Source organism: Cavia porcellus, unplaced genomic scaffold (genome assembly GCF_034190915.1).
Source record: "Cavia porcellus strain 051 isolate PalLab524CR breed Dunkin Hartley unplaced genomic scaffold, mCavPor4.1 scaffold_33, whole genome shotgun sequence".
Classification (NCBI taxonomy): Eukaryota; Metazoa; Chordata; class Mammalia; order Rodentia; family Caviidae; genus Cavia; species Cavia porcellus.
The window spans coordinates 23,480,123-23,534,236 of NW_026947516.1; the positions used below are offsets into that span (position 1 = coordinate 23,480,123).

A 54,114-nucleotide genomic window follows, 5' to 3' on the forward strand; every position below is an offset into this window, starting at 1 on the left:
GTGTTATCGTCTTACAGTACTTGCTTCTCCTCCCTTCCTATCTTTCGTGGGAACCTAGATTAGTTAAATCCTCAAGGGCTTTCTATTGTGTCTTCAAACGCAAAGCAAATCCTTGCTAATAATAATGGCAATAATAATGCTAATAAGTTTTAGTGTAGCATTGTTGGAACAAGGTAAGCTGTACTTTTACATTACAAGGATGGCTCCCAGCCTTTTATTTCTTTGACTTGGCCAGAAAATAAAGAGGGGCCTTCGCTTGGGGGAAGGTGTGGGGGACGGGATGGGGTGGGCGCCCGGAAGCCGTGCAGCGCTGTGTCAACCTAAGGTGACCTAACGGATGGAGGGAGCGCCAGCCCGAGCCTTCGCGCAGGGCGCGGCCATTGGTGACGCACGCCTGGGAGCACAGCGCCCACATTTCCACCATTTGCCAGGCCTCACACCCGGCTCTCCAAGTTCGGGGCTGGAGGCGTCCCCGTTTCCTCCCTCCCGGAGGCGGGCCGTCCCCGCCCCCGAGTCCCGGGTCGTTCCTAGCGGCCCCGCCCACCCCCTACTCCTGGCCTCCCCCGGCGCAGCGCACTCCCCGCCGGCCGCAGCCTGACACGCCGCGCGGCCCCCAGTCTCCCGCGGCCGCCTCCCCCAGGCATGGCACAGGGCCTCGCCTCACTATGGCAGCAGCACGGCACAGCACGCTCGACTTCATGCTCGGCTCCAAAGGTGAGGGCGCCGACCGCCACCTGCCTGGCCATCCCCGCCGCCCGTGGCGGGCAGCTGAGGCCGGGGGCCCGGGATGGGGATGGGGGTGGGGTGGGGATGGGGGTGGGGTGGGAGCGGAGGGGCAGTGGAGGGGCGACGGGCTGAACAATGCGGGCGGCTCCCGGGCTGCCGCGCCAAGCGCGCCTCGGGGCCTCGTGCACCAGGCGACCAGGCGGAGGCCGCCCTACGCCCGCGCCGTGCCCTGTTCGCGCCGTGCCCCGTCCCGGCCGCAGTGCGGGGCCTTGCAGGGGCTGAGTCGGGTGTGCCTTGGCCGCGCCGCCGCTCCGGCCCGGGACCGCCCACCCGCGCTCCATGCGGGCATGCTCTTCGAGAGCCCCGCTGGGGGCTTCCTTTCAGGGTACCGGGCGCGGGCGGATCCTCCCTTGGGGCTGCGGTGCCCGAGTGTGCTGGAGCGGGCTAGGCGTGACCCGCGCGGCACGCCTGGCCGGGGGGTGGGGGGACGTGCGAGCTTCAGGGGCACCCTTGCCACCTTTTGCCGTGCATGCGGGCGGGTAAATTTCCCTTCTGCGCCGGGGGTTTCCCCTGGTGGGGCGCGCGGGCTGGCGAAGGACCTCAGCTGCCCAGCGCTTGCGGGGTTCTTAGCCACTGTGGGGGAGGCCGTGCCCCCGGAAAGGGACGAGGGACGGGAAAAGGAAGCGATTATTATTATTGGGGGTGGGAAGGGATGAGGTCCGCGCGCGGGAATTATAACTCCTCGGATCAGGGAGGCTCAGAAAACTGAGCCAGTCACAGCAGAATAGGCTGGGAAAGTCGGAATCTTGTGCAGGGCTTTTGGAGGGGAGGGGTGATTCACAGGTTTCTGTTCTCTGGGCTCCTCTAGCTTGCGAGCAGGAGGCGGGAGGGACTGCCTTTTGTGTGTGTGACCTTTAAACCTGTGACTTTGTGAACTTGAATCTGCCCTTTGCCTATGACCCACTTGGACTGTCTTTCTCCCAACTTGTGTTTTCACTGATCTCCAATTAGATGGGGTCAGCCTTATCTGTTACTGTTTTTCTTGGTGTTTTGAGACAGGATCTCACAGTGTAGTTCAGGCTGAACTTGAACTCACTAGGTAGCCCCGAACTCCTGGCGATCCTCCTGCCTCAGCTTCCAGCTCTGAGACTACAGGCATGCACCACCACGCCCCGCCCGGCTGTCTGTTACTGTTTAACTTTATTCCTGAGGACTCTGCATTTTACTCCTAAATCTAGAGGATCTTTTATGGCACAAAATTTAATAAAAAGAGGGCCTGGGGATTTAGCTCAGCGGCATAAGCGCCTGCCTTGCAAGCAGGCAGTCGTGAGTTCGATCCCTGGTACCGATAAAAACGAAAAAGAAAAAAAAATAATAATAAAAAGACTGACGATTTCAAGCACCGCCTGGGTTTGAGCACTGCTTTTTCGTTTTGCTTTGTTTCTTTCTTTCTTTCTTTCTTTTTTTTTTTTTTTTTTTTTTTTTGAGACAGGGTCGCGCTGTGTGTAGTGCAGGCAGACCTTGAACTCAATATGTAGCCCACATGAGCCACAAACTCATGTTGATCCTCTTGCCTCAGCATGCCAAGTGCTGGGATTACAGGCTTGCACCAAGACTGGTGAGAGAGATCTGCTTTTTCTGGTTGATTTTGCATTTAACCTTGTGTTTATTTTCCAACCTTTCCGAGTCTCATCTTCTCTACTCCTCACCCCCAAATAAATGAATTTAAAAAAGGACACTACATGTCATAAGGCTTTTACTGTTAAGGACATAGCTGTAAGCCCTAGGGTCATTAAGCAGCAGTGTATTTGGAGGTCTGAAATGACTTGAAAATGAAGCATCTTTTAGTTCCTGTATTTTAGGTGACCATGTAGGGAAAGACGACTGTTAGGGAGAATGTGGAGATAAAATGGTGCTCAGATAGTGGCGCCAAAAGCAGTATAAGATCATAAGGCTTTGCTGAGAATTTATCCTGCCAGCTTAAGGGCGGAATGGTTGGTTAATGGAGGTTTAGCACTCTAGTGGTGAGGAGGAGAAATTGTGAGTGGTTCGAGGTCATCCTCCAGTAAGGGTTAGTCTAGCCAGTATGCCTGCTGTTGTAAGCCCTGTGGGAACATTCACCTATGTTTATCCAGCATGAGTTTTCTTCTAGGCTTTTGAGAGAGTGAACTCAGCATAGATTCTGGCACTTTCTTCTGTCCTTGCCCAGAGTCTTTAATGGCTTTCAGTTGTTGCCTGAAATGATGGCTCACAGTGGGCTGCTTCTGTCCTGTCATTGTGCAAGTGGAGAATACCTTTCTCTTAACTGCAAAGAAAAAGCAAGAAATTTCCCTGCTGTTAGTTTACACTGGTGAGAGAGGTGGACAGAACCATGAACATGCATCCTGGAAGGGAGGAATCTGATTCAGGCTCCTTAACTGGCTCTTCTGGCCCCTTGGCAGATTTTAAGTTGACATTGTGTGGATATGACATATGAATGCACAAAAATTGAGGATAAACGGGTGTGTGCACACCTGTAAAACAGTATGGCAGGCACTTAAGAGTGAAGAGTCAAACACTAGGTGTTAATATTTTAATTCCTAGTCTTAATCAAGATAAGAAAACAGGGTGATGACAGGGTGAATTAACATTTAAAAAAAAGCATTGCATGGTAGGATGTTGGAATGTGTGCATCTGTGTCGGATCTTGAGTCCTTGCAAAAGTGTTCTAATTCTCACTGTATTCCCATACCTGTCATTTCATTTGGCGTGAAGCATGTCTCCTTCAGTGAATCCACACTTAGAAAATAAGGGCGTCTGATTAGCCCAGAATTTTTCTAAATTCTTTTCTCCTTTAATAATAGGTACTTAGTGAGAATTCTATGTGTGAGGTCTTCAAAAACATTTATTTTAATTGATGATAATGAGTCAAAAAGCTTTACTCTTGGCATGTGAGTATTGGATGTGACTCAAGAGTGAGTCAAATGCTTGTGGAGCCCGGATTCATGTTTTTTTTTTTTTTTTTCCCCATTTGTCAGTAATCCTTCTAATGCTGTAGTTCCATGATGTGATTTTAGTGGAATTACAGTAAACTCGAACCACTTAGTTATGTTATTGTTGTGATTGCATATAGCTCAATTAGCAAGACAAGCTAGCTGGTATTCCACAGCCATGAGGACAACAAGAACAATGGTAGGTAGGGACTGGTGATGCTATTTAGTGTTCTGGCTGATGAGATAACCCAAATATTCCCCCCTCCCGAAAAATCTCATCTTTGGTCATCTTGTAGGTGAAATATTAGACCCTGAGGACTTTTGAGCCCAGAAAACACTGTGAGATTTTTCAGTCTGAGGCTAACAAGAATAAATGTGACCCATGTTTCTGAAGTTTAGGTGTCTCCTCTGGGCTAGTGGCAGACACCAGCCTGTTCTTGGTATTAGAGACCAGGTGAGGTGCTAGATGTGCAAAGGTGAGTGAGCTGTCATCACCTTTGCTCTTTGGAGCAGACAGTGCCTGCCTGTCGCCTGTCAGTCGGCTCTGGAAAGGTCTAGCAGTCCTGATTTCTGTGTCAGCTTCTTCCACTGGGCTGGGCGTATCTTTGGAGACAAATATTGAAGTCTGTTTCCTGGACACAGACCCATTATATGGTAGGTGGTTGAGAAATGTTGATGAAATGGACCAAATTTGTGTTTTAGTGAAAATGGAATCGTTTCACATTCATCAGGGGTGCAGGCACTTACTTGCTTTCTGGAATTATGAGAATGGATCCTGAGTTTGGAAACATGTTTGAAGCCATTTGCTCTGTCCTTTGGGCCATTTATTATGATTTATATAGGAAGGTACAGTGACTTGTATCGCTCATGTTCTGAACTTATTTTCATAACAAATCAAGTTTTTTAGAATGTAATTTCCATAACAAATTAATAATAGAAAGCTGTTTGAGAAATAAGGATTTAGCAGAAAAGGTTTGGTGTAAGGGTTCCTTTGTGCTATTCTTCTGATCCTCATCAGGGAAGCCTTTGGATTGCTTTCTCAGGTTACTTAATACAATTTTCAAAATGCAACCTTCCCCCCGCCCGAATGTGCAGCACAGTAATATACGCTTCCTTATTAACACATTCTCTAACAGGATGTAACAGCAGGGCTAATAACTTACAATTTTAAAGTATGCTGATTAAAATCAGTATTTGAGTTGCAGTGCATGCGATAAGAACAATCCGTGATTTCATTGCTGATAATGGTAGAGAATAGTCAATAATATGTGGACTTTGGTACTGAAGCATAAGTTAATAAAATGCCACATTCATTTCAATTAGTGAAAATAGCATTGACTATTTTGCTGCTCAAGTTCACAGGCTCCTGACTTGGGACTCCTGGTCCCTTTGGAGTCCTTAGGCACCAAGTTTGCATCCCATGCCTGAGGGAAAGAACTGGGACTGCTTGTTCTGTTTTTTTTTTTTGTTTTTTTGTTTTTTTAATTCTTCCTTGGAGTAACTGCTGCTTCGGAATTGCCCCAAGGGTACTCAGTGCATAGGATTTTAGGTAATCCTCATAACAACTCTGTGGTAGGTTTTGTTATCCCCATTTTAAAGCTAAAGGAAACTGGGATAGTGGTCCATGCCTGTAATCTCTGTGATCCCAGCACTCTGGGAGGCTGAGGCTAGAGGATCACAAATTTGTACCTGGGCAATGCAGCAATTTAGTAAGATCCTTGCTAAAGAAAAAGAAAAGAATCACAAATTTGTACCTGGGCAACCTGGTGATTTAATAAGATCCTAGCTCAAGAAAAAAAGCCCAAAAAACAACTAAAAAAAGGGTTAGGAGTATTGCTCAGTGTGAACCCAGAGTATTATTACAGGAAAAAAATAAAAATAAATAGGGCCACTTAGATTTTTCATTCCTTAAGTGGTATATCTGGAATCCAAGGCCATTTTTATTTGACAATGCCTTTGCCTCTTCTACAGCTGTAGAGCCTTTTAGTTCAAGGCAGTAATTCTTACAGGGATGCCTTATTCCCCTCTCCCCTACCCTGTAGAGGACATTTGGCAATTTCTAAAGATACTTTTCTTTCTTGCAAATTTTTGTTTTTATTAGCACATGTTTGCAGTACATAATCATCACATTCATTGTATGAGGTGGTTCATTCATCGTGGGGAGTTCTTTGTACTTCCTTTCCTTCCTCTCCCCTTCCTCCCCACTCTCTCCATCTTTTGATTCCCTTTCCCATTTACAAAAGCTCTCTCTGTTTCCTACTGTGTGCCTTTTATTTTGCTTTTTAATTATGCTTTGGAAACATTTTTGGTTGTCCTACCTGGGGAGGTGCTGCTGGCCTCTAGCAGGTACAAGCCAAGAATTCTGCTAAACATCTTAATGCCCAGAATAGCACCTTTCCCCAGCATCGACTGCCCAAAATGGCAATAGCCTTGGAGAGTATTAATTGTTTAAGTTCTAATAAGGCATTTCAGCATTCTGGATGACAAATGGTCAGCAGAATTTCCTGAGTCCTTTTTAGAAGACCCTACACATAAGTTGTAAGGGAAAAGAATGGGTTCTATCTTCCTCCAGCATTTTACAAGTCCAGGGCTGGACCAGTGCTTCTTAGCCTTCCTCCCTGATTTCCTGACCACTCGGCCCATGCAACAAACTCCCATTTTCTTGTGTACTTGGTGAGCTGCTTACTGGTGGAAGCATAACTGTGTGTGTGGGTTTTTTTGTACCGGGTATCGAACTCATGACCTTGCACTTGCCTGGCAGGCACTTGTGCCCGGCTCCCTTTGTGTGTTTTAAACACCTCTCTAAAGTTTAAAACCTAAAAAACAAAACAAAACAAAAAAAAAACAGTTTTGGTTGCTTTTGCTTTTTTATTTTTCAAGAGTAGAAAGCTTTTTTCTCTTCTTCCTTCACCAGCATTCTCATCCCCTCTTCCCTTACACTTTATCCCCTATTGCCACAAACAAGTGCTCCCTAGATGGAGCCTTAGGGGGCTGATGCCTGGAAGTAGAGAAGGTCAAACAGGGTCCAGCTCTAGATTGAATGAGTCACATTCTTGAGGAAGTGGGTTCCTGAAATTTGCATTTTTAATCATCTTCCTCCCTGTAATTCTGGTGGTGATTAAAGCATGAGAGCTACTCTGTTAGATTCCTCATTAAAAAAAAAATTGTAGGCTGGGTGTGGTGGTACACGCCTGTAATCCTAGTACTCAGGAGGCTGAGGCAGGAGGATCAAGGCCAGTTTGAACTACATAGTGAAACTCTTGTCTCAGGAAGACAAAAACAAAACAAGACAAAACATCCACAAAGACGACAAAGAAAACGTGACAGAAATCTTTGGCATAGCCATCTCGTCTCAACCAGCAGTCAGCCCTCTCATTAAGTTCTGTTGTTTCTACCTGTTGAATGCTCTCAAATCCATTGCTCATCTATTTCCTGGTTTCAGTTGCTCGGCCACAGCCTTACCACTTGGGCAAAGTCTTATCACTTCCCTCATTTTAAAGCCCTCTTTGGGTTCCTGTTAGCCTGTGGATAAACTCTCAACTTTGCATCACTGTGTAGACCATCCTTTTCAACATAGCCTTCCTCTTCCCTGTCATATGCCTGAGTCTGTCCCTTGGTGTTTTGAGTGGCCTTGAGGCACCTGGACTCAGAATTGAATAGCTTTGGGGAGAGACGTCTGTGTTTTTTTTTTTTTTTTTTTTTTTTTTTTTGTGCTGGTCTCCTCCCTTACAGTAATTGTGCTTGAGAAATGTTTTATGGATTGCTTGGGGGAGGTCCCTGGTCAGGTCTGCCTTCCTCTGGCATGCCCTTTGGGTTTGTTGTGAGCTTTTTCTTTATTAAGCTCCCTTTCCCCAGCTCTGCAGAAGATCTTTAATTGCACTGATCCTGTTCCAGATGACTCCGGGCCGAATAATCTCCCAGCCCTGGGAATTTGTTTTGTTGGCTTACCATAAAAAAAAATCTTGTAAACCATAATGATTCTATTTAGAGAGCAGTGCCTACATTATGCATACTGTTTTCTTTAAACTGTCAGAGTTTAAGGAAAATCAGCAAATTGGTAGAGTTAGTTTGTCCTTTCTGTCAAACTCCCTCTTGTTCTCATTAGGTAGTTCTCTCTAGTTTCAAATGCTTAGGGAAGAAAGGATAGGCTGTTGAAATTGACTTCATGAGCAAGGCACTGGCAGCACGTAATGGAGGGAGAAGTGCTTTTTCAAGTTATTTGAAGCTCTGGCTGATCCATTAAGGAGCATGGTTTCTTAACGAATAACAAATAGACAATTTGTCTTGTGGCTTTTTTTTTTTTTGTTTTTGAGAGAAAGCTGGTTTGATTTTGGCAGTGGAGGAGTTACCAATTTGTATTTCTCATTGAATCCCCATTGTATATAGTTGAGATGGCTGCATTGGATTAGCAGTCACAGGCTGTAACTATGTACCTAGGAGATAAGACTCAAGCCTTATGGGACTTTGAGAGTTCTGGAAAAAAAAAAAAAGCTTTCCAAAGCTGGAAGATTTGGAATTAATGGACTTTATAATCTGAATTATTACCACTGTGGTTGTACTAACTTGACTATACTAGCCCTTCACAGGTAGAGATTAGTTATAAAATTATTGGTGTAGTGACATACACTTAGAATGCCAGCAACTCAGGAAGCTGAGGCATGAGGATCATGAGTTAAAGGCTAACCTGGGCAACATAGCCAGACTTGGTCTCAAAAAAAAAAAAAAAAAAAAAAAAAGGAAATTACTGTACCGTGGTTTGCTGTCTGTTTTAAAATGTATTCAGTAAAGCTGTATCAAATTGACTTATGGAGCCAATGTGATTCCAGCTGTTTTAATCCACCATTTCACTGCAGTTGTAACCCAAGCCTGCTGGTGTGTTCTGTGGCTCCAACCACCATTTCATGGTAGTTTAATTACAGGCTCAGTTCTTTTGAAAAGTTGGGAAACCTCCTCAATTGAATCTGCAAACCAAGTATGCAAACCATGCATACATGCCATTTTAAACCCTTACAACTAGGCACTTATCCAGATCCCAGGAAAAACAACTTTGTGGTCCTAAAGTGTGGCGGGCCTGGATTTCATGAAATGGATATTGTCATCTCTGTTCCTATAGGGGCCACTGAGGAAGTGGCACTGCTAGTGATCAGATGCAGTTAGGTGCTAAGCCCTAACCTGAAAAGGAGCTGAGAAGAGCCAGTAGCATAGTTTAGGTTCTTGAGTGGACTTGACTGGATAGTTTAACAGGCACCTTCATTCCTCCCCTCTCTATGAAGGCACCAATCATAGCAGAATCCCACACACTGTGCTGTTGGAGTGGAATGGGCAATAAAATGTTTGGAAGAATGTCAAATTAGCACTAATAGCAATACTTAGGACCAGGTACTTTGAAATCGTGCCAGTGGATAGATGCTCAGTTATAAAGAGGTGTGAATTAAACTTACTAAAAGATTTGGAAAGTTCTGCTGGCAAGAGGAGAAGTAGAAAATAATGGGTTGGCCTGTGATTTGAAGACTGGTCTATGTTATTTAAAGGACTTTCTTAGGTTGTTAAAGAGAATTCTTAAAGGATTGCTTGATTTTTAAGGTATCACTTAGGTGAATGCATTATATAACTATCTTTTTCCCTAGAAGGAAATTTCTCCAGTGAAACTCTTGAGCCATTTTGAGAATACTATTTTTTTTTTTTATCGGTACCAGGGATGGAACTCACGACCGCCTGCTTGAAAGGCAGGTGCTTATGCCGCTGAGCTAAATCCCCAGCCCGAGAATACTATTATTAATATGGAATTTTCTCTTGCAGGACTACAGATCACAAGAAGACAGTGTGACACGCTCCTGGCCATTCCAGGTTTTTCGGCCAGCCTTGGAGCATAGAGATCAATGTAGTTTTTCTCAATTTGGGTTCCACAAAGAGCCCCTTTGCTTAAGAGTATTTTTAGGACTAGTGCCTTGGAGCATGCTTTGGGAAGCAGTGATAGAGGTTTTGCAAATGGGATTTAACGTTGAATCTTCAGGCAGTGTAATGCTGAAGCTAAGCAGCCCAGTCCTGGGGTTTTGAGAAAGGGTCATGCGACTTTCTGTGCAAATGTTTGAAACTCCAGAGTGGAGTTTGTCTAGTTTGGAGAAGGCAGCCCAAGTGTTAGTGAGAGGAAAGAGCCTGCCCTCAACTCCCTTTGATATAAGGTTCAAGAGTATGATAGGAATTTTAAAAAAAGTTTGTGAATGTTAGAGCAGTTCCTGTGATTTTTTTTTTCTCCAAAAAAATAAAAAATTCTGGCTTTACTTGAAGAGGTGGCAGAAACTGTTCAAGCAGTGATTTGTACATTTTTCTTTTCACATGCAGTCATTTTGTGTTGTTTTTGAAAGTGTTCACTTCAGATCATGTACATGGGATAGGACAATATAAAAGGGAAACCCAGCTACAATCCGGTTAAAAGTGCATTCCTTCTTTGATTCGTGCAGATGGCTTATTCTTGTAGCATATATAGTGAAGAAAGGCAACACAATGTCTTGATTTCTTGATTAAAACCATTGGGTTTCTGAGGATCGTGGCATGTGCGTATAATACCGTCACTCAGAGAGCTGAGGCAAGAGAATTGCTGTGAGTTCAAAGCCACCCTTGGGCTCCATATTGTAGTGAGTTCAAGGCCATCTTGGAATATATAACAAGATCCCATCTCAAAAAACCTAAAAAATTGGTTTTGGAGCATAACTTGCTTGGGTTTGAATATTGGCTCCACCACTTACTGCGTGACCTTAAGCAAGTTTTTAACATCTCTGTCCCTTACTGAGCTTGCTGTATTTGGCTTACTTTGTTGAATAGCAGCCACGATAGCAGACATACTTGCCTTGTTACTCATTTTAGGAGGAAGTCATTCAGTCTTTTACCATTGAATAATAATTTGTTAGCTATGGGTGTTTTTGTGGATGCCCTCTGAAGAAGTTCTCTGTTTTCTTTTTTGGTCTTTTTTTTTTTTTAAAGAGAGTCTCAATATGTAGTTCAGGCTGGGTTTGGGCTTATTGTGTAGCCCAGGCTGGCCTCAAACTCACTGTGATCCTCCTGCCTCAGCCACGTGAATGCTGGGATTACGGGTGTGAATGCACCACCACTCTGAGCTGTTTTTCTGTCTTTATGTTGCATGAATGTTCACTTTTGATAAATATTTTTTCTGTTTCAAGTAAGATGATCGTGTGATTTTTCTTTAGCCTGTTAATATAGTAGATCAGACTGATTTATTTTTGAATATTAAACCAGTTTTACATACCTGAAATCAACCTTAGTCATGGTATGTAATTATTTTTCCTGCATGGCTGGATTGTATTTGTTAAGGATTTGTTAGAGGTTTTGTGTCTATATTCACAAGGGATATTAAATTGTAGTTTTCCTTTTTTGGGTTGTCTTTGGTTTTGGTATTAAGATAATGCTGGTTTCATGAAACTGAGAGTCCTTTTCTCTGCTATTTTCTGAATAGATTGTGAAAAACTGGCATAGTTTCAATGGTTACAGGGTTGTTCAGATCACCTATTCCATATTGGGTGAGTTGGGGTAGTTGGTGTTGATAAAGAAATCTGCCTATTAGCAGATTGTCACATTGTGTAGACCTGTTGTAGCATTTCCATTGTTATCTGTCTGTTGGATCTGTTTTTCCTCGTATTGGAAATCTGTGTCTTTTCTTTTTTCTTTGTCATTTTGCTAGTTCGAGTTTTTAGTTCATTGTTTTTTTTTCCTATAATTTTTCTATTTTCAGTTTTGTTGATTTTTGCTGTTATGCTTTTATTCTTCTTGGTTTGGGTTTATTTTTTTCTTTTTCTAGGTGCTTGAAGGGGAAACATAGGTTAGTGATCTGAGACTTTAAGATGAAGACTGGAACTTGGGCGTAGTGGAGCATGCCTGTAATTCCAGCACTCAGAACACTAAGGCAGGAGTATTGGCATGAGTTCAAGGCTAGCCTGGACTACGTAGAGAGATCTTATCTCAAGTAAATAAAACAAAAATAGATACTGATACTCTTAAATATTCTCATTCTCCAGTATGGGTTTATTTGCATTAGGTGCCAGGGTTACTTCCATGTATTCCTTAAGAAGCAGAAATTCCTAGTTATATAGGTTATTAGCCATATGTTTTTTAAATCCTAAATATTTAATAAGTTGTTAACTTAGTTCTTATAAATAGCATCTGGAAATTCAGGTTGTAAATTCCGAACAACTGAGTGTCCTTGTTGGTTAGGAATTTAGATCTGGAAAAGACCTAGGGATCATCATGTTGAAGCCTTTGGGCAAACTCCTGCTCAGCTGAAAGGTACTTGTCTGACTCCCAGCTAAGCATTTTTGGTGGATTGTAAGACAGACAGACACACAGAAGAGCTTGTGCCTGAGACTTGATTGGCTAGCATGGCCTGAGCACTGTGTGACCTTTTTACAGAAAGTTTGTCTGTTCCTGCCTTTAGACCAAGCAAGCAAGGGATGTTTGCTTGCTTCCCAGCCACTGGAAAGTTTTGAATTACAGATTCCCAGGCTCTCCATATGGCCTTTTTCTTGTCTGCAATCCATCAGAGCACATGGCCCTCTCCATGTCTGGCAGTTCTGACTTGGACGCTTTGTGCTAATCTCCTATGGCATTCATTGATCTCACACCTCTTAGGCTGGGAGTAATCTCCTTGGAGGCGTGTCCTAAAGGGGCCCACCTACTTGTGCACTTCGCTGATAGTGCTGGGGCTAAGCCAAAGGCACTGTGGAGGCACCTTCTCGGGGGCAGCTCCTCCTCTGTGTGATTTTTGCCATCACAAAGTTCCTAAAGTCCAAACTGTCTAATCTTTGCGCACACTTTTATTGTTGATTAAGTGTGGCGCTTATAGAAGCCCTTGAATTGTTTGTGGAAACACAAATGGCGGTAGATAGAACCTGGCTTGTAAAGGTTTTCTGCCTACTTGAGTGGTGGGAAGAAGGCTGGATGTTCATGATGTTGGTGAAGTCTTCAGAAAGTGGATTTTCTGGATAATGAAAGTGGCAATCCTGTATGTTGCACTTTCAGAAGAAAATCTTCTCCGCTTTGGGATGGAGCTGAAGGAAGCTGTTGCCTTTTAGCCTTGAATCTTTCTCACTGCTCTGTGATTTGGCCCTGAATGGTGGCTGGGGACTGTCTCCCATACCTCACAGGGGACTGTGATGTCAGTGTTGAACTAAGGTCAGGGCATAGCATTTGATTGGTCCAGATACATTTTTAAAAGTCTTTAGTCCTCTCACCTCCAACACTGCAACCCTGCCCTTGACATACCTTTGTCCTATTGCGTCCTCCTTCCTGTTGCTTAGTGACTTGACCAGCACACACCACCTTGCCTCCTGGCTTCGTTGTGAGGCCTGATCACTTTGCTAGTTCTGTGCCTTGGTTCTCTTCCACAGCCTGAGCCTGCATTTACTATTTTCTCTGAAAACATGTTCTTTAGGTTGAAGGGGTTGATGAAGCATTAAGGGATACCTTAGGCTGCTCAAGTGATTCCTTCCCACTCTGTTGAGTGGCCTAATTGTTCAGTGTCTCTTAACCACAAAATAATGGTATTTACTCTCCCCCACGCGAAAAGTACACTTTAGCCTGCTTATTTTCCAAATTGTGGTTAAATTCTCACATGGGTCTTGTCAGAGGGTGAAGAAAGGGGAGTTTGGGTCACTTCATAACTCTGGCCACATACTGTTCCCAGTGCCCGAGGAGGCAGCCAGGGAGGATCAAGGCCTGGGGATTATCGTTCTGCTTTTAAGGCTCATCTAGTTTCATGGAGGAAATGGACATAGTAGGAAGAGGGGCTGCAGAGCTTAATTAGTATTGTTTCCAAACCAAAGAGAGTTTAGGATTATGTGTCAGAAATTACATGTTTATAAGCCCTACTTCAATTTCATATGCAGATTGGTACACGAAAGACCTAGACTGATGTTATTTTAAAGGAGAGTGACGGGCTCCTGCCACTTTCCGGAAGGTGTTGGGGGTGAGTGACCAGAACTAGCCCTGCATGTCCATGGGAAATGCTCCTTTAACTCTTTCTGTTGTGGTGGGAATGGGAAGGCAGGGCAGTGAAATAATTAGCAACAAATTCTCATTATGCTATAACTTAATATATTGTGAGTTTGAGGAAATAGTCGTTGTGGCTGGTTGGTGCTCTATAAACATTCCCATCTGGCTTTAATACACATCTATAAAAAGAACTTGGGTGTTATTTTTGTGTTGGTTTTGCATGGTTGTTAATCCAACTTCAGTAGTTCTTTTTCCTTTCTTTTTTACAGTTAATTTTTCCTGGGTTGGTGGTTCTTCTTTATGAATATCAGAAACTATCCCCTAAAAGCAAGCTTTCCATCCAGATTGTTTTTCTGTTGTCTCATCTTTTTTTTTTTTTTATATCAGCACTTTGCTGCTGTGAAGAAACAGAGGCCTGAGCCTGGGGCTGCAGGCACTTGAGCGGCAGAAAAGTTGGCAGGAGCCTGATGCCAGCCTCCTCGCTGCATGTCTAGTGCCTGCATGGCACCTATACATAGGAGCCACTTAAGACACTTGCTCTTCACTGGTGGCTGGGGATGGTAAAGCTGACCACTCTTGTAGCCCCTTTATCTGAAACACATTGCCTCTGAATCTTCTTGGCAGGACCTTGTGGTAGAGGGAAGCAGGGCAGCCAGCTTCCAGAACTTTGTCTTGATTACTGCTAGGTAGGAATCTGAAGGCTCAGCTTGTTTGAGTTTTTTGGGGGGTGGGTGCTGTGGTATTGATTTATGATTCACATGCCATACAGTTCCTTTATTTCATGTTATGTAGTTTCATGTTATGTATGTTCACAGAATTGTGCAACCAACATTATGGTCAGTTTTAGGATATTTTCAGTGCCTCAAAAAGAAACCTTTACCCCTTAGCTCTTATTCTTATTTCTCCTGACTCGCCTCCGCCATTCATTCGTCCCAGCCTCTGGGAACCACTAATGTGTTTTCTGTCCCTTGGATGAGCCTTTTCCGGTCGTTTCATATAAATAAAATTGTACATTCTATGGTTGTTTGTGCCTGGCTTCTTTCTCCTAGCATCAGGTTTTCAGAGTCTGTTCGTGTTGAATGTAGTGCCTATCAGTACTTCTTTTGTGACTAAAGAGTAGTCCATGGTATACTTATAAATAACTTGATGGACATTTGGGTTATTTCTACTTTTTTGGCTATTCTGAATCATGCTGCTATAAATACTTGTGTTTGCTTGGGTTTTGTGTGATGAAATTAATCACTGTGCAGCTGTTGTAAAAAAGAACTGAATTTGGGAATTTGAAACCAGGCTGTTGAAGTAAAGCATGCCCAAGAAACACCTGCTAGACCTTCACTTCAGTCCCTGACAATTCACTAGGCTGCTGGATACCTCTAAGGCTCCTGATGGCCATACTCTTTTTAAAGTGAGGAAGTTACAACATTTGAATATAACTTAAAATTGTCTTATTGTGAAATGTGAATCATGCATATACCTGTGTATCACTTGATTTCTGTAATCTAGAGTTGCTGACTGTCAGTCTTTGTGTTTATGATGATACATAGTGTGTCCCAAATGAGTTCAGTTATTTTTAAGATAGGTGTGATGGTATGCCACACTTACAGTCTCAGCTCCTCAGAAAGCTGAGGTGTGAGGATAGCTTGAGCATAGGAATTCAGAGTCAGCCTGAGCAATCTAGGGAAACCCTGTCTCAAAAAAATTTCTTTTTTTTTTTTTTAGACATGATCTCACTATGTAGTTTAGGCTGGCCCTGAACTCATTATGTAGCCCAGGTTTGCCTCGAAATTGTGGCAGTCCTCCTGCCTCAGCCTCTGAAGTGCTGGAATTAAAACTGTCTCAAAATTATTGTGTGTGTGTGTGTGTGGTACCAGGGATCAACTCACAACCTCGCGCTTGCCAGGCAGGTGCTTATGCCACTGAGCTAAATCCCTGGCCCCTGTCTCAAAATTCTTAAGCTTTCAAGCAATGCTAAACCACAAGTGCTCTGCCATTGAGCTATATTCCCTGCTCTTTTTTTGTTTTTGCATTTTTTTTTGAGACAGGTTGTCAGTAAATTGCCCAGTTCAGGCTTGAATTTAGGATCCTCCAGCCTTAGCTTCTCAGGTAGTGGGGATTATAAGTATGTGACCCTGGCTTGCTGTGTTCTTCAGTTATTCCTTTCAGGGGGCTATGACAATCATTTAGTAATTCTCAACACATTCCTTTCTTAACTTGATACGTAGTTTGCAAAGAATATCTTTTGGTGATTCTCAATACATTCCTTTCTTAACTTGATACATAGTTTACAAAGAATATCATTTGGTAATTCTCAACACATTACTTTCTTAACTTGATACATAGTTTACAAAGAATAAATTACCCTGTGGAGTTCTGAGTTGTGACCAGTGCCCTCAGTTGTGTGACCATCACTACCATCAGGTTTTTATAGCAGCTGTCTAAATGACATCAAACTGGATTGTGGTCTGGTTTCACTTTCTTCCACTTGTAGGTTTAGGGCTCTATTAAGCAAAACTAGAAGGCCAGTTTATGTATGAAGGAAAACTGTACAGCCTAAGCCTGGCTCTTACCTTCTCTGAGGCTGGGGGGAGAATATGTCAGTGTGTGTGCTTTCCCTTGTAGGGAGCTGCAGAGAGCATCTGAGTGTAAGGACACGGAGCTTTGGCAATACCACATACAGACCTGGCATGGCTGGATTTGTGGAGTGATGTGACCCACAGTTGCTAGAGGAGGTGGGCTGGAAATGTAGCTTCTGTCTTGGACCTCATCCCTGCCTGTGTGAAACAATAATGGGAATGATTAACTACCTTATGGAGCATCAGTAGCTCTTGCCAATTGTGGGAGAGAGTTCTAGGAGAGAAGGCAATAGAGAAGGGCCTTGATGGTGAGGTGTGGAATTTTCAAACTTTATAATTAAAATTACATTTGGCCCAAATAAAAATTCACCTCCTGATTTCAGAAAGCAGGTGCTGTTTGAATGTGAGAGTTGAAAGGAATGGGAACAGATTCTTTTGTTCCAATCTTAGCTTTCTTAGGGGAAACTTCAAGACAATGGTGATAGCTGGCCAGGCTGAGTCGGCATTGCAGTCTGGTGAAGGCCTAGTCACTTTCTCACTGCTGAGGTATAATACCTGACCTCCACAGTGTAAAGGAGGGGATATTTAATTTGGGTCATGGTTTCAGGGGATTCAGTTTGTGGTTGGCTAGTTCCAGGAGACAGATACAGTAGAAGGATGGGTAGCTGGATAGCAGAGCAGGGAAACAACACCAGAGAGGAAGGGACCAGGGACTACGTATAGTACCCAAAGTCATGCTTCCATTACCCACCCAGACACACTCAGGAGTGTGCTTCACTGTTCTCCCAGATGGATCCCAAGCCAATCATTGGCATAGGTAAGGTCAACATTACATCACATAGAGTCTGTGTACAAGACACTTAACATTGTGAAGTCTTCAGAAAGTCTGCACAACATCCAGCATGCCCATGGCCTGAGTTTTTGCAGTTGAGTCTTTTTTGGGGGTACCAGGGATCTAACCCTCAACCTTGTCCTTGCAAGCGCTTAAACCACTGAGCTAAATCCTTTGCCCTCTAGTTAAGGTTTTTGAAATTTAAAAAAAAAAAACCAAAGAACAACATCATATTCCAAAGTCACAAGTAAAGACAGTTTTATTTCTGGATGTTTGCGAATTGCCTATTTCCTTAGGGTTACCTCTGATAGACATCAGTTGTTAAGGAATGTTGTAGCCCTTAAAGATACAGCAAGACTATGACTGAAGCATGATTTCCTGCCTTGTATCAGGCTGCATGGAATCTTAGGTTTTAGTCTGCATACCTCCCTAGATTCGCAGGGCTAGTAAGGTTGGATCACTAGAGCTAATCTGCTTATGCTTGCAGGGCTTCTTACTTTACTGGGTCAGCAATTAAATAGCAGTACATGAATATGTGTGATGTCATGAACTGACATTGGTTCTGGGTTCTGTACAAGAATCTTGCAAAGTAATGACTCCATTTTATGGTTGAGGAAGTTGAGTTTGTTAAGTGAGAAGTGTCCTGACTAGCAAGTTTGGGTGGAGCAGAAAGGCTGGGGTGGAGGATTTGTAGGAAGAGGCTGGTGGGAGGATTATTTTGAGGAATCTTAGGTAGTGTTTCTTTTACCTTGTCCTGGAACCGAAAGTGTTTCAGATTATGATTTTTTTGGATTTTGGAATATTTACATAAGTATAATGAAACATGAGGATGGAGCCTATATTTAAAAGCAGTCATTTGTATGTCATGTATACCTTACATAGTGTGAAGTTTATTTTATGCAATATTTTTTGTATACTTGTGTTTTGACTACAACCCATCACATGACTTCAGGTGTGGAATTTTTTGCCAGTTGTTTCCATGTTGGTGGAAGAAATTTCAGGATTGGGACCATTTCATAGTTTGGATTTTCAGATGGGCAAAGCTTATTCTGTATATCCATCAGAGAAAATAGAGAAGGCATGAGGACAATTGTGATTTCACACTTGTGGCTGGAATAGTGCTGGGAGCAGACGGAAGAGGCAGGGCCCACCTGGATATATAGATGTGGATTTCAGCTGTCTGGAGTTGATGCTCAGGGTCAGAGAGTGAGGTTCTGGAAAAGAAGCCTATAACTGCATCTGCAGTAGAACATGATGCAGGCAGAGGAAACATGGGCCTTGGTTCTTTTTTCTCTCTGCCTGTCTTCCCTTTCCTTCTTTTGGTGGCAGTGTATTTAATTTATACCAGCTGATTAATTCCAAGTTACTATTGAACAAAGCAGGCAGTGGTCTGGAATTGCCGTATTTAGTAGATAAAGAACTCATTTTGTCTTAAGAGAGGTCTCTATGTTTTGGAAGGCTGTGAGTGATTTACTAGTTACAACATATTATTCTTGCCTGTCCACTGAAGCGAGTTTTCTAAGTTCTGCCAAACAATTTGGCCTAGTTTAGATGACTGTGTACTTAAAAGTGGTGAATGTATGACTTAATCATTTGGACCTGCTTTCACCTTGTCTTCTGATCGGTAGGCATCTATGATAATTATGGTTTCAATGTAGAATGTCCCCCAAAGCCTTGCGCATTCAGAGTTTGGGGGCTTTTGGAAGGTGATTGGATCATGGGGGCTCTGTATACCTGACTTGGTAGCAGGTGGGTCACCAGTAGCCTGATCTAGAAGGGTATACTCTTAACACTGGCTTCTTTCTCTGCTTCTTGACTGGCATGGTTTGAGCAGCTTTCTTCTATCATTCCCTTTCTCGCCATGTAAGTCACACCCATTCTAGGAAACAATGAGCCAAAATAAACCTGTTCTCATTTAAATTGTGGTTGTTAGGTTTTGTGTGCTAGTGATGAGAAAGTGACGAAGATAATGATTCTGATCTGTCTTGTGTTTCCAGGTTTGGGTACACTTTGATCTCAGGCTTAATATTTTTTTTAAAGAGAAAAAACGAAAAAGATACAGAATTTCAAAACAAGGTAATAGATTAGCAATGGGCAATATATTGCATATTGTTATCTTCAAAATAGTTGCTATAAGATAGGCATGAAAAATTGATCAAACAATACAAGCACAAACCATTCTTTTAAAAAATATACTAATAGAAATTAGTATAATTATCTTTGCTCTCTTGTGTGTGCATATATATGTATATTTTTTTCTTTTCCCCTTTTTTGTCCTTTCTCTCATCCCAGTTCTTTCTTTTTGAGCAATTTTTTCCCATTTCACAATATCTACTGTAATTTTGGATCTATTCTTTCAGTTTCTTACACTAGGGAGGCAACACGATGCTTACCCATGTGAGTGATTTATTTCATTTTTGAATATTTTCACGATGTTTAAGAGTGCCTAGAAGTTCTCAAGGGATTGTATTTTCCCCTTTTTCCCCTTGGGGTACTGGGGTATGGATTGTCTTTTTGACAAAGGAAAAACACCACTGACCTTTAGTGGACATGGCTGGTATCACCAAAGCCCTGTGAGGCACAGAGCAGCCCTTTATACCATATTGTCAGTCTCATCCCTAATATTGAAGAATGCTGATAGAGCAAGTCCAGTTTGTGTGGTCATGTTACATTTTCTCTACTAGACAGGCACAAATGTTTAGATTTTCAGTTATTTATATGTAAGTTTTTCGAGGGAGTTTGATGGAATTACCCTATGCCTTCAGTTAGTGAATTTTGGACTTTTAGACTTTCTGGTTTTGTTTGTTTGTTTTTGTTTTTATGGTGGCAAAGATCAAACTCAGGGCCTCAGAGGCTCTTTGTTGTGGTAAACATTTTCATTAACTTTGGTGACTTGAGTATATTTATTATGGAGATGGTAGAATTGGTTTTTCGTTTTCTTACACTTTGGGTGGTGGGGATTGAACCCGAAGTCTCACATACACTAAGCATGTACCCTGCCATTGAACTAGACTCTTAACCCTTACTTGGCCATTTTTAGCCACAGCTACACGTTGGTTATTTTCCTGGGAGCCGTTAACAATAACCAATGCCCAGATCTCACCCCCACATTCTCACTTAATTGGTTTAGAGTGTGGCATTGGAAGTTTTAAAAACTCCCCAGGTGGTTATAAAAATGTGCAGCTAAGACTGAAAATTGCTGGTCTAGTTGTTCTAGAAACTCTGCAAAAGTAATAAGGATGAATTCAGCCAAATGAAAAAAATTTTCATTTTTACCCATGAAACACTGAGCACCTTAGGTCAAGATGACTAAGCCAACCACTGTTTTAAGCTAGTAGAACATGTAACTTTAGCTTGCAGTTTTCACTCTAGTTCTAGAAAAGAGATACGAGGGAGTTGGTTGGTTTAGTCTTAGCTCCCCGTTTTAGTCTTTTCCAAGGCCTGGAAGCAGTTGAGATAAGGGAAGCTCTGATCAGGAGGAAAGTGAATCTGAAGTGAATCTGAGACAAAATGGTATGGTCCCCTTAGTCCTCTGCAGGCACCTTCCTGGCAGGGCTGGTGCATTCAGACGCCTGTGGGAACCAGGCGGCCCACAAATATGCTGGGCATGTGGGTGAATGTAGAACTGGCTGCCATAGATACTGTGCTTTCCGACTTGGCCTGTTTTGCTGAAGTGGAGGTGGATGAATGGGTAAGACCATAGTGTGAAAGCAAGTAACACATTAAAAAAATTTGATACTGTTTTCAGTTTGAAACATGGCCAAAGGGTTTCCTTTAGCCCACACAAGGCCTTTCTACTAATTGTACCAGCGATAAAAGGGGATAGAGCCATGCTTAGCTTGGTGAGGAGTCAAGGCTTTGCATGGGTCAAAGCTTTCTCCTTTCCCTGGCCCAAGGGATGGAGTCCCCCCAACTCAGTCCCCTAACTGGAGTCCTCTTTACCAGCATGGGGGATTTGTCTTCTGTTTCATAACTGGTCCACAGACTTGAGTCTTGAGGCCTTTTACGAGGAGTAATCATTTGTTTATACACTTTCAAAACAGAAAACGGCTAGGCTAGCCAGAGAGGGATTACATAATTACATAGTGGCTTTCACATTCAGGGTAAATTCTACTAGGATGGATGTGTTTTTCTCCACCATTCTGTACTTAGCTCCGTCCCCTGCATGGTCAGGTGACCTACCAGGCTCTGATGACAAACAAACTGAACTGAACAAGGTTTGTTCTTTTTATCAAGTTTGAAAACAAATTTTTTTGGAGCTGAGGAACTCAGTCTTAACTGCTACAGTTGTGAAGCTATATTTCAGGCCTTCCCCTTTAATTTCCTGAAGGCAGGTTTAGAAAAGCAAGCTAAATTATTTTCTCCCAGATCAATTTCCTAAATGCACAGTTTTGCTAGGAGTGAGAATTCAGTGATTCATTGGGCCACTGTTCCTACTTATGGATGCTTATGTTGCACTGGGTATGTGATGTGGCTTCTTGCCAGTATTCTTCCTGATGCAGGGCTTTTTCCTGGAAACAGCCTCAATTTGTCCTTTTTGGCTTTTTTTTTTAAGTCCAGAAATCAAACTCAAGATCTCAAGCTTGCCAGATAGGCACTTACACCACTGAGCTAAATCCCTGGCCCTTTTTGGCATTTGAATTACCTGTCCTGTCCATCTTTCTAATTGTTTTCTGTCTGTCATGAGGAGGCTTGTCATCCACTACCCTGACACGGTGTCTGGCACTACCCAGGTTCCTCTTCTGTGGTTTTAGCTGTGCCCTGGCATTGCACTGTGAGGGGAAGAAACCCTTTCCCTGGGAGAGAGAGAACACCTGTTTGTGATGTTTTCTCAGATCTCAGGGCTGTTGGAATCCTCTGCTTTCTGTCATCCTCTTCTTACACAGTTGCTGGGACTGCAACAGATCTTGAAACCGTGGCCCGATTATTTTCTACCTACTCCTGCTTTGGGAGCTTGAGGGTACATGTTGTCCATCTAGTTATTCTAAATATCACCATGAAGTTTGCTTTTGCTATCCTGATGGACCTGCCTTTTGCAATTCAGAAGAGTAAAAATTAAAGTTTCAATGCCATTTTTGTTACTATTCCTTTTGTTACTTTTTATTGAGTAAAGTTGAAAAAATTAGTTTTTGATGGGTGGTATTAGTTTACTAGGAGAGCTGCAACAACGAAGTATTACAAATTGGATGGCTTAACAACAAAAATGCATTCTCAGGGTTCTGGGGGTCAGAAATCTGAGATCAAAGTGTGGGAGGGCAGTGCTCCCTCGAAGGTGCAATAGGAGAAGCCTTCCTTGATACATCTTCTAGTTTCTGATGGATCCTGATGGGCCCTGGCTTTGCGCAGCTATGGCCGTTACCATTGCAGTCTGTTTCTGACTTCATATCACCTGCTACTTGTACTCTCTATGTTCTCTTTTGTCTCTTATGAGAACATGTGGTGTTTGATTTAGGGCCCACCTGGATAATGCAGATGCTCTCAAAATTCACAGCGTAATTGCATCTGCAAAGACAAAAGTCTTTATTAGGCAAAGGCCTAATAAAATTATGTTCCCAGGTTCTGAAGTTAGGATGTATGTAGACTTATCTTTTGAGAGCTACCATTCCACCTATTGCAGTGGGGAAAGCTGATCTTCATTTGTTTTTATTTTTTATTTTTAAAATCCATTTTATTTCAAAGAGAAAAAAAATTTCAAAACACAATGATCAGGGGGCAACAGTGGTACATACATTGCACATTGCCTTCCCCAAATCAGGCACCCCAGCGCACAAGACATCTGCTGTCAAGCCGTCTGAACAGTACCAAGGTTGATCTTAAATCGCAGTGAATTCAGGTGAGAATAAGACATTTCTGCCCTTCAATTTGGCCTCTCAACTCCTATCCCCTTCCGTTTATGGCCTTCATTCTTTCTTATGATGCAGTTGAAAAGTCTTAGAGATACAGTGTCAAAAATCACTGGAGATACTTTTTTTCCTACCAGAAACACACTATGCATAGTGAAAAAGTGCTTTATTTCCAGTTCAATTTTGGCATCACTGAGTTTATGGCAGGAATTCTAATGTACTCTTCTGGGGATCACACTGCAGCCAGCAACGAACCTTTCTGTTTTTTCTTGTGTCTCAGTTCAGGTCACAGGGGTGCTTTGTTTTGATGCTTTCCAGGCTGCATCATGAGGGGAGCTAGCCTGCAGAGGCTGGGTGGGGGACAGTAGAGAGCAGTTCCTCTTGTTGCATCCAGGTCCTTCCTTTGACTGCTGTCAGGAAGTGACTGCTTTGCTATTGTAACTCTAGAACAAATTGTATTTTGCCTGCCTTTTAAAGATTGTTATATTGGATGTTTTTGAGGATCGTAACTTCCAAACTGACCCTCTTAGAAGTTCATGTGTTTTACTAGGGAACACTACTCTACTTAGCGGGGCAGGATATGAGATTGGGGCAGGGTGGGAAGGATGGAATATCCATAACTCAATCAGATAGTTCCATATAGAGTTGTTCTGTTTCACATTTAGCACTGTTACTGAGTGTACCTGTTTAATCTCTTTTTTCCACTTACATAAGCAGTGCATCTGTTTTGTAAAACACCTGCCAAGTAAAAATATTTCAAATCATTTGTCATAACTGTCCACAGTTAGTGACCACCCCTTTTAGGACTGTGTATCTTCATTAATTATTGAACCTGGAGAGGAGTCTTACTTGACTTTCTTTGGTTTCTGGTTAAACTGAATACATATTGTGTTATGCTATCTTTACTTAGGCTATCTCTGTGTACTTCTCTTTGGCGCAGTTGTTTTTGGTCATTTTTTGTGTTCTTAGTGGGTAACCAGATATTCTGTATTGCCTTTCCTTGCAGACAGGAAAATACTTGTAGCTCATGATAGAGAGGGGAAGTGATGCTGGCAAGTCTTTGTCCAGGTTTTTTTTTTGTAAGATTCCGACACTATGTCTCATTAGCTTTCAATCTGAATGTTTCTTTTTATCTTACCTTTTTCTCTCTGCTTTGCAGCTGATGGTGAGACCATTCTAAAAGGTCTACAGTCCATTTTCCAGGAACAGGGCATGGCGGAGTCAGTACATACCTGGCAGGACCATGGCTACCTAGCAACGTACACAAACAAAAATGGCAGGTGAGGTGTTTTGATGCTTCCTCTTCAGAACTGGTCTCAAGAAAGAGCAGAGATGGGGGCAAACTAGTAGCCGGGAATGATGTCCAGGTATTTGATTCTTTGACATCTCAGGGATAGTGGAGTTCAGTGCTTCTCGATCCTAGCTGGATGTACATTAGAATCTCCTGGACAGAGCTTTCACATAATACCCCTGCCTGACATTTCCCTCTAGAGGTTGTGAGATCATCGGGCCTGGATGCCGTTTTTTTTTTTTTTTTTTTTTTTTTTTATCTTTTATTTTTATACCAGGGTTCGAACTCATGACCTTACACTTGCTAGGCAGGGCTCAGCTAAATCTCCAGCTTTTTTGTTTGTTTGTTTTTTTATACCTGGAATCAAACTCAGGACCTTGTTGAGTTCAGGACTGCTTGCTAGGCAGGCAGTGTACTGTTGAGCTGTATCCCTGGCCCAACCACCTGTGTTTTTGTAAAGCCCCAGCATTTCTATTATGTGACTTGAATTAAGAACCCCCAGCTGCATAGGCAGTATGAAATGGCAGGCAATAATCCAAGTTATTAAGTAGGTTCCTGAGCTGCTTCCCCCAAGACTTTCTGCTATAGTGGATTTGGGATGATGACCTCTGATTGCATTTCTAGCAAGCCCTCAGGTCCTGATGCTACTGGTTAGGAGAGACTATCTATTAATACCGACTGTGGAAACATGTAGGGTGATAACATCTACAAATGGCTGAACAGAGAGTTGAGATGGTCCTAGAGTTAAGTCTTTTAGACTTTGTATAGTCAGCATGTAGTTGAAGTAAATGTGTTCTGGAGAGTGGGAAAGAGAACCTGAATTAAAGACTAGGCTTACATCCTGGCAGTTTAATCAAGCAGCAAGCTTGAGAAGGTGATCTGGGGAGTTCTCACATCAGTGTGTTGCCTTTGGGAGATGGGGCAGGGCGAGGGGCCCCGGAGGAAGGCAAGACTGGGAAGTTGGCACAAGCACAAAGGCTATAGTGATTGAAGTGGCTTCAGTGTTACCCAGGACCAATTCTGATTGCTGCTCCAGAGGCAAACAAGTGAAGTTACTTTCCCCCTTGTTTCATGGCTCAGTTTGGGCTGCTCGGTTTATAGTCACTGCAATGTCACAGCCAGTTATAGCAACCCTAGCAGACCCCTTTTACACAGCCAGCTGTGCCACATGGCTCCCTTCATATCCCACTTTTTCTTCTATTAAAAGGAAGAGTAACCACCCCCATTATCTTTGAGAGGTCCAGAAGACAAAATAGTATGAGGAGGAAACTTGCTTTTTGAGTCCTCTCACCAAGTCTGTTTTTCTTTAAATCTCCATGACCCACCTTTGTGGCACTAATTTGAGTTCTGTGTCTAATGTTTTGTGAAGACATACCAAGCCCAGATCTGGAGTGTAACTATGTGACCAACTTTCCTATATGTGGTCAGCAGATTCCTCAGTTGTAAGAGTATTTCTTCCTTTTTTTTTTTTTTTTTTGGACTGGGGATTCAACTCATAACCTTGCATTTGCCAGGCAGGTGCTTATGCCACTGAGCTAAATCCCCAGCAAGTATTTCTTTTTTTTTTTTTTTTTTTTAATTTTTTTTTTTTTTTTTTTTTTGTCTTTTTCCTTTTTATCGGTACCGGGGATCGAACTCACGACTGCCTGCTTGCAAGGCAGGCGCTTATGCCACTGAGCTAAATCCCCAGCCCTCCAGCAAGTATTTCTTCCTTATCGGTGACCCAAAGACAGGGCCACAACCAAGCTTTTCCCTGTCCTCCATGATGTGGCCCATTTAACAGGGTGTATCCTAGAAGCAGAGGGGCTTCAGCTGTCCTCCAGCCCCTTTCTTGCTCCCGTCTCACGGTTTTTATTGTGGGTCATCCTTTGTGAGGGGTGGGGTGGCCCAGAAAATGGGCAGTCTGCCACCTTTGTGGGTTCCTCTTTTTTCCTGGGTAAAAAGTTCTCTCATGCCATCTCCTACAGGCCTTTTCAGCTGAGCGCTGCCTATCGCACTACTTTAAGTTCCTACCAAGTACATCGATTCCATTCGTATAGAGGACTTAGAATTTCTGCTATAGTGGATTTGGGAAAAAATTCCCAGAAGGGAATTTTTGAGTGATGAGAGCTGTTTGGAAATTGCTTCTGAAAGCAGAATAAATACAAAAATGAACATGCTTAGTTTAAAAAAAATGTTTTCCATATTTGTCTCTCACTGCCACTCTTCCCATCCTTTGTGCTGCTGCAGGAGGGGGAAGGAAGGATGATCCACTCTTTCAGATGTAGACAGCTTGTGTCTGGGCCTGAACTTAATTTTGAGGCCATTTAAGGTTTGAAGGTGAAAATTAATTTTGTTTTTTAATCCATGCATACTACCAATATTCTCTCAACAGAATTCATCTTCTAATTTAATATTTTTCAAATGCTTCTTGACAGCTTACATAAAGTAATTAATTTTATAACTCTGGCAAAATACACATCTGTGTATATTTGATACAAGTATACATGTGTAATCAACACAAACTTTCAATGCACATCGTTTTTATTTTAAAATAACAGCTTTTTTTGAACTAAAGTTTGCATACCACCTAATTTACAAACTTAACAGTGTAAGATTCAGTAGCTTTTAGCACAATGACAGTTATACAACCATAAATACAATCAAATTTAGATCATTTTTGTTATCCTGAAACAGAACACTCACTTTAGCTGTCTTCAAGGGATGTTTTATTATATGTGATATACTCATCTATGTTATTTAAAAAGGACTGGTCAGATCCACCAAATTAGGGGCCAGAAAACTTGCTATAAGAAACTACATAAGGGTGTTGTCCCATATCTTTTTTCTTAAACAACTCTTAAAATGTACAACCATTCTTAGCCTAGACAATGCAGGTCTGGTGGTGTTTGGTGCCACTTTCTAAATAAAGCCTCCATAAGTGACTGGTAACTTCAAGGAGAGGCCCTGAAAAGAAAGCCAGGGTTAGCTGTGTAATGCAGGGGTAAGAACACAGTAGTCTTTTTTAGTTTTTTTTTTTTTTTTATTTTAAAGAGATTAAGACAAAAGAGGACACAACAAAGCAGATCAGAACAGAGCAATATAAGCAACATAGTATTCACCACAAGACAACCCGATATTAACAGTAGCTACCATAATGTCTCTTTCGTAGAATTGAGGCACCCTCTTTTTCCTTTGGTGTGTCATGATACAATTTCTAACCTTAAAATTATCATTTCTTTTGTAGCTTTGCCAATTTGAGAATTTATCCACATGGATTGGTGTTATTCGATCTGCAAAGCTACGACAGTGACTCCCAGGGCAAAGAAGAAATTGATAACGTTGGTTTTTCACTATTTATCTCTTATTTGTTCATTTATTTAAGCAAAATTTTACTTTCACTTAAGGGTCATAAAATCTATTTAGTTTAATGATGTAGAATTTTTATTTTAATTGCTGATTTAACTTGATTTTAAACTTCCCTCCCTTAGATAAGTAGTTTTAGAAGAGAAAATCATTGTTCCTTAGCTGGTTTTGGGAACCCGGCTGTTAGCTTTCCCTTTTAACTTTCCAAGTATGCTGATGATTTTGCTTTCTGTTGGAGGAGTATAGAACCTTCAACCAGGACTTTATACCTTCAATATGCTTTAGGTTTCTGCTTCCCAGTTGTTTTGTTGGTAACTCAGACTAAGGTTCGGTCAGCCCTGTGAGAGTCAATTGGTAGAATTGGGCCAAACCTGGAGACCACTGTAGGGATGGGAGGGGCCAGGTCATGGGTTGATGTCACAGCAGCTCTGTGAACCTAGTCTCAGGCTTGAGCTCTGGAATTTAGCTGTTTTATATAAGCCCATTGATTTCTTTTCTTTTAATTATAGCTTTTGAACAAAGTAGAAGAGAGAATGAAAGAATTGAGTCAAGCCAGTATTGGGCGGGTGAAGCGGTAAGTCCACTCTTGAATGTCCTTTTATATTTGTTTAGTGGTAAAATAATCAGAATGGCAGTGTTGCCTCCAAAGTGCCTATTTTAAGATGTGGAAAAGATCAAAGTCAGTGCCTGCCTCTGGCAACACTGAATTGAGCCCCTGGGTCCCTCACACTGAAACATAAGACACAGTGTATGAACAAAAACAGGTAGGGGACTGGACACAATGATGCTGAAAAGCAATGTGGGGTAATTCCAGTGAGCTGGAAGTACGCCAGTCAGAAACGCAGGTGGGGCTGCCCTACATCAGTGGGGAGCTGTAACCCTCTTCTCTCCAAAAGACAAAAGGACACGTTTCTCTCTGCTCAGGGTTCTGGGCTCCAGAGTAGAATTAAGCAGTTTACAGATACTTCTGATGTGGTGAAGGGTAAAAAAAAATGTTGCCTCAAAGCCTTCAAGATAGAAAACTTCCAGAGGTAGTGAGAATCGAGTGATCACCCGTCATTAGCTTCTATAGGTTAATTTTAATTATAGCTTTTGAACAAAGTAGAAGAGAGAATGAAAGAATTGAGTCAAGCCAGTATTGGGCGGGTGAAGCGGTAAGTCCACTCTTGAATGTCCTTTTATATTTGTTTAGTGGTAAAATAATCAGAATGGCAGTGTTGCCTCCAATTATTTTCCAATGGTAATAAAAAACAAGCTTTTCCCTGTCCCTTGGGAGTAGCTAACCACAGGTGGCCATTTGTTGTTCACTTGGGGATTGAACCCAGGGTCTTCTACATAGTAGGTACAGGCTCTCTCTCTGATCTGTATCCATAGCACTGCCTGGTTTGATTTAAAGTTAAAAATGAAGAAATAATTCATTTCCTGAGTTACATTAGCCTCATGTCAGGAGCTAGTGGTTACCATATTGTACATAGCACAGATACAGAACACTTATATTAGGTAGCTCTAAAGTGTCTGCTGGTGGTGCCAAGTCTAAAGAACTTTGATGGGCATAGCAGTTTAGATATTTATTAAAAGGGATAGGATCTAGTAGGTCATGGGATTTAAGTTCTTTGGGTACACAGTGTCTCATTCACATTAAGTTGCCCTTGCCCTGCCTTGGTGGCTTCTTATAAGGCTACAAGGCACCAGGAGGCCTGTCACTTGCTCATAAGTTTGGCTTATAGATGAGGAGATAGGAAAGAAGGGTTTTGCCAAGATCAATCTGTCACTGATGGAAACAATCACAACCAGAAATCAGAATACTGGTTTCTCTGCTTCATAGCAGTTTCCATAAGGGAATCCTTTTTGGCAAGAACTATGATGATTAAGCACTTAATGACTCACTACTGAGTTTGATCAGCCCATCAGAAAGCCCTGGGGCAGATGTAAGATAACAGGTAATTATTTAACCTTCTGTAGTTGGAAAGGGAAGCAGGAAACTAAGTTAAAAGAACAGAATAGGTGCAAAATTTGTCCACTTACTGAAATATGAGTGCACAGGTTTTTTAAATACCTGACCTAAGCTCAGTTAGGGCATCCTTAGCCATGTCTCTTAACCTTCCCCGTTTTTGTTTTTTTTTTTTGTTTTGTTTTGTTTTTTGGTGTGTGTGTGTAGTGGTAAGGATGGAACCATGGGCCTCATGCACATTAGGCTAGTACTCTACTAATGAGCTACATTCCAGCCCTTAGAATTGTGAATATGAAAACAACCAGGAATTTCTTACAGATTAACTAAATGAGAAAATACAGCGATGCTTTTTTCCTTATTATTAATTGGTTCCAGGAGGTGTTGTGAGTATCAAACCAAAATTGTTTTGATTGGAAAGAGTAGCCAGTCATGAGGCAATTGATACCAGCAAGTTCTAGCTTATTCATTGAGTACCAAACCAATGATGAATGTGGGAACAAAAGTTTCATGTCAGAATATGTCCTCTGTCCAACTTGAGGAATTAAAGGCAGGTAAGTACCAGGGTATGAGTGTATTTCATCAGATGTCTTCTGCAGTGGCCTCCTCATTGATATCCCTGTCTTCGTTCCCTACTCCTCTTCTCCTCCACCCCAACTTTAAACTTATAACAGTGGACAGGCTAATTTCATAACTAATCCATGTTCATTGTACCATCTTCAATGGCTGTCAACTACTACTTGGCTTGCTATTCCAGCAGAGACTCTCCACTGTACTTTGTGTTCCCTGCAGACAGACATCACCGACTTCCCCAATGCTTGCCTATTCAGTGGCACTTAGAGGCCTGTGCACATGGGGGTCCCAGGTGGGAACTCTCTTCCACACTTCGTGACAATATCTGAAACTGGGGACTCTACACACAAACGCCTCTAGACAAGGGGGCTTCATCTATGGTGAAGTGAGCAGGTACCCCTCTGTCTGGGCTTTAGCACTCAGAGTGGGGACTGGGCCTGGTAGGGCCTGGGAATGCAGCAGCCACCTGAATCGAGGTCATGGCTGTGACTTCTGCAAACCAAGCCAGGAAAGAGTGGCAGTGGTGGGGACAAGGACACTGGAGTCTCTAGCCTGGCTCAGTTGAGCTTCACTCTTGCTTTTAGGCAACCACAAAAATGTCTCTTTCCTCCTTTTTTTCTGCTCTGTTACCTCTTTTTAGAACTAGTGTTCTGTGATTCTTAAATCAGTGAAAAGATCCTAGAGCAGCCAAAATGTCCCTGTCCCCCATTCTTAAAAGATACCTCCACACGCACACCACTTCCTGCACACTTCATCTTTCCTGCTCACAGTTTTCTTCATCTGCAGCCGTTTGAGTTAGCAGGTTCCCACTGTGTGGGGAACTGAGTTGGCCCACTCTGATTTTTCTCAGGATTGCTTGCTTTAGGTGCGAGAAGCTAGAATATATTTCTGGCCTTCAGCATCATGAGAAGCCTGGTTCTTTTTATATTTTGGTGTAAGAGTTTTCTGAGACTAGAATCAAGCTACATTTCAAAATACAGAACTTGTTTTTGCTTGCCACAGTTTTCATATCTTTTCATAAAATAGGATGAAAGAATGAGAGCTTGGGAGTACCTCCTCATGTATGCCCATTGTTACCGGCCCCAAACAAGACAAAGACTTTGTTTTCCTGTTTGGGAAATGACATTGTTAGAAATGCAATCATTAACAGATAACTCAGTAACATCTCAAATTACTGTTCCCCTTTGTTGAATTAAATCTGAATTCTGGACTAAGAAGCTATAGGATTTATCTAACACTTACTTGCTCCATTCTACTTTCAAATGAAAAGGAACAAAAACAAAACTCAAATAAGTTTCTTGCACCCTATTCCCCACCCCCCATAAACACTCACCTTGCTGGGGATGGAGCCCAGCGCCCAAGCATGCTAGGTAAGTACTCTATTACTGAGCTACACCCCCCAGCCCAGTTTCATTTGTTAGGGAATTTCTGGAATTTACAGTGTGTCTGTATAGGTGGACACATTCCACCTGGTTCTCTGCAATCCGTTTCTAACTTTGAGCAGTGAAGTTTGAAGAGTTTCGTGGGCTCTGCAGCATCGCGTGGTAGCCCATTGCAGGAAGTACTCATTAAGCTGGGTTTATAAGAAAATGACTTCCACATTCTAGTAGATTCCTTATCAGTCTTCAAAACTATGTGTTGAGGTGGAGAAGAGAGCTCTTCAGCTTCACCCTGGCACTAGTGACACAACTGAGAATACAGAGTTTATTTTCAGTGGACGTGTGCCTGTTGCCTGTAGCTGCAGATTGTCTACCACATGGTAGGCTTCCTCCCCTGAAAGAGATGACTTTGTATTTGTCACCTTTGTGGTGGCTCATTTCCCCACCTCACACCTCTGTACTCCCCATGAAGACTGGAGGAGGCTCCTTTCCAGTCCTGTGTACCAGATGTCTGGGGCTGTCTTGACTGGGGCTTCACCTTTTACCAGAAAAACCAAACCTCTTTTTTTTTTTTTTTTTTTTTTTGTCTTTTTCATTTTTTTATCGGTACCAGGGATCGAACTCACGACCGCCTGCTTGCAAGGCAGGTGCTTACGCCACTGAGCTAAATTCCCAGCCCCTAGAAAAACCTCTTGTTTGCCTACCATGCCGAAAGCTGAATTTGTTCACCAGAAAGAAGTTGTTCACTGAGGGCTTGAAAGTTGTTCAGTGAGGGTATATTCATGGCAATTTGCGTTGTCTAGTGCTCATTGTAGATGTTAATATTTTCTTGAAGAAAGCCTCGTTAACTCATAACAGGTTCAGGCTGTATTCTTGGAAGCAGATGCGAAGGGAGTGGAAAGAGCCTTGTCAGTAAGGTGGAGGCAGTGTATTCCACCCATATGGGTGTCTGTGACTGGACGTCACCCTGACGTCATGCTGATTTACTGCTAAACACTGCTGTGCCTGAGAACACAAGCTCGCATGCTGCTCCTGTTATGTGTGCAATGTATTCTCAATTTTTTTGTGTTTCGGGTAGATTCTCCAAGCCTCTTTATAGGTCTTATTTTTTTCCTGTCACTTAGTGTCCTCTGCTGGTAATTTCTAGTATAGTCACCCTATCAAAAAGGAATACTGTATTTACGAAAGCATGGAGTGAGAAAATCAATCATTTTTTCAGCTATTCCAGTAATAATTGTTTTAAGCAAGAATCTTCTTGATGGGCCAGGGATGTAGCTCAGTGGTAGAGCACTTGCCTAGCATGTGCATGGCCCTGAGTTCAATCCCCAGCACCACCCAACACAAACACAAAAGTTTTTTAGATGTCACAGTCACTGTAAAGATTTATTGTAGGATCACCACTGTCATCAGGTTTCAGGTTTCACTGAGGGCCACCACATCCTGCTTAGTAACTTCAAAAGATGGGAAGGGACCTTTGTAAATGCAAAGGGAGAGATCCAGCTAATACCACTTTAGCAAGATGATCACACCCTGTTTCACCAGTAACAGCATAGGGACACCTTTTATGCTCTTGATGAGACATTTGTGTAGTGTGTGTCAAACTGAACCATGAACAAATTGGTTAAATCAACTTGGGCTTTTTCTGCACAATTCCTGTTCTAGACTTTTCGGAGATACCATGAAACATACCAGAATAAATCAAACAATATTCTAAGTAAGATGAGTAAAGAAAAATCTAGTAAAATACAGTGTATCAAACTTTATTCAAAAGCAGAACGGCTGTAAAGAACATAACTTAGACAGTTAGGGACAGTGAAGATGGGTTCTGTAATAAATACACTGGACCTTTGATTTACAAATTTAATTCATTCCTGAGGTCTGTTTGTAACTCAAGTTGTCAACTGAAGGCTCGCGCTCCTCTCCACAGCCTTCTAAGTCTCTCTCCTATATACAGAGACAGTGTCCTGTATGTCAGTGGCCTTAGACATTGGCCCAGGATATCTCAATGAACCCCATACAGGAAAGGATATTGCAGTGTTCTTTTCAAAACTCTTTAAGGGTTACATCTGTATCTGAGATGATCTGGAAGGACAAGTGGCCAGCATTCAGGTCATAACTCAAGACTGGTTGTAAGTTAAAAGTAAAATTCCAGTCATAAGCTAAGTTGTTCATGTGTCAGGCCAGTTGTAACTCAAGGGTCCACTGTAATGGGGTTGCATCCACATGGTCTTTTGTGACTGTGGTAACAGAATTATGCAGGCAGTCTTAAATGATAAATAGCTTCTAAAGTGCTAAGGGTGAAATGTCATGTCTACAGTTAACCTTTTATAAAAGACTATTTAAAGCATGCTAGAAAGGCTTTAATGTTTTTTTTTTTTTCTTGTCATTTTGAGACAAGGTTTTGGTATGCAGTTCAGGCTGGCCTTGAACTCACTTTGTTGCCTAGGCTAGCCTTGAACTTTCTAACCCTAACCCTCCTGCCTCAGCCTCTTTAGTGCTGGGATTACAGGAGTATGCCAACATACCTGGATTCAAAGGTTTTGAAAAACATAAACTCTGATATACATTAGTTGACATGTGGTAATTGTAATGATTGCATAAAGTAAATGCCCAAAACTTAGGTTCAATTTGTGCTATCAAGGAGCCTGCCTTCAGCATATGGCTTTGTTCTTCATGACTGGTTGCCCTGTAAGGTAGTGTTCTAGAAAGGTTCATTTCTCTTTCTCTGTCTTCTAGTTTGCCAACCATAGTTCGAGGAGGGGCCATCGACAGATACTGGCCTACAGCTGATGGGCGTCTGGTTGAGTATGACATAGATGAAGTAGTATATGACGAAGACTCACCTTATCAAAACATTAAAATTCTGCACTCGAAGCAATTTGGAAATATTCTCATCCTCAGTGGGGATGTTAGTAAGTACTCTACCCCTGTTCTGATTGCCTCTAAGGTGATAATGTGTTGGATGATCATACTTTCCTTACAAATACAATATCATAGATTTGTCCAAATTTGACTCTGACACTACTGTCTTTAGGATACGCACTTACAGCACGTTACCTTGTGGGTGGTCTGGGTTTTCCTGTAAACTTTGTCTTGACATTGCATTTTCTTGTGATGAGTAGTTAGATTGTATTTTTTAAAGTACAATTGCTTATTTAAAAAACACTCATCATAGAAAAATTCAAACCTAAGTACTGTGTGTACAGTAAATCTCCCTGACTTCAGAAGGAGTTCTGACCTGGAAGAACATTTGTAAGTTAAATTCATTTGTAATCCAAACAAGTGAGTCTTACACAGTATGCTTGTGAATCTTACAGCTGTGAAAGTTTGCAATTCAAATGTTCATAAGTCAGGGGGTTATTGTGAGTCAGTACGGCAAACTCACGTGTACTCATCATCACGCATTGATAATTATCAACCAGTTGCTGGCCAGTCTTGTTTCACCAAAACTGTAGTCCAGCTTGTCCTTTTCCTCTGTTTCTTTTTTTGTCTTTTTGAGACAGGGCTTCACTATACAGTTCAGGCTGACCTTGAACTCACAGCGATCCTCCTGCCTCAGTCTTTCAAGTGCTGGGATTACAGGTGTACATCACCACTCCTGGCTGTCTTACTATTTTGGAACAACTGGCAAATGTCACATTATGTCATTTGTGAAGATGTTATTGCTTTTAATTATCCATATCAGCCCATTATTAAGGCTAAATTTTATTTGCAGTGATTTATGCCATTTGTGTTAGGCATTAGGTGCACCAGTGCTGACCTTAATTACGTGTTACTGACAGTTTTAAAAGATTGAAGATTTAACATTTTAGCACTTTTCTGGGGGTGTCAGGTCAGGTGGTTTGTGTACTTGGGAGAAGTCACCATTTGGATTTCTATTTCTCCTCTCTAGATTTGGCAGAGAGTGATTTGGCATATACCCGGGCCATCATGGGCAGTGGCAAAGAAGATTACACTGGCAAAGATGTACTGATTCTGGGAGGTGGAGATGGAGGAATCTTATGTGAAATAGTCAAACTGAAACCAAAGATGGTCACTATGGTAGAGATATCCTTTGTTGCATGAGAGAATAAGTTTAGTGGACTTGTTTTGTTTCTTTTCTTCCTTTTGTATTTTAAACTCAAGTCTCATGGACTGAACACAAATGTGTTACATAGAGTACCTGGAGCAGACAGTTCTGCTTAATACTGGAAGATTTTTTTATGTGGCCACCACCAACAAAGCGAAGACAATGCAGTTGAGGATTAGATGGTGGCTTTCATACGCTGTCTGCTGCTTAGGCCTTCCCTATGCCAATTTATAAGAAGAAAAGAAAATTCAAATCTTTTTCTGTGTCTTTAGTGTGAAAATTAAATTCACAATTTTATCTTGTTAATATTAACTTATGATACACAAATTTGTGTTATAAAATTTTTGTTTGTTTTGACTTTACTATTTTCTGTTTTTTTTTTTCTCCAGTACTAGGGATTGAACCCAGAACCTTGTGCATAGTAGGCAAGTGTTCTACCATTGAGCTGGACCCTCAGCCTTAACTTTTCTTAAGTGTTACTGTTTTCAGAGTTCTTTTGATATGTACAGATTCTCCTTAACATGTTTTGGACATTGACCAAATGGTGATTGATGCGTGTAAGAAATACATGCGGAACACATGTAGTGACGTCTTAGACAATCTCAAAGGAGACTGCTATCAGGTAATTATTTTTTCCTGTTAATGCATTTTTAAGTCAACTGATAACATATTTTTTGAGCCAGGTCTCATTATGCAGTTCAGGCTATCCTTGAGCTCACTTTATAACAATCAGGTTAGCCTTGAACTCAAAACAGTTCCTCTTACTTCAGCCTCCTGAGTGCCAGGATTACAGGCATATGCCCCCAAGCCTGTCTCTGATACAGTGTTATTGGTTGAAATTGAAGCTTCTTAACCTAGCTTTTAGCATATTGGTTAAGAAGATACTGTCTTGTTATGTGAGTTAAATGTATAATTATATTTCAGGTAGATGTATACAGATAATAAAACAGAATCCTCCAGCTCCAGATTCTCTGAATTAAATCCTGTTAATTATTTTTTTCTTTTTGCTGCTGGGATCAAACTTAGGGCCTGTATGTACCTGCTTCACACACTGTACCATTGAGTTCCATTCTCGCTCACATTAATTCTTGTATAAAAGATACCATGTACCTCTTTATGACTTGGCAACTGTCACCTTTTGTCTTTATTCTGAGTAAGCTGAGTCTATCTTTTCAGTTGGAATTTGGATATTTAATTGCTTGGTATAGTTGAGGGGTGCAGTGGGGAATCACAGGACAGTGATTATCCCACTTTTCTTTTTTCTTTTTTCTTGGTAGCGGGGATCGAACTCACAACTGTGTGCTTGCAAGGCAGATGCTTATGCTGCTGAGCTAAACCCCCGGCCCTGGTTGGTATAGTTGACTAAAATGTTTGAGATTGGAGCAGTTGCTTCTAACAAGCAGTTAATTTCTCTCCTAAATTCTACTGTGCTTAAAAGTTGACCAATTATTATGATATGTAGAATTCATTTTTTATTGTCCTTTTTTGAATGTGTAGTTTTGGTTCCTATATCTGTAGGACTTTTTAGAACAAGATACGCGGCACTCATTTTTACAAATTCTTAAATGTGTATCTTCAGATTTATAAAGAATTTAGATGAGAGCTTTAATTTAACATGTAAATTATTTAATACCTTCTCCTTAATGTGCATATGTATATGCATCTAAATTAGATTTTTTTAAAAAATTGATTTCATGGTACATGCATGCTAACTTCCTAAAAGTTGATATAAATTCTACCCACATTAAAAGGAAGTTGCGATTGTTTTGTGGACCAGAAGGAGAGAGATATATACTTGCCTCATACTATTTGAAAAATATAAGAAGAGTGAAGTATTAATGTTCTTCAGAGTAGAGAGTTGCTGCATAGTGAGCTAAAAGGTAACATTATTTACAAATAATAAGTCAGGCATGTTGTTTAATTCTCACACCTATGCTTAGTGGACATTATTTCTATTATAGAAGTGAAGATGAGGCTTAGAGAGCTTAAAGGTAATTAATTGAAGGTTGTAGAGTAACCTTTTTTAGAGGAGTACCACAAAAACTCCCGCTTCTCTCCCCCAATGCATTTTTTATGTGGGTTTCTTAAGTGAATTAAGAAAAGACCGAAAGTACAGGCCCAAAGCATCAGTATGGTTGAGTTGTTGACTGTAGAGGCTGGATGTAAGTAGGACAAATGACCGGTGGCCTGGAAAGCAACCTCTCAACCTAAAAATTGAAATGAAGGCAGGGCACACAAGTAGTGACCCAGATGGATGTGAGAGATAAGAGAAAGGTACTGTGTGTGTGTGTGTGTGTGTGTGTGTGTGTGTGTGTGTGTGTGTGTGTGTGTGTTAGAGCTCAGTGAATAGCTATTGGAAGAATTATATTATAGGAACCCAGAGTAACAAATCACACCTTGTTTTTATGTAAAACTAGGCTAGAGGGCATTGGTGCCCAAATGCACCGCCCCCACAACAGCACAGCCACTAGGGGGAGCCTGGAGTATTATTCTCTGGCTGAGAATTTTTCCCAAAGCTCTCAAGGCATCCCAGACTGAGTGTAGGGGACCAGGGGACCGAAAGACCCACCTTAACATCCTTCCTTAACGTCAAACCAGCCCTTGTCCACTAACATACTGCCACTGAAAAGATTCCAAGTCTTTCCATCATTTGAAAAGCAGATACCCTCAACATTTGTTTAGAAAATAGAAAATGTTCTAAAGCATCTTCATTATTTTTATAATATGAGTAAAACCTTAATACTGGAATACTGAAAGAAACTAAAGATTTATCATGTATATGCACAAAATTTCAAAGTAAAATAGTTAAATCTAGCAACTTAAATTTTACAGCACATCCAAGTAGAAGTGAGTTCAGACATGTAAATATGCGAACGTTATGTTACCATACTTATATAAATAATATAAGGAGTAAAATAAAATCAATAAATGACAAAGAGTTTGAGAATACTTAGCAGTCATTCTTAATAAAAAAATTCTTTAGGTGAAATAACATTACCATAGAGAGAATCACTGAAACATAGAAAGTAACAAACTTAACTGACAGTTGCAAAATGTAAGTGGTAAGAGCCATTTCCATTGAAACTAAGAATAAAATAAAGATACTGATTATTACCTGTCTTCAATATTGTTTTGAAGCAGCTAATATGCTAAGGCAGAAAGGTGGAAAACAAAATTGCTGATGATAGAAAGTTTGGGTAACATCTAGAAAATTAGGTAGATTTATGATAGTCTGATAAAGTGATAGGTAAGTACTGAATTTTTTATCTATGCTAAATGCTGAACAATGTGAAAGGAAATAAGGGGTGGATACAGAGGGCATCCTATTCAAAGTCGTAACCAATGGCTAAGCTGAATACTTAGGAATTGGCAAGAGTGGTATTATGAGACCGATCTGAATCAAAGTAAGACCTTAGACACGAAAGCAGTATGTGGAGAGGCATGTTGTATTTCTTGCACAAAAATAATAGGACATTGTCTTTTTTCCAATTACGAGTAATTACAATCAGAATTACAAGGGAGGGTGAAGACTTAGCCCAATTGATTCTGAGTTTCATTTGTAAAAATAAGAATGGCCAAATCCTAGTGAAGGGAGAGTTGTCCCATTGGCTGTTAGTTTTACTATAAAGCACAGTAACCAGATAGGAAGTGTGTCACAGAACCAGATAGAGGAATGCCATGGGAACTTGAACGTGGCTGAGTGTTATTCCTGTGTACACTGCTAATTTGTAGACTGAGATGCACTTCAGTTTACTTGGGAGAACGCCCAGTTGATTTAATAAGCAATGCTGCCATAATAGGCTATTCATTTGGTGGGGAGAAAGTTAGCAACCTAGAAACCATAGCAAGAAGAATTCAGCAGTTCAGTTTGAGATATAAAAACTAGAACATTAGGAAAATTTAGAATATTTGCCCTCGGAGTTGGGAAATACTTTTAAAAGCAAGACACTCAAACTGCTAATATGTTTTGTTGTTGTTACCAAGTAAAAAAGACAGATGAGAGAAAGTACAGGTAACAGACGTGATTGGGTGCCAATCCCTGAGTAATACAAAGAATTCCTATAACTTAAAATTTAAAACTGAAGTTAGCAAAATTGATTGAGTGTAAAGGATATGAACTGGTGCTTCTCAGAAGAGCAAAGCCAAATCACCTGTAAGAATAGCACAAGACGCTCACCCCTATTGGTGACCCAGAAAGTTCATTTGAAAGCATTAGCAGTGGACTTGGAAAAATTTCAGAGGGGGACCATATCCTATGCTGGGAAGATGCAAGGAAACCACTGCTTGTGTGGGTTCTGGTTGGAGTATGAATTGCTGTCAAAACCCAAAACTAAACCACACATGCACTGACACACAGATGAAGACATTGGCCATATATGCCATATCTTTTCCTACATATCCATGCCTGTAATAATGGTGTAAGTTAAGCACAGTAAGAGAGTAACTATAACTACCACTAATAAAGTAGGATAGGTATAAGAATATACTGTATTAAAATTGCCATCATCACTATTCTTGTGCTTTGGGGCGGGGCCATCGGTAAGTGCAACAAGGGTTACCTGAACATATGCACTGTGACACTGCAGCAGTCTGATAATTGAGACAGCTGCTAAGTGACTAATGAATGGGTAGTGTATACAGGGTGGAGACTACACAAAGGGATGATTCATATCATGGGTGGGGTGAGGCTTCACTATGCTAAACACAATTTACAACTTAAAAGTTTTCTTCTGGAATTTTCCATAGAATTGGTTCAGATTAAGGTTGGCCATGGTGTGCTGAAGCTGTGGATAGTAAAACTGATATGGAGGGACTACTGTATTTACTACATAGAATCTGTGTGACAGTTCCAACCCTTAATTGCTGTACTCTATCCTTTGTGACTTCTGTGGTGGAAGCTGGTGTTTAGGGCATGACTTTATTAGCAGTACGTAGACTGTTTGAAAAACCATAAATTAGTAGTTCAAGGTGTAAAAATCAAACAATTCAGTCATTCAGTGTTTAGAAGAAGAGAGTAGAGGAAAGCAGAGTTAGGAAAGGCGGTCTGGATGAAAGAAGTGTGAACTTCTTTTGGTGTATTTTTTGCCTATTTCTTATTGAGTGCTTTTGGGCAAGCTGTGTAACCTTGCTTAAGTTAGTTTCTATCTGTAGAGTTGTTTAGGTGAGACGAGGAGGCATCTCGGGCATCCACTGGACACTTAATTTTTCACTGTTTTAGACATGGATGGCCTTTGTACATGTGGCAGGTGCTGTGGATGTAAGCTTTAGCTTGCATTTTCTCCTCTTCGCCTGGAAGCCTTGTTTTAACTACATCCACATGTATTGGCTTACTCATATCCCATTCTCTTTGGCAGGTTCTAATAGAAGACTGTATTCCAGTACTGAAGAGGTACGCCAAAGAAGGAAGAGAGTTTGATTATGTGATTAATGATTTGACTGCTGTTCCAATCTCCACGTCTCCAGAAGAAGGTAGTTTCTGTTTTGTGTTAACTGAGATAATTGTTCATGGAAATGTTTTCTCCATATGAGAGAGAAAGGATCTTAGAGATGGTCTGGTTATGTTCTGTCATTTTATAAAGTGAGTTAAACTGAGGCCCATGGTGGAGAGGTGGCTGGATATGGATTTGACTTTCATTCCTGTTCCATCATTAAATGAGTGAATTAACTCAGCCACTAGGAAAAAAATTAAGTAAAATGTCTCCTAATCATATCATTTGGACATTAAATTGTTTGATAATTTGTTAAAATTATGTGATTTTTACCTATACTGGGACAGACTGCTGACTTTTAAAACTGGGACAGAAATACTTCTCCTTCTCAAGTCATATGAACCAAATCTTTGCTGCTGTATGCTTTCTGTTAATATTTTCTCCGTTAATGTAACTACCTGTTTAGTTTGCAAAATGGGGTCTCAACCTGATGACTGCTGTAGATTCTCCAGACGTGTTGGTACGTTCCCTCTTAAAGTAGTTTTCTTTAAGAGGTCAAACTCCGCAATTGTGTTAGATCGCTGTCTCTTAAGGATAGGGGAAAGGAGATGGAAACTAGTCCCTTGCACATACTAGGCAAGTGCCTCATCACTGAGCTACACTGTTAGCCCTTTGTACCAAATCTATTGGTGTGAGAATGGTGTTGAGTGGATACATATTTGATTTTGACCTTGGTGTTTTATGTGTAGCATGCATGTGAGATACCAGGTATGTGACTATATATTATTGTTCTGAACAAACTTTTCATATTGGATAAGTCTCAGCTCATTGCGCTTCTTTGTTTTATATTGTTGAGTACCAGCATGAATATTTGATGACTGATGTTTTCAATGCATGCAAACCCATATTTGTACAACTTAATTTTTGACATCTAGATTCCACATGGGAGTTTCTCAGACTGATTCTTGACCTCTCAATGAAAGTACTGAAACAGGATGGGAAATATTTTACACAGGTAGGCTACTATTAAATTTTTTTTCCCTAAAGTTATCAATGAAAATTTAGTATTTTAAAATTTGAATGTATATTCTTGGAAGTTTTTTTCAAGGATAGAATAGCATCATTGGATTATATTCTTTCAGGCGGTTGGTTTCTAAATTTCTGACCTTTCATCTTTTGGGAATGGATGGATGAGTTCTTAGCAGAACCAAATTTTGTCAGACCTGGCCTCTGGTTGTAGTATGAGCTACTGCCACCAGATGGAGACACAGATTGGTTTTTTTTTTTTTTCCTCCTTCCCTCATCTAGAAGACTGCATTGAAAAAAGCCCCTTTAGCCACATATACTTGATAAACAGCTTTGCCTGTAGTATGAGCCACTGCCACCAGATGGAAGCAAATTGCGTTTTACTCACTTTCTAGGGGATTCTTAATTTTCAAAGAAAATTTAAAGATGTATTTCTTGATGCGTATATAAAAATACATGTAAACACAAAACCTATTAAAATACTTACTGGGGCACCTTGAGACTATTGATGTTAAGTGAAATAAATCAGACACATAAGTGTAAATATCACATAGTTTCTCTTATGAATATAAATAAAGACCAGAATAAAAGATAGGAAACAGATGTTTTGAAAAATGAAAGAATGATCTAGAGATGGAGGAAGAGAGGATGAAAGGGAGGGGAAGGGGGAGGAAAGAGAATTAGGATGCGTTACGTACATGAACCAACTGCCCACAAGGAAGATATCATTGTGTACTGCAAACATGTACCAATGAAAATTTTTAAAATTAAAATTTTATTTTAGCTGTTATATAAAACCATAAAAATCATACATATTCTTGAGGGTACCATGTGGTGTTTTGATACATGTATACATAATGTAGTGCTTGGTTAGGGTAAGCACCTGTCTCTCTTCAAGCCTGTATCATTTCTTTATGGTAGAAACATTCCGAATGTTTTCTTGTGGTTTTTAAAAAAAATGTACAGTTGATAGTTTTTCTCCGTAGTCACTCTGCTGTTCAGTCGCACACTAGAACTTCTTACTCCTATCTACTACTGTAATTTAGTACTTTTTAAAGTAGCAAAACACTAGTACATTTCAATATCACGAACAGGTGAGGTCTTCATTATCCCGAGGAGATGCTTGCCAGTAAACCTTATCCTACAGTATATATTTCATGGGATCTGTGATGAATAATACTGAAAATGAATTAGCAGCTTCTGTACATTTTGACCTAGGATCTAGCCTACCCTCTTCTTCTCACTGTATTCAAGAGCTGCAGCCATATAGTGATTCATCATGGACTTTGCACTTGTTGAAAGGCTTTTAAAGCTTCCAGGAGAGTAAATAACTGTCTAAGCATGGTATTTTCCCCTTGATATGTAGAAATGATCTTTTAGACACATTCTAAACATCTTTCAATTTATAGCAGGTCTGTAAACTATGGTTCAGATCTTGCCTCCTACTTTTTTTGTACTTTTCATGGCACACAACCATGCCTGTTTATCACACTGTCAATGACAGTGAGGAAAATTAGTTGTGAGAGAGGCTGTACAATTTGCACAGCTTCAAGTATTTTCTGTCTGGCTCTTTGCAGATGGCGTTAGCTGGCCCTGTTTTATAAGACATCTTCACTAAATCATGCTCAAACAAAAGCTTCTTACTATAACCACAACCATAACCAGTTTGGATTCAGCAAACTGGACTTTTTTGTCAATGGGTATTTCTTAAGCAGAGCACACCTGTAGCATTTTTTTTTTCTTTCATAGTTCTGCAAATAGGAAATCACATGCAGGTTAAGTTGAGGTAGGATATGAGGCTCTGGGCTCTTTAATTAAAAAGAGACTGAAAGGAAGCTGGGTACAATGGTATACGCCTGTAATCCTTGCTACTTGGGAAGCTGAGGCAGGAGAATCACTAGTTCCAGGTAAGCTTGGACAGCATAGTGATATGTTGTTTAAAAAAAAAACAAATCAGACGAATAAAAACAGAGGAGCTTCAATTGATTGTAGGAGACAAAATAGTGGCATTAGAAAGTGAATTGTTTGCTTTGTTTTGAATATTTGTCTAGTAGACTGCCTCTAGTATCTTTGAATGGAAAACAAAACAGGAATGCTTGCTTAGAACATTACCATAGTCCATTTGTAAATATCAGTGACCCATTTAACTTGTATTTGTTAACTGACTTACCAAAAGTCACAAGTATTAAATGCTTAGGATCATACTGTTTCCCAAGAATTATCCAAAAGGTGTATGTTACGGCATATTTTCTGTCCGTACATTCATTACTGTGGGGAATACAGTTCTGTAATATCTGCTTGCTTTTGAACTTGATAAAAAGGTGTGACTATAGATGTATTCTGTATTTTTACATTACAGACATAATATATGCATACTTTGGTCAAATGCATCTCACAGTGAGATTCATAGGGACTGAGAGGTATAAGCTTTTCAGAAGCTGTACTCCAGTCAAGAAGCAGGGTGGTCTACCTGGGGTATATTGGTACAGTCACCATAGTGTGGGTTTTTTTTTTTATTCTTTTTTGGTACTGAGATTGAACCCAGGACCTTGCACAATGTCAAGTAAGTGCTCTGTCACTGAACTACAACTTTCTCCCTTGATTCGGTTTTGTTTGATTTGATCTACCAAGTAACATGCTTGAAAGACACCCTTGATTCTTGCCATGCTCACCTCTCCTTGCAGGAGAGTGTAGCTCATAATTGAAATAAGGTTAAAGATAGAATGAAAATCTTGCATGGTAATTTATAAAAGCCAAGTATTCCTGCCCCAAACTGCTCATATCGTAGTGAAGAGTTTGTACTGTTAGTGGTATCACTGTGCCTGCTTGAATGCAGCCTTGTCAGTATGTCATGAAGCTGAGGAATGTGTTGTAGGATTTGTAGGAATTGAGCTGGCCCAAGTGGGCCAGTAGAACTCACATTGGGGGTGGGTTGCTTTTCTGATGTAGGAGACAGGTCCTCAGAATTAAGCACCCATATCTCTCTCCCTTATATCTTATTTAATGCATACAAAAATTTATGTGTAGCATGGATGTAAGTTACAATGCAAACGTATAGTAAACTTCTGACCACTCACTCCTGCATCACTTCAACTGTATGTTGTCAGTACACTTGACACATTTGTAGTCTTCAATATGTGCTACCTTCTTGAAATGCCCCATTTTTAGTGTCATTTTAAAAATCCCTATATTTTCTTTATAGGTGATTCACGTAGATATGATTTCTTGTATGATTTAGTTAGGCTTGTTTTTGAACTTGATAAAAAAGTGTTGTTATAGATGTATTCTGTACCTACCTTTTTACGTTACAGAAATAATATATGCTAAGTTTACAATATGCAAATGATACAGAAATCTATAAAATAGAAAAGCAAGTATCATTTATATCTGATTTGGGGAAAGGAGAACTGTCTAGAACTGAAGCTGTTGAATTGTGGTTTAACTCCTACTTGTGTTTTCTCCCCTTGTCACATCTCTTCCCTTTTGTCCTTAATGAGTGACTAATTCTTTGCTATTAGATGTTTTTGAGACATCAAAAACAAAGTAGTTCTGTTTGGCCTTGATCTCACTATGTAGCCCTAGCTGGCCTCAAACTCAACAATCGTCCTGCCTCAGCCTCCCAAGTGCTGGGATTATAGGCTTGTACTACCACCCCCAGCCAGATTTTGTTTTCTGCATCTCCCATATATTTTTTTTTTAAAGAAAAAAATGTTCTATTTAAGTAGACAGGAAAGTGAAATGTATGCTGTTACTTTTTTGGGCTAAGTCTATTTGTGGAGTTTCTTTTCTTTTTAAAAACTGCTTCTTGACAATGTTGGGAAAGAGCAAATTGAAACTTTCCTATTTCCTTACCACATTCTCTGTAAGGAACTCCTTCCTTCCATGTTCTGTCTTCAGTGTGTGGTGTCAGTTTAAAATGGCAGGAAAAACTGTTCAGCTGTTCACCTTGGTGGCATTTCCACTGTATAGCTTCCCCAGTGTTGATGCATTCTAAAAACAACCAGGCAACGTTTTCTATTTATGAGTCGTAAATTATACATATGGTGTTTATGTGATCTCATGGTGAACTTGATGTTGAAACCAAATTATATGCTAGTGAAGGGCATTTTGGTCATACCTCACTGCAGGACCCTAGATGATGGGTTATTAAACAGGCTGGCTCTCAAGGATGACGTGATGCTGAGCAAATGTGCTAGGTTAAAACCATCAAAGCCAGCGCTTGGAAGATATTTAATCTCTCATCTAGGGCTGACTGCCTGCTGGTTTGGGAATGTCATTCTCAGATGTTCTTACATCATAGATTGCCTTTATTTGTAAATAATTCTCACTTTGCATTGTACTTGGCTATTTTGAGAAAAATGCATTGTAGAGTTCTTGAGAAAGAGTGATATCAACACATGGGTTTGGTAGTCTTTTGAATGCTGCAAGTTTCAATGTTAAAAAGAACTAGGTGACATTAAATACCCATTTTGTTTGCATGAAAAGCAAGGGGGTACGGAAATTGGACTAAAAAGGATGGTAAACCCTACCCCCTGAGATACTAAATCGAAACTTAAATCTCTTGTGATTCTTGTGGATATTAAAGATTGAGAAACACTGCTCTAGAACTAAGCAGATAATATATCCGCACAGCAGCTTTACTTTGTTTTGGCCAGCATCTCTGGTTCTCTTCACTTTTTTTTTCCTCTCATGGTCACAGGATGGGTGCTGCAGCTTCAAATGTTACATCTAGGTTATAAACTGGAAGAGAATTAAAGGAGCCAGTCCCTCTATCTTTGATTGTTCAGAATCAAAAGCTTTCCTAGCCCATTTTGGCAGTATTTCATTGACTACCTCTAACTACCAAGGAGGCCGAGAAGTGATAATCAAAAAAGGGAGAAAAGTTATTACAATGAAGTCAAGGGAAAGAGTACAACTGGGGCTGACGATGTAGCTCAGTGGAAGAATTCTTGCCTTTACCTCCCTCTCCCAAAAAAAAAAAAAAAAAAGAAGAAAAGAAAACAAAAGCAGCTCCAGGATATCCTTAGCACATGTATCTTGAGTGAACATCTGTTGTCTTAATGCCTTAAAATCCGTCACAGATTTGGGGGAAATAAAAGCGTAAGTTCAGTTCCATCTCAACATTTTAGACTTTTAGAAAAGTTGTTGTTTAAGGCATTCTGGAAATCAGGAACATTAGCTTTTTGATAGTTCATTTTCAACACAAAAGTGATAATCATTGAAAAAAGTTACTTTGAGTGGGTTATGTGTATGACTGTGCGAGATTGCATGGTATGGATACAATGAACTGTGTCACTAATGAGAAATTGGTCTCACTGCTTTCTATTGCCTCATACTCTAATAATTTGAAATAGCTTTATAAATGAAGTAGGAGAATGAGATAATGAGATTGTAGCTTTTATCTTACTTGTAAAGATGAACTTTTATCTCAAGCTGGAATTATTCTTCATTAGAGACTTTCAAATTTGTAGGACTCAGGAATCTCATTGTTTGTGTTTCTATCTTTGATTTAGGGGAACTGTGTCAATTTGACAGAAGCCCTGTCGCTCTATGAAGAACAGCTTGGGCGCCTGTATTGTCCTGTGGAATTCTCGAAGGAGATTGTCTGTGTCCCTTCATACTTGGAATTGTATCCTTTGACCATGACATTGTGTTGTCAGATCAGAACACCCAAGTAATCCAATGCCAATCCTAACATTTTAAATCCTAATAATAAACATATTTAGCTTGGTAATATATAAAACTCCAGTTATCAAACTTGGCAGGGATCTTCTTAGTGACTTTCAAAGAAAACATTGATTTCTGAGTCCACTCACAGGGACTCTGGGGAGTAGTTTTCCAGGTGTTTTGAATAATTAAGTACCATTGGCCCAAAGCAGTGGTTCTCCAAGGCTTTCCCAGACCTGCTGTGTTACCAAAAACTGTTTAGATATGCAACTTCTCAGCAGAAGTTCTCAAAGGAGTCATACCTGCCGAATCACCTGAGAATTAATTAGCTAATCACATTATCAAGTCCCACCCTGACCTGCTGACCAATCAGAAATATGGAGATAGGCCCAGTCCTAAATCAGAGCTTTTAATCTTGACCACACTGCTCTAAGCCGTGCAGCTTTTCACCCATCTTTCAGTTTGTAAATCAGCACACAAATATTAAGTAAATGAGACCTATCCTGCCTTGAATTACCTATTTTCATTCCTTGACTCCTCTTCCAGATGGGTATTTTACACTGTTTGGAAGAAAGCTAAGCCCTGAAGATGAATTTCCCAACGACATGTGCTGCAGATAGCCTTCCTGACCTCCATATGCTGTACATGCCATCAAAATGAGTCAGGCAATTGATTGTGACTTCCTTAACGTTTTCTCTTCTTAATTATTATTTTTAATTTAAAAAAGCAAGTGGAAAAATGTATATTTTGATGAGCTAGGGTGTTATTTTCTTTGAAAGTCAGCTGAGGACAGTTAGACAGCACAGCAAAGACTGCTAAATGCACTGACCCCTAGAATGTGATTTTTGTTACTTTTTATTTCTGTGTGGGTTTTTTTTTTTTTTCGTTTTGTTTTGTTTTGATTTTGGTACAATGTAAATTTGGACCTTCGGAGGAATGAGCATCATTGTTTTATTTTGGAGGGAGGTTCTTGGTGGTTTTAAAAAAATTCACTTAGATTTTAAAATTTGGTGCTTTTAAGAAAGTTAAAATTGAATAGCAATGCTTCAATTAAAGTTACAAAAGAGATACTTCATGTGTTCTGTTTTATTTCAGTCCAGTCCCCTCCTTCACCTCTGATGCCTACAACTTGAAAAGTCTCATAAGAAAATGTATGTAGCTTTTGATATAGGGGAATGAAATTCCCAACCTACTATCTGTCTGGTACGAGTTTGTGTTCTCTAATTAGGAACAATGGAGGTTAAGAGCAGAATATATTTATTGAGAGAGACAGAAGGGGTCCCGAGTAGGTTGACAAAGGCTCATCTTTTCTAGGGTCTTTTATAGAGTGAAACCACAAGGTGGGATGGGTCCAAGATGCGGAAAAATGGGAACTTGTAAGGCAGAGGGGCATCAGATGGGCAGAACTGTGGTTAACCAAAAGATTAATTGTTCAGGTAAAACTGATTAAATTGGGGACAAATGGGGAAGCGAGTCATGTAGAAAGAGGACATTCTTTATGGAGCAGTAATATCAGTCCTTAGGATATGGGTTCATTTATTTGATCCTTTATCTTGAGGCCTGGCCCATAGCAGGAGATGTGTGTCTCCCCCACAGTTGTAAGGTATCTGGGCTTCTGTACTGGCTCCTAGAGGACCTAGCTCTGTCTCACTGCCCATAATATTTCTGACTAACTCAGCTGCTTTAAAGACTCTCAGATTGATATTGTTTGTTGGTTAACAGTCTACATCAAAGGTTAACTTGTATTGACTGAGGTTGTTACAGAGACATCACAGGGCTATCCTGTTTCTATTTAAAAAGAAGTAGTTATAGTGGGTATATATACTTTATCAATGAATTTACAGTACACAAAATGTTAAAAGTGAAATACTGTCCATTTTTAGGTAGGATTAGTGTCAACACAGACTATTCTGCCTTCCAAAGTAAGAACAAACGGTAACGTATATAACAAGTGCTTTAAGAATGAGTGCAGGACTACTCTTGTTGTTCCCTTTATACTGAATTGGCATGGAAGAAGAAATGATACTGTGGGATAAAAGGAGCTAGAGTTACACTGGAACTAGCTAAGTTTATGAAATACTTGTACTTAAAACCCAAATGGGTGGACATCCCTTCCAACTCTTATGTAGTGCTCTGAAAAGGCTCTATCTACTGTATAGAATTTAAAATGATGGCGCTGTTACTATTAGAGTACTGTTGGAGTCAGTAGAATTTTTTTCATTTTAGAAAAGAAATCAGTGTGCTCGCTTAGCACATATACTAGAAAAGAAAAGAAACGAAATATATCTACTATTGGGATACAGTGTTGTTACCGTGTGGATATGACCTTGTATTGGAAGACTGTTGAGGCCAAGGCAACAGATCTGCTGATAAGGCTGGTGGTATAGGCCCTGCTAGGGACTGAGAGGTAGAAATAACAGTGTATCAGATTGTGGCCAGTCATAGAAAATGCTTTTGGGAGAAAATAAGGGAAGTGGTATAGGGAAGAGCAAAGGAATGGAAAGGTAAATCATCTTGGGTGATAATACTGAATTCTGACCTGGCACATTTCAAGGTATTGCAGAAATGATGCTGTCTGATTGTTTGAGATGTCATTGTTACTGTTTTAAAACAAAAGTGTGTGAACCACTCTGGACAACTAAAAACCATCTCTGCTTTTTCTGCCTTTTAAAGAAATGTTTAGAGATCTAACATGTTATTTTAGTGGCTGTGGTGTTTTATGATTTTCAAGTCTCCTTTAGAATAGGATAAGGCTGGTGGTATAGGCCCTGCTAGCTGCTTTTTAATGAAAGATGAGAAATACGGCTTTTTGCATTCTATTCAACACATCAACAGATACTAAGAATTGATTTATTTAAAAAATGAAATGCTGCTTTCTCTTGAGAGTGTGATTGAATATTTATTAAAGTTGATTAATGGTGATCCAGTTGGGCCAGAGGGAGGCCAGGTTGGCAGTGCTTTTTAATGTACTAGAGCACTGCCAATATCAAAATGAAAATGTACTTTCGTTCTGTGTGATTTGAGTAGTCATGTCCTTGCTTGTATTAACTGTTGCTGACGCAGTTTGCATTTGTCTTTGTCGGTAAATTGATCAGTTTCAGTCCATTCCCTTGCCTCCTGGGAGAGGGCAGGGGATTGTGTGTGAGGGTGTTGTGTCCTGTGTCATCAGCCTCTACTTGAGGCACTGGAACCATGCTACGTAAAGTGCAGTTTATCACCCAGTTCTTTGTTTTCTCAGCACTTCAGCTGAACTTTTCTCAGAGTGAGACTTTCTCAGAGAAGGCATCAGCAGCGAGCTGATTTTTATTGTGACACATTTTCCTTGCCTTGTTACTAGTGTGAGCTGCTCTGTGACTTTAAAGAAACACTTCACCTCCTTCAGGTCACCCATCCTGTTGTTACATGTATTTGTGCCAGATAGTCCCCGATATTACTGTTGCTTTTAGTTAATAAACCACATTCACTTATATTGTATTGCTCAGGTTTAAAACAGCTTTGTGAATGAAATAATTGATATCACAGAGTAGGCCAGCAGTTCTGTGTGAACATCCTATGATCAGTCACAATTTAAATCTAGGTCCTCATATTCTCAATTTCCAATTTGGAATCCTTCATCAGGGTTCTTAACCTTTTTTCTACCTTAAACTCTTTTGGGAGGTGCCTGGTGAAACTCATGAGCCCCTTCTCAGGTGCATCTTTAAAATACTTAAACTAGATACAATTATAAGGAAATGCATTATATTAGTTTTCAAAAATTTGTAGTTTTCTACTTGTATGGCTTTATTAACTTGTTGACTAACTATATCAAGTAGTGAGTCAAATGGCCTAACTTTTAAGTAGCAATATGAATAAATATTTACAAGATACATACAGCAACTGAAATGTGATACCTGATTTATTGACAAAGGGAGCTTCTAGTACTAATATAATAACATGGTTTGTTACCTATGTTCATGCTTATGTTCATTTCAGAGGAAATGCTAAATTTTAATGAAAGATAAGTGGAGAGAAAGATACAAATATTTTCCCATCCAAATTGATAGATGAACAGAATTTTGTCAAGACTTCCGGTTAAGAACCTCTGATCTGTATGCTGTTGTTTTACTGGATTTGGGTGGCAAGGATGGTAGGTGGGTTCCTTTACCTCTCTATCAGAACCTCAAATCAACTTTGGCCGATCAGTTTTCAACCAGAACCATTAAAAATCTCAATTACCCAATGCAGTCATTCCACTGATTTCTGCTTTACTCATTATTTCAAAATGAGGAATAGAACATGAGGAAGAAATAGCCCAGTGGCTTTGGAAAGCTATTTCAATATTCTTGGATGCAATTTTGCTGAGAGATCAGTTGATTAATGTAACTGGACAGGTACACTTATCTTTTGTATCTCAGGGTCCCCAGGATGGTCAAGCTAGCTCATTAATGCGGACAATTTTCCCAGTGCAACAACCAAGCATGTGGTCATTTCAGTTAACAATTCCTTCATGATGAAGCATTAGGGAATAGGCCCATCTCTCTGCAACTTGCACAGGAATGTACCACAAAAAATGAGTCAGCGGCTCTCCTGGGTAAAAAGGCAGGCCGAACAAGCCCATTCTGACAGAAGACATTTAGTATCCAGAGGAAGAGGTTTGGGGGTGGGGGGTGGTTACTCTGCCCCTTTTCCCAAAGATGGAAAGCACAACATAGTAAAATTTGCGAGTATCAGGTTTCTGCAGATGTTGGCATTGGTTCGAGAGTTAATAGTTAAGATATTATTCCTAGTTTCACCTATTGGAAAATCCTTGTGATTTTCTTTCTCTGGAGCACTGAGACTTGTACCCAGGGCCTGCTGCCTGCAACAAGCCACTCATATATGAGCTATCCTTAGGGAATCCTTTATTTTAAACTTCGTTCTAAGATACTTTATATCTTGGTTAACAGTTGTGACACTAGCTTTGGATCATGCTAAGTGACTACACTATACTAAATTTAATATGGTCTGCTTTCCAGATATTCTGCCTTGACCTGTTTTCCCTATTATGTCCAGGTCAACTTTGCTACCTGAAATTCTGTTGTCCATCCCCCAGTGCTGTCAGCCTGTCTCTTAAATTGCCTGGTCCTTCCACACTTTGTGTTGCAGTTTGCTCCAGTTTTATTAAATCTTTGTCTTGTGTCTGATATCCATGTCTGTGTGTTTCATGCCTGTAGATACCCCGTGTCTTGGTGGGAAGGAATAGACTCCTGGATCTGGGTTCTGAGTACAATTTAAGAACTGAAGGGTTTTGACTGAAATGTGGTAGGGGCAGGGGAAACAGGAGGTTCATTCCAAGTGGCCCCAACAGCAGTGGCTGGAATGCACACTAAACACTCCCTGCTCCCTATTCACCTTGACCCATGCTCGGTGCCTGGAGCCAGCACTGGGGAAGTATTTCTGACCTGGAAGATTGAAGATCAAAGTTTACTTTAAAGAAAAGCATTTTAAGTAGATCATGGATGAAATAGCCTTAAGGAAATGACTCAGTAGTGGCATTATTTAAGGAAAAAAGCAGTCTGTGCAGATGATTGGAGCAGTATATGCTGTACCATAGTAAGGGTGTGGTTTTAGTTATTGTGAGTGCTATCTTGAAGGGTGCATTCCAGGCAAGAGCCTAGCCTCTTGGGTACTTTCTTGGTCCATCCACAGGCTGAATTCAGAGCAGTAGAAACTTGGAAGGTGTACAGCATTACATTGGGAAACTGCAGCAGTGTATGATGGAGTCAAATTGCTTTTGGCTGGTGGCTATTTTGTGACTTACTTTTCTTTTTCTTTCCCTGTGTGTGTGCTTTCTACTAACCATCCTCAAACAGCTCCATTCCCCACTTATGTTGAGTGAAGCTCCCACAGGCCTCCACTAGATCCACTTTAGCTGACAGAGGACTGTCCTTGGCTCAGGTGTCTGTGCCAGTCAGTCTGTGGAGATCAGGTGCAGGGCCACAGCTGCTTGCTTTCAATTTGAGTATGGCCCATGACTCTCACTTGAAGGATCCAGATGGGTTGGTGCTGAAAGAATCAAGTAGAGCCATTCAAAAAGCCTGAAATCTTGAGAATGTACGTAAAACAGAAATGAGGGGCATAAATATACAAATTATACAAATAGGTAAAGCTTGTACTTGCTGGAGAGTGCAGAGTCAAGTGGTTAAGTTGGGAGGAGTGCTGCAGGGGAACAATAAGCATTTTGTCATCAGTGGAGACTGAGTCAGGCAAGAATTATCCATTGGTGTTAAAATGGGAGAGTTTTTGACAAGTATGTTTACATAGTTTCAAAGTCTCTCACAGACTAACCGAGGTGTGCATCGGCTTTATATTGTCCCCTTAAAAATTACTGCAAACTTAATTCTTTAAAAATAGCACAGTTCTGGGGGTCAGAAATCTAAAAGGAGTTTTATTAAGTTTAAAATGTTGGCAAGACAGGTTCC

The 54,114-nt window shown here is 40.7% G+C and overlaps 1 protein-coding gene across 2 annotated transcripts; it reads left to right on the plus strand.

Moving 5' to 3' along the window:
• Window positions 1-563: 563 nt before the first annotated feature.
• On the plus strand, window positions 564-48,744 carry Sms (spermine synthase). Of its 2 annotated transcripts, none has more exons than XM_063243057.1 (11): window positions 564-714; window positions 24,107-24,227; window positions 27,465-27,558; window positions 28,093-28,157; window positions 34,220-34,395; window positions 35,376-35,530; window positions 36,085-36,174; window positions 40,907-41,021; window positions 41,917-41,996; window positions 47,521-47,636; window positions 48,221-48,744. In XM_063243057.1, exons 1-11 carry the CDS (start codon window positions 666-668, stop codon window positions 48,258-48,260), a joined length of 1,101 nt encoding a protein of 366 aa, XP_063099127.1. In that variant the 5' UTR covers window positions 564-665; the 3' UTR covers window positions 48,261-48,744. The 2 variants fall into 2 exon arrangements, with proteins under 2 accessions (XP_063099127.1, XP_023419397.1); XM_023563629.2 differs by lacking the exon at window positions 564-714 and adding an exon at window positions 22,919-22,937.
• The last annotated feature ends 5,370 nt before the right edge of the window (window positions 48,745-54,114 follow it).

Coding starts and splice junctions, on each gene's coding strand:
- Sms (XM_063243057.1), top strand. CDS start 666: ATGGCAGCAGCACGGCACAGCACGCTCGACTTCATGCTCGGCTCCAAA. Junction 35,531..36,084: donor AGATGGTCACTATGGTAGAG/ATATCCTTTGTT, acceptor CATGTTTTGGAC/ATTGACCAAATGGTGATTGA. Junction 47,637..48,220: donor GTCCCTTCATACTTGGAATT/GTATCCTTTGAC, acceptor CTCCTCTTCCAG/ATGGGTATTTTACACTGTTT.